This window comes from Gymnoscopelus microlampas (assembly GCF_963454915.1).
Source record: "Gymnoscopelus microlampas genome assembly, chromosome: 8".
NCBI lineage: Eukaryota > Metazoa > Chordata > Actinopteri > Myctophiformes > Myctophidae > Gymnoscopelus > Gymnoscopelus microlampas.
In genome coordinates this window covers 1,896,197-1,958,800 of record NC_139945.1, presented here as the reverse complement: position 1 = coordinate 1,958,800, position 62,604 = coordinate 1,896,197, and the positions used below count along the sequence as shown (strand labels likewise).

Here is a 62,604-nt window from a genome sequence, read left to right as displayed (position 1 = left end):
TGCTCCGTGTTTCCTTCTGTAGCAACAGTTGTTTTCATTATAACCGAAGCTTGTTTTTCATGACCACAATGTTACAAAAATAAACGTTTAGTTAGTTATTGAACTTATTCAAACAGATGATACCTTCATTGTTTGCCTGGCGTCCTATAGTTTCAAATATTTACATTATAAATGTTGATAGTAATTTAGTTTACTGAGACACAAGTCCTCAAGCAGTGTTGCCAGATTCTGTGAGAGAAACAAGCAACCAGGTCTGGGAAAACCAGCCCAAAAGAAGCGACGATGGGCCCACCTGAGCACTTCAACATATATAGATCAGCCATTTGAAAATAGCAGATCTACAAGCGTTGTGAGCTTGTAGATCTGCTATTTTCAAATAAAATCTTGCGGGGAAATTATAATAAGCAGACCTGGCAACCCTGTCCACAAGTCCCGTATACAGAATTTACTTGTGTAAAAGTAGCAAAAGTATTGGCATCAAAATGTACTTAACGTACCAAAAGTAACCAAAAGTAATCATTCGGCAGAAATCTTCCAATTCATGTTTTCAAAATGTATAAAAATCATTTGAAAATAACCCGATCTACAAGCTCACAACTCGTCGCAACCCGACGCGTTGTGAGCTTGTAGATCTGCTATTTTCAAATAGCCAAAGTCTACAGGGCTGAAGTGGGTTATGTATGTTTTGTAATAATAATGAAAATCTACAAAGTAACTAGTACAGTTTTCAAATAATTGTAGTGGAGTAGATTCAAATGATTTGGATTATTTTAATCTGGGTGCTCAAACTGTTGCATGTCAAGGACCCCCAAAATTATATGTATTTGACCGCCGACCTTCCATCTCAAAATGTGTTGTTCCAGGGACCCCCCAGAAGCAAAGATTTGAGTTAAAAATGTTCGCTTTAAAATAATATATATTCAAAGATTTGCACACATTTTCACGATTTTTCATAAATAGCAGATCTACAAGCTCATAGCGCGGCACTCGGTGCCGCGCTATGAGCTTGTAGATCTGCTATTTTTGAATAGCCAAAAGTGTCAAATAATGCTTTTTTAGTCATTTTAAGATTGAATACGTGTTTTTTTAAAGTGAACATTTGTAACTCAAATCTTTGCTTCTGGGGAGTTCCGCAACGTCTTCTAAATCCTAACAGTTTTTTATGTTTTTTTAAACTTATGTTGCTATTTATATATATATCAGTGGTTCTCAAACCTTTTCATGTCAAGGACCCCCACAATGATATGTATTTGGCCCCGGACCCCCATCTGAAAATATGTTGTTCCAGGGACCCCCCCAGATGCAAAGATTTGAGTTACAAATATTCGCTTTAAAAAAGAATATATAAATATTCAACGATTTGCACTTTTGCGATGTTTCTAAAAATTGCTGATCTACCAGCTCTATGAGCTTGCAGATCTGGCATTTTTGAATAGCCGAAGACATCTAAAGTGACACAGATGTGTTCCTGGATTTAATGGGTTAATGTTCTTTTTCTGTTAATGCGTATTATTCAGATATTTATCCACTTAAATCAATACTTGGTAAACATGACATTTGGCTCTATACTTGGCCTGCTCTTGTTTCCCCTCTTCACCACTTGTGAGCTTGTAGATCTGCTATTTTCTATGAACGTTTCACCCTAAAGTAGGGACACTAGGGTTCAAGTTGTTAAAAAGAGATCCTATCACACAACGACACCCCCTTCCCCCTCCTTCTAGTACCTCTGAGGACCCTCAGGGTTCTGTCATAGTGTTTGTTCAGTAACACGAGTCTCCTGCTCTTTAAAGGAGTAGTTCACCAAAAAAAATACTTATTTTCTATCCGTTATTCACCCCATGAAGCATTGAATTCATGGATATATATATTTTTTGTGGCATTCCTAAGCCAATAATTTGATTCCCGTCTCCTACCGGCTAATGTATCCGGTAGGAGACACAAAGTAGATTATTTGTGTCTCCTACCGGAAATATTAAATATATCAAATTATTGGCCTAAGAATGCGACAAAAAACGAATCCATGAATGCAATGCTTCATGGGGTGTGCAATTGATAGAAAATAAGTATTTTTTGGGGGTGAACTACTCCTTTAATAAACACAAAATACTGTGTTTATTATAATGTTCTGGTCAGGATACCAATTTTATCCAATCAGGAGAGAGAACCCATACATACAGGATAAACAAGTGAAATTGGAAGTGATGACACAGAGATATGAGCAGACACACAATTGCAACGGGAACAATATACAACTTAAGCTGACACATGGGTTCAACTCCTCTCTCCTGATTGGATACAATTGCAACCCACTTGAAACATATATTGTATGTTTTATTAAAGAGCTGGAGAGACATGGAGACTCATTTTACTGAACTCTCTATAGCAATGAATACTACCACAATATAGAGCTATTTAACACTGTTACTGAACAAACACTCTATAGCAATGAGTACTATCACAATATAGAGCTATTTAACACTGTTACTGAACAAACACTCTATAGTAATGATTACTATCACAATATAGATCTATTTAACACTGTTACTGAACAAACACTCTATAGTAATGATTACTATCACACAATATAGCTTTTAAAAACGACCTTTAATTGCTGCAAATGCCCATTTAATACTTTTCTCATCACTCATGCTCAAGTTATAGTTCAAGTCTTTAGTTCAAGTTCACGATGGTGTTAATATTTTAAGTTAACAGAATAAGCTCATAATTAGAGGCTGATACTTCTTTGAGTCTGCAGGCTTAATCCGTTTTTTTTTTTTAAGGTGGAAAAGTTGTTCGGATGTGAATGAAAAAAGCCATTGTTGTTCTGATGAAAAAGCTTCTAATTGTTTCCAATAAGCACGTTAACCCATTCAATCCGGGGACGCATCCGTGGCATTTTTAGATTCCTTTGACTATTCAAAAATAGCAGATCTACAAGCTCATAAGCGCTGTTTTTGAAAAATTGTGAAAAAATGTCTTTTAATATATATATTTTTTTTTATGGGAACATTTTTTACTCAAATTTGTGCTTCCTGGGGGGTGCCCTATTACATAACATTTTGAGATGGGGGGGGGGGGGTCCGCATCCAAATACATATCATTCTGGGGGTCCTTGACATGAAAACGTTTGAGAACCACTGATATAGAAACGTATGGATTTAGAAGACATTTGTCCTTGACATGAACACAAGTTTGAGAACCACTGATATATATAGCGACATAAGTTTTTAAAAAAAAGAAGAAATGTTAGGATTTAGAAGACATTTGTAGAATCCCCCAGAAGAAGCAAAGATTTGAGTAAAAAAAAATATTCACTTTGAAAAATATAAATTCAAAGATTTGCACAAACTTTCACGTGCCGCGCTATGAGCTTGTAGATCTGCTTTTTTTTTTTTTTTATATTATTACTATTATTTTTTATATATATTTTTTGAATAGCCCTAAAAAAGACACAGATTGTTTCCCGGTGTAAGTGGGTTAAAGTGCGTGGTCTACGCGTGTAAAACAGGCATTCTGTGGAGAACACAATGGAAGGTTTGGCCCGTGGCTCTGCGTTCTGTCTGTTCCCTGGCCAGGTCGCTCTAATAGCCGGCTCTTGGCAGCCGTGCAAAAGTAACTAAAGTACATTTACTTGAGTACCGTAGGCCAGTGGGGAAAAAAGTATACTCACATATTTTACTGCGAGTAAAAGTATCAATACTTTCAATGTAACTTACAAGAAAAAGTCTGTATTTCAAGATTTACTTGATTAAAATTACACTATTGTTGGTATCAAAATGTACTTTAAAGTACCAAAAGTAAAAGTACTCAGTGTGCAGAAAGTCCCATTTTACAATTTCAAAATGTATAAAAAAATATTTTGGAAATAGCAGATCTACAAGGCCACAATGCGTCGCGACGTGACGCATTGTGAGCTTGTAGATCTGCTATTTTCAAATGGCCGGAATGTAAATGGGGCTGAAGTGGTTAAAGTGTGTTTTGTAATAGTAAATCAAAATCTACAAAGTAACTTGTAACTACAGTTGTTCAAATACTTGTAGTGGAGTAAAAGTCCGACATTTAGCCTCTGAGATGTAGTGGAGTATAAAGTAAAAGTACTGAACATTGGAAATACCTCAGCTAAAGTAAAAACAAAAAAAAACCTCAAAATTGTACTTAAGTACAGTACTTGAGTAAATGTACTTAGTTACTTTACCCCACTGCTGTCTACCACAGATTACATCACACCCCTGGGCTCTTGGGGCTAGATTGATGGCGGTATGCGGGGCGAGCGGAGAGAGAGAGAGAGAGAGAGGGAGAGAATGGCGTGTTACTAATTAGTGCACACTCGTTCTTAATTAGGATAATGGCTTTCCGTGTCAGGCTGTCAATTGACTCAGCCTATGAAGTTCTCGCGTTGGTTTCCAACCCGCCGCCAAAACAACCGCCAAACAACAGTCCTGATACACCCAGAGAAAAAAAACAAAAACTGACTTGCTCAAATTTGACTACACACATGAAAAAATAACGGTTCTTTCAAAGGCTGTGTAATGGTTTCACAAAGAACCATCTCCTCCTAAAGCAGGGGTCTTCAACAGGGGGTCCGGGACCCCTACGGGGTCCTCAGAGTTACTACAGGGGGTCCGCCAAATCATAGTGTGATATGATTTTTATTTTTCTTACATTAACCACTTGAACCCTAGCATCCCTTTTCTGAGGAGAACTTTAGCCAAAAATAGCAGATCTACAAGCTCACAACGCCTCGCGCCGCGAGGCGTTGTGTGAGTATGTGTGAGTATGTGCCGAGTATGTGTGAGTATGTGCCGCGCTATGAGCTTGTAGATCTGCTATTTTTGAATAGCCCAAATAAATAAAATAAAAAATACACAGATGCGTTCCCGGTCAAACGGGTCAAAAGGGTTAAACTGATGTTTGTTTATGCTATATTAACACATCTTTCTGAGGGGGGGGGGGTCCCCGTGAAACCCCTCAAGGGACCCCTCCCTGGGGGTCCCCGGACCCCACACTTTGTGAACCAACTAGTGTAAACCAGTTCCAATCGACCCTATAAAGAAACAAAACAAAAAAAAGAGAAAAAAACCATTAAAAAACACAGCATCCCCCTCAAATGTTAGCAGTCTCACCGTGCCAAAGATCTTTGGCCGTTAACTGTTTGCGTTAGAATATTAACCCATTGAAGACCCGCAGCCGATTCTACATGTCTCCTAAAACAGTTTTCTGAAAAAAACCTATGTTTCTATATCAGTGGTGTTCCATCTTTTTCATGTCAAGGACCCCCAAAATTATATGTGTTTGACCGCCGACCCCCATCTCAAAATATGTTGTTCCAGGGACCCCCTAGAACAGGGGTCTTCAACGTTTTCAGGCCAAGGACCCCCTAGCTGAGAGAGAGAAGAAGCAGGGACCCCCTCTATGTATAACATTGTGTGTCGTCTTTTTTTTTTTACTTGGTCTGCTCTTTTTTCCCTCTATACCAATCCTTTTAGCCAAAAATAGCAGGCGTTGTGAGCTTGTAGATCGGCTATTTTTGGCTAAAGTTCTCCTCAGAAAAGGGATGCTAGGGTTCAAGTGGTTAAGGTAAAAAAAAGAAAATCATATCACACAAAGATTTGGCGGACCCCCTGTATTAACTCTGAGGACCCCCTAGGGGTCCCGGACCCCCTGTTGAAGACCTCTGCCCTAGAAGCAAAGATTTGAGTTAAAAATGTTCGCTTTAAAACAATACATAATTCCAAGATTTGCACACATTTTCACGATTTTTCAAAAAAAATAGCAGATCTACGAGCTTGTAGATCTGCTATTTTTCAATAGCCCAAAGTGTAAAATAATGCTTTTTTTTCAAGCTCAAATCATGAAGTGACACAGATGCGTTCCAGGTCTTAATGGGTTAAATTGAGGTAATTTTATAGCCGTTTAATGTGTAAGCTATTTAAAAAGGGGTTTTCATACAGCTTTGCCCCCTCGTATACTCGGGGGTTTTCTCCAAACAGCTGTGGAACAAACGGCTCTGAAAGACCACTGAGTGAAAATGCACTAAAACACAGCCGGTCTGGCCCCAATTAAGTCCCGATCCAATGTATGCTCTGAAAGAAGGGGGAAAAAAAGACTTCCTCGTGCATCATGGTTTTCCTCAGAGGCAGGGCTGCCAACTACCTGAAATGAATATTTAAAAAAAACAAAAAAAACATACAAAACTAACTTTTAAAAATGTTATATTAACCACTATGTACCCCTGTGTGTGTGTGTGTGTGTGTGTGTGTGTGTGTGTGTGTGTGTGTGTGTGTGTGTGTGTGTGTGTGTGTGTGTGTGTGTGTGTGTGTGTGTGTGTGTGTGTGTGTGTGTGTGTGTGTGTGTGTGTGTGTGTGTGTGTGTGTGTGGTTGCCAACTACCTGAAATGAATATATATTACTTAAAAAAAAAAAAAAAAAACATACATATCTAACTTTTTAAAATATTACATTAACCACTATGTACCACAGTATCTACTGTGTGTGTGTGTGTGTGTGTGTGTGTGTGTGTGTGTGTGTGTGTGTGTGTGTGTGTGGGGGGGGGGGGGGGGGGCATTAGCCAAAAAATACCCCATCTACAAGTGCACTTACGCGTTGCAACGCGTGCCGCTGTGAGCTTGCAGAACAGCTATTTTTGTGACAAAGACATTTGGTGGAAATTGATAATTCAAAATATTAGTAGCTCTCAAAGTCACTCTTTTAGCAAGTAATAGTTGATTCAGACAATATAGAACATCAACAAACCCAGCACTGTTTATTTCTTTTTTTTAATAAACTTGTCAAAATATCAAAATAGCAGATCTACAAGCTCTCAGGCCGCGCTACAAACTTGTAGATATGCAATTTTCGTTTTTTTTTACCCATTAAGACCTGGAACGCATCTGTGTCACTTTATATTTCTTTGGCTATTCAAAAATAGCAGATCTACAAGCTCATAGCGCGGCACCGAGTGCCGCGCTATGAGCTTGTAGATCTGCTATTTTTGCTAAATCGTGAAACAATATTTTTTACATTATTTTCAAAAAACGGTTTTCTCAAAATATGTTGTTCCAGGGACCCCCCAGAAGCAAATATTTGAGTTAAAAATGTGTACAGGATACCAATCATAAGTTCTGAATGACATCAGTTTGTAGTTAAATCACCTCCCTTATTACACGTATTGGGATTCTCAGGCATAAGTAAAACCTTATAACTCCTAAACCTTAGCCTGGGTGCCAGCCTGCTTCGCTGCGTTCGGTGAACTTTTTTTCTCTCTCCGCTTCTCAGTCTGGAATGCCTCCTATCTCCAGGAGGCGGGACACAGCAGCCAAGGTTCCAAACCTACCGTGGCTTCTGATTGGTCTGTGGTGCGGGGCGGGACAAAAAAAACGGTGTGATCGTTTTGATTCGTCATTCGTTTGAACAACATCCAATCAGCAACGACGTTGCCTAACGTAACATATGTAGTTCCTGTGTACTTCCTGTGTAGTTCAGCAAGACGAGTCAATCGGGGGCATTCCAGACTGAGAAGCGCAGAGAGAAAAAAAAATCCGCCGAACGTAGCGAAGCAGGCTGGCACCCAGGCTACCTAAACCTGCCCTCTGAATGCATCCATCTCTCTTGTGAAATTAACTATGCGCGCGCACACACACACACACGCACGCACGCACGCACGCGCGTGCGTGCAACTTCCTGTTAATTTTTATATTTTATTAAGAAGAAAACCCAGACTGGATCTGTGGATCTGGATCCGAATCTTCAATTAGTAAAATCAACAGGAAGTTAAAGATGTTATTTAAAAAAAAAAAAACAGTAGTGGGTTTGGTGATGTTCTGTATTGTCTGAATCAGCTTTGTTTGTGTTTGTTTACATGCTAAAAGAGTGTCTTTGAGAGCTGTTTTACCTTACAATGTAAGTCAATTCTAATCAATGGAGCAATTATTTTATTCAATTTATTTATTTAATTATTTCTAGTCCACCTTTGGAGTTATATCATGGCATGGTAACTACACAACCCAAACCTCTACCTAAGTGCTCTTGCCCTTTAAGTAAAAGTAACGATACCAGAATCTGTTACAATGTGTCGCATCGCAATATTTTTATACATTTGAAAACTTGAAATAGGACATTCTGCATAATGAGTACTTTTACTTTTGGTACCTTAAGTACATTTTGATGCCAATACTTTTGTATTTTTACTCAAGTACATTGTGAATTCTGGACTTTTACTGGTAACAGAGTATTTTTACTTTGCAGTATTGATACTTTTACGTTTCAATACTTTTACATTTTAAGTAAAAAAATGTGAGTACTTTTCCCACCACTGCTGGACCTGCACTTACATTACATTACATTACAGTCATTTAGCAGACGCTTTTATCCAAAGTGACTTACAATAAGTGCATTCAACATATGTAGGGAACGAAACTACTAATCACCAGAAGTTTTAAGTGCATTTCCTGCAAAAACAAGCAACTAAGAGTATACCTAGCGCTAAGGTAAAAGTGCAATATATCAGCTACCTGTTTCCTTAAACAGATGAGACAAAATAGCAAAATCAAATGAGCAAGAGCTAAAACAAATAAGTGTACTAAACAAGATCCAATAAAACAATACAACAATAAAACAAGCGTTCGTACAACTAGTTAAAGGACAACTTTGTTTTTTTACAACCAAGGTTTATATTTTAGCTTGTAATTAAAGTAAATAAATGATGAGTGTCATTTTTTTTTCATTTACTGCTTTCTATAGTTTTAGCATTTTTTGCGATATTTTTTACAGTGGGCGGGGGCATTCTGTCCGGTGGCTAAATATGCCTTTTTTACACAATAAAAAAGGTCCGGCTGTCTGAGATGGCCAGATGTGAGTTATTGGGGGCTAGAAGAGCTACTGTAAATAATAATAAAGAAAACGCCGGGTTAATGTGTTAAAAAAATACATATTTAGCCACCGGACAGAATGCCCCCGCCCACTGTGAAAACACTGTAAAAAATATTGTGAAAATTGCTAAAACTATAGAAAGCAGTAAATTTAACATTTTTAACACTCATCTTTTATTTACTTTAATTACAATCTAAAACATAAACATTGGTTGTAAAAAAACAAAGTTGTCCTTTAACAACAAGTAGGCCAGGCAAAGAGGTACATACTGCTCTTGTCTTTATCAGATCTGCCTTTATTCCACTTCTTTCAAAGTATCCATTGTTGTTTCTTTCTTTTTTTTTTTTATCCTGTCAGCGCCTGATTTCTGCTTGAAAAAAAAAAAAAAACGCTTTAAAGAATGTATTTATTCAAAGAAAAGTTTCACGATTGTTCAAAAATAGCAGATCTGCAAGCTCATATTATGAGCTTTTGGCTATTTTTGAAAAGCCAAAGTATTGAAAGTTAGGGGGGATATTTTTTTTCTCCCAAAAATAGTGAACATAGCAGATGTACAAGCTCACAACGCTGTTTTCTGTAGATCTGTTGTCACTATTATTTGAAATAGGGCTTAAGAGGCTAATTCATTATGTATTTTGTTTTAGTTTTGGTTAACAAGATTCACTCAAAAGAACAATATATATTTGTATGTAGTGAAAGTCTCTTCTCTGCCTGTCAGCACCCGTTTTTTTTCCTTTTTCATATTTCTGTATCATGTGGTTTTCAGTTCATATTATTCTCCATGTTATCTGAGAAGGAACAGGTTATGTAAGCAAAGCAATGGTTTCATGGAGAGAGAGAGAGAGCAATGGAGAGAGAGAGAGAGAGAGAGAGAGAGAGAGAGAGAGAGAGAGAGAGAGAGAGAGAGAGAGAGAGAGAGAGAGAGAGAGAGAGAGAGAGAGAGAGAGAGAGAGAGAGAGAGAGAGAGAGAGAGAGAGAGAGAGAGAGAGAGAGAGAGGTCAATAACATGTCCTGGCTAGAGTTCTGTTAGACTGTTATTTGGACCCACATCTCCACTGTTAACTCCTCTAACCCTTCACCATGGAGCATAGACTGTAAAATAAAAAATAAGAATATGGACTAAGGGAGTGTGTGGGGGGGAGCACAAATTCAAAATAGCAGATCTACAAATAGCTGATCTACAAGCTCTCAGGCCGCGCTACAAGCTTGTAGATATGCAATTTTCGTTTTTTTTTACCCATTAAGACCTGGAACGCATCTCTGTCACTTTATATTTATTTGGCTATTCAAAAATAGCAGATCTACAAATACATTATTTAAAAAAAAACGGTTTTCTCAAAATATGTTGTTCCAGGGACCCCCCCAGAAGCAAAGATTGGAGTTAAAAAATGTATATAGGATACCAATCATAAGTTCTGAATGACATCAGTTTGTAGTTAAATCACCTCCCTTATTACACGTATTGGGATTCTCAGGCATAACCAAAACCTTATAACTCCAAACCTGACCTCTGAATGCATCCATCTCTCTTGTGAAATTAACTATGCGCGCGCACACACACACACACACACACACACACACACACACACACACACACACACACACACACACACACACACACACACACACACACACACACACACACACACACACACACACACACACACACACACACACACACACACACACACACACACACACACACTGATGTGGATTTATTTCATTTGGACAGCGTTGGGTTCTCGTGGCTGCATCAGACACAGTGGAGTCTATCTCTCTGGTATCCTCTCTGGATCACATGGAAGTCATTGTGATCCGGGCTGTGTGACACAGCTTCCCTGTGACTTAGATTAATGCTTCTCAGAACCTTTTCTCAACGTCGAGGACTTATAGGCATGTAACCATTTATCCATTCAAACTGGTGACGATTTAAATCCATTTAAAGGACAACTTTGTTTTTTTACAACCAAGGTTTGTATTTTAGCTTGTAATTAAAGTAAATAAAAGATGAGTGTTATTTTTTTTTTTTCATTTACTGCTTTCTATAGTTTTTGTAATTTTCGCGATATTTTTTACAGTGGGCGGGGGCATTCTGTCCAGTGGCTAAATATGTATTTTTTTACACAATAAAAAAGGTCCTGTGGTCTTTGATGGCCAGATGTGAGTTATTGGGGGCTAGAAGAGCTACTGTAAATAATAATAAAGAAAACGCTGGGTTATTGTGTAAAAAAATACATCTTTAGCCACCGGAGAGAATGCCCCCACCCACTGTAAAATAAGATTGTGAAAATTGCTAAAACTATAGAAAGAAGTAAATTTAAATGTTTTAACACTCATCTTTTATTTACTTTAATTACAATCTAAAACATAAACCTTGGTTGTAAAAAAACAAAGTTGTCCTTTAAAGGAGAGATCCAGTCATATTAGGTCCATGAAAAAGTGTGAGCATGAGTGATTTAGAAGACATCTTGTAGACTGTAGGGCCTCAGGGATAATTCAGTGATAAATGATAATCATGTTAAAGTGTATTGAGTTGGATACTGTTTATTCCTCTAACATGTCCCGTGTTTTTAGTTTATTGAAATAATGTCATGCACATCTTTCCAGTGCATAGCCTACTAACTAGCCCTACTGCAGGCCTTGGTAGTTTGAAGCTCTTGCTCCTGAAATGATGGATTATTTATAAGGGGAAAAGCCGTCATTTAACATGGCAGGTCAATAGGTGAGAAGCAGAGTTTGCCAGACCTTGGTCCGACAGAGTGGATTGGGTGGGGCTCAGCGAAGGGTCCATAGGCCACCGAAGTCTGACGTAATGTACACATCCTACCTGGTTCTCGTTTATTCCACCCCCGTTCTGAATCCCCATAGACGTGTTTAATATCGCGTCAAATAAGAACCGTGTTCCAAAAATAAACAAATGACCCCGGCGGTTTGACTCTTATGGATATGAAGCATCAACTGACGATAATGTTACTTCCGCCGAATTAGTTAAAGGTAGGGTAAGTGATATTTTTTGGTTAAAACAAAAAGTATGTTGTTAAAAGGTTAAAACACTATATTCTGATAGTAATCATTGCTATAGAGTGTTTGTTCAGTAACAGGAGTCTCCCCGTCTCTCCAGCTCTTTAATAAACAGAAAATATATTTTTCGGTACGTGTCAAACTCTCAGCCAATCAGGAGAAAGTACCCATTTTTAAGCTTCATCTTTATAGTGTTCCAGCTCCAATTTTGCCTGCTCATTTCTTAGTGTCATCATTTCCAATTTCACTTGTTTAATCTGTATCCTGATTGGATAAAATTGGAAATGAAACTGAAACTGAAACGAAAATGCATTTTCTGTTTTATAAAGAGCTGGAGAGACAAGGAGACTCCTTTTACTGAACAAACACTCTATAGCAATGAGTACTATCAGAATATAGAGCCATTTAACACTTATTTTAACCAAAGAAAATCACTTACCCTACCTTTACATTTTCGCCAGAAACAGACTGTATCAAATATGAGTGACTGACTATCATAAACGATACAGAACCTCCTCCCTGACAATATCGCCGATACAGTTTGTTTATTTTTGGAACACAATTCTTATATGAGACGATTCTAAGCTGACCCAATGTTATTCTCCATAGAGACATGACTTTACGAACCTGGGGATGAACGAGTGACGTCAGGACTTCTGTAATCTCTCAAGAACAGATTCTGCCCTGCGGTGGAATCTGTCGGAGAGGTTCGTCATAACGTGTGCGCATTGGCTACAAGTGGGCGTGCCTTCAGATCAGGAAGCAGGCCGCGCTTTACCCAATCAAATATAGTGGGCGGGATTCACGTGTCCATCCACCCTTCTCCCCTCGAAACTAGCCGAAACTAATTTAACAATAGCGTCCTCGGAGCGGACAAAACCACGGAAAGATATTCACATTTTAAATTACTCTTTCATCATAGAAACAAGTGGGCTTATAGCCAAAACCATCCATGTTCTCTGGGAGAAGTGGTGTTAGTGTTCCGTGTAGAAATATTGTTAGTGGGAATGAAAACGTAGTCGCACCAACCGGAAGTGATGCGTTGAAGGCAGACATGAAACCCCGGTTTCCCTGTGCACTGGTCTTCCATTTGCCTCCGGCCAGACCCCACAGACAAAATCACAAACAGCAGAGGTCGCTGTTTTTCATTTTCTGTGGGGTCTGGCTACGCGAGACTAGGACTTCTGTACTCTATGGCAGTGGTTCTCAAACTTTTTCATGTCAAGGACCCCCAAATTGACACTTACTAGCCCGCGGACCCCCATTTGAAAATACATGCCAAGGACCCCCCATAAGAGAAGATGTTTTTCGGCCCTACAGCAGTGATTCTCAACCGTTTTAATTTCAAGGACCCCCCAATTTGACATGCATTAGAGGCTACGGACCCCTATTTAATGGCATTTATATCTCTGGGACCCCAATTTATATTGTAAAATCAATGGGTTCCATTTTTACACTCTCAGAGTTACAGACCCATAAGGGTCCATTTGGTTCCATTTTTACACTCTCAGAGTTACGGACCCATAAGGGTCCATTTGGTTCCATTTGTACACTCTCAGAGTTACGGACCCATAAGGGTCCATTTGGTTCCATTTGTACAGTCTCAGAGTTACAGACCCATACGGGTCCATTTGGTTCCTAACTATCTATCATTTAGCTGGGCACCCCCTGGAACTCCCTCAAGGACCCCTGGGGGTCCCCGGACCCCACTTTGAGGGTTCTGGGTTTAAATGGTCGTTTTCTGTGTCTGTCTTTTGCAGTTTCGTCTGGAACCGTCGTCTCGTCGCCGTCTGTCTCTCAGAGGAGGAACGGGTTGCGGAGGAGGACAGCCAAGACAAGAGCCGCCTCCTCTAGAACCTCTGCTGACCCTGTCCCGTCCCGTCCCGTCCCGTCCTGTGTCCTCTCCATCGGTTGTCCTCTACCCCTGGTTCCTTCCAGTGCGTTCCATCTCATCCCAACCAGACAGCCTCCTCTCCCGTTGGTTTCATAGTGGTCTCCAAGCCCCCCCCCCCCCCCCTCGTCTAGCATCACCCTACACCTCCCTCTCAAACTGCATCTGAACCCCACGCTCCCCTGACCCGTCCTCGTCCTCATCACGTTTATTCAACCCTTCAGCAGGATCACAGATTAAACACATGACATAAAAAGACACAGGCTGTTATTGATAAACACTTCATTATTCAGCTGATTACAATAAAAAAAACACCTCGATATATCAATCAATCAGTCAAAAGACCCAAAAATCAAAAGATCTTTGCTGAAAAATAAAATAACTCTGTACCCTAAACCCCTGATGGGACGTTTATCAGACAGAGTCACATTCCCTTCAACAGAAACCACAACTCAACCTCCAACCGTCTTAAAACGTCTTTCTTTCCTCGGTTCCCCTCTTCCCCTGATTCCTACAACCCCAAAGTACCCCCTTTTACCCACTTTTACCCTGTTGTACCCCATTTAAACCCCCTTTTATCACCTTTTACCCGACTGCAGACGTCCCGCAAGAGACGACCACAGCATAGCATCAAAGAACACTTTATTCACTCAGGTTTAACAGCTCACAGATCAGCAGCTCCATGTTTTATCGTTAAAAAGAAATAACAGTAAAAAAATACATTTTCTTTCTTCCGCTTGCTCTGATGCACCCCTTGTAATACCTCCCTCGTACCCCTAGGGGTCCCGTACCCCCGTTTTAAAAGAAACACTGGTCTAACTAACACAGGCATCCATCATGGAGGCTAAAGACCTGATGATGAACAAGATGAAGACGGAGGAGGCAGAGAAGGAGAAAGGGAGGGAGGAGGAGGAGGTGAGAGGAGGAGGAGAGGAGGAGTCAGAGGAGGAGAGAACGCAGCAGCAGGAGAACGGCAGGCTGATGCTGGCCGACGGCCTGAAGGAGAAAGGGCTCAAGAGCTCCCCCTCTGGCCAGCAGGTGTCCAACGGCTTCCCTGCCTCCAGGTTAATACAGTTTCTACTTTTTATATTAGTTTTTGCATAGATCATTTATATATATATATATATATATATATATATATATATATATATATATATATATATATATATATATATATATATATATATATATATATATATATATATATATATATATATATATATATATATATATATATGAAGACGAACCAGAATACGACCAAAGACATGAAAAGCCAATAAGAAACAGTTTCCCCCGCTGGCCTCGCCGCACACGCACACGCCTCTCTCTCTCTCGCTCTCTCTCTCTCACACACACACACACACACACACACACACACACACACACACACACACACGCGCCCGCCCAACTTTGTCTTTCATGTCCGTGTCCGTAGCGTAGCGGTACATGAGACTCGGGCGGAATGCAGTGATTCCGTGCCGCCACGTTAATATTGGAGCGTCGGGTTTATATCCTTAACCCAGCCAGGTTGTGTAGCCTACATAACTCTCTATGACATAACTCCATAACATAGGACAAGCTGCTGTAAGTTTGTAGACCTCACGGTCAGTGAAAAGATGGTCGGGGCTCCCGAAAATTCTCTCGCAGAAGCACTGCTGCGCTGCTGCGCTGAAAATAGCAGATCTACAAGCTCACAAAGCGTCGCAATGTGACCTGTTGTGAGCTTGTAGACCTGCTATTTTCAATACAGACAGATCTACAATCTTATCTGAATGACTGTTAAAGCAGTTTGTTTAAATTACTTTATAAAATTATATATTTTCACAGCGATTATTTATTAGTGTAGATATACACATTTAGGAGTGGATTATGTGTCCAGATGCTTGTCAGACAGTCAGACAATGGTGCTCCGCAGGTCTAGAATGGAATAAACGGGTGCAGCCAACGTCAACAACTGGTCTCGACCAGACGTGAGATCTCAGCATACCGTAGGATAAAGCCCACGTCAGGATATATTGATAAATGCCGAAAGGTGCGGTGATTACGCCGTACGCTCATTATTCGGGCTGCACCGCGTTGATAAATGAGGGCCACTGTGTGCCAAAAACGGTCCGGACCGTTTTTTAGAATCCATGCGGGGAGTGCCATAAACGGTCCGGACCGTTTTTGGCACGTGGGGCCCACGTGGGGCGCTCTAACGAAACTTTGGGATCATCCAAGGAGTCTCTAAGAAGGAGAGGCCGGATGTGGATCCATGTCAAAAATCCTTCCGGTCGGCCTCTCCAATGTTAACTCCTTGACTAAAAGCTTTGACTAAATATCTCCATTTCTTTTTAACGTGGTGGAAGTGAGCCGTTTTCGATGGGCGATCACTCCGCAATGGAGGATCGCGTTAGAAATATTATTGTTCCAGGCGTTAGTCGGGACCCTCCGCCGTCTCGCACGCACGCGTTGTTTACATGCACTTCCGCGTCGGGGCTTCTACAGCACGAAACATATCAGCTTAAGTGGATGGAAGATTTGCAGGCACTGAACGTACAGTATTTTAATAAACCTCTGGCACACAATGTGTTAAGTTGTTTTTAATTGTATTATAGGGTAGGCAGGGGCGAGATTCAATAAGCATTTTTTTTCTATTTTTTTTAAAGAAAAACATTGGATTCTGACACATTTTAGATTATTTTTCTATGATTTTAGTTAGATTTAGCTAGTGTTGTTAACACAATACAGTTTCAGTTAATTATAGCTATATATTTTTTTTAACCTCATTTTTTATTTCCGTCGACTAAAATGTTCTTTTCAATTCTAGTTTTCCTTATTCCATAAATTGTAATATAATAATAACCCATGCCCCACCCCCCCAGCCCTCAGAGCCCCAGGGAGGGTCCCATTGGCACCACCACCACCGCGGCGGGGGGCCCGGGCCCGGCCCCCGGCTCCGGGGCCGGCTGCACCAGCACCTCCATGCCACTAGGGGGGCTCAGGACGCTGGTGGTGCAGCAGACCAGCCTGGAGAGGCCCAGGGAGACCTGGAGCAAGAAGATGGACTTCCTGCTGTCTGTGATTGGCTACGCCGTGGACCTGGGCAACGTGTGGCGCTTCCCTTACATCTGCTACCAGAACGGTGGAGGTGAGCTGTTAGACTGGCTCTTCTGGGTCTTTTTTTTCCCCCCGTGATTTTGTAACCCGTTTTTTTCACCCAGTCAGTGGCGTGCACAGACATTTTGAGGGGCAGGTGCTCAAGTAAAAAAAAAAGGGCACCTTGCGCGGCGCGCGGAACCGCCGGCTGCCTTAGTAGTGTGAGATTTATAGAAGAAAATTGCAACGCACATTTTGGGGAATTGTTAAAATATTAGAAGCTTTTAATCCAGAATTGATCGATGTCACCATGGGCTACATACTGTAAACCAGGGGTCTTCAACGTTTTCAGGCCAAGGGCCCCCTAGCTGAGAGAGAGATGAAGCAGGGACCCCTCTATATTGTATAAAATTGTGTTTAAGATTATACTTTTTTTGTTTACTTGTTCTGGCCTTTTTTCCCTCTACACCTATACCTCTTTGCCAAAAATAGCAGATCTACAAGCCCACAACGCCTCGCAGCGCGAGGCGTTGTGAGCTTGTAGATCTGCTATTTTTGGCTAAAGTTCTCCTCAGAAAAGGGATGCTAGGTTTCGAGTGGTTAATGTAAAAAGAAAAATCTTATCACACAAAGATTTGGCGGACCCCCTGTAGTAACTCTGATTACTGAATTAACCGATATCTTTGCTTCTGGGGGTCCCTGGCACAAAACATTTTCAATTGGGGGTCCGCGGCCAAATGTATATCAATTAAGGGGTCCTTGGCCTGAAAAAGGTTAAAAACCACTATGGTCTAGGTAATCCTGGGCGCTACACTCCCTCTGCCAGCCTGGCTCTTCTTACTGTGGTAGAGCTTGCCTTGTCGTGGTGGCTGTAGAGCAAGGGCCCGTCATCCTATTCACCTGTTTCCTAGGCTGTGTGTGTTTTCCACTTCCTGTCGATTTGATCCAATGAAATCCAATGAAACTGGTCAGATGACCAACGATATCCAATGAAATCGACAGGAAGTGGAAAAACACACAGCCTATAGGAAACAGGTGAATAGAGCCTTTGAAATGGAGGCTCTATAGGAAGTGACAGTTCATATGAATGGCCTGTGGTTTTACCCCTTCTGGTGTCAGAAAGAAATAACTGTTAATGCAAGCGGGTGGGTTTTTCCCCGAACTTTAGACTTGATTTTATTACCTTAATAAACATTGTCATAAATACTATATGCTTCCAGTCGTAAGCAAAAGTACTAAAATGATTGAAAATAGCCTAGGTATAAAACAGGGCTAAAGTGGTTAATGTGTGTTCTATAATATAATGATGTATATCTGCAAAGTAACTAGTAACTCAAGTTTTCAAATAATTGTAGTGTAGTAAAAGTACAATAATTGCCTCTGAGATGTTGTGGAGTAGAAGTTAAAGTACTGAAAATCGGAATTACTCCGGTAAAGTAAAAAAACACCTTGAAATTGTACTTAAAGTACATTACTTGAGTAAATGTACTTAGTTACTTTACACCACTGGGTAGAGCTTGCCTGGTCGCGGTGGCAGTAACGGCGTGAATAGCAGATCTACAAGCTCATAGGGCGGCACTCGGTGCCGCCCTATGAGCTTGTAGATCTGCTATTTTTGAATAGTCAAAGTGTAAAATAATGGTTTAAGTGGTTCTAAAGGGTTAACAGACTCTGCATGTTTAGGATAATCTCATAAGAGAGTCTTATAAGATCATGTCCTGCAGCGTGTGATGACGACTCAACCACATTTCACACATATTTAAAGATGTTCAGGCTGCTGCAGACTATAGAGTCCAGCTTACTGTCCCACATTCACCACGCTGTGACCTTTTGACCTCCCAGGAGCCCACCCCTTGGTCCAGACTATAGACCAATTATTTGTTTACCAACATTGAGACTGAACACACAGGTGATTGTTTCATGCAATCAATTCCCAACACATAGGGTGCGTTCGGAAATACAGCACTGAGCGCACTGGGCCAATACAAACTAATAGGCGAGTGCGCTCCGGTGCGCAATTTCCGAACGCACCCTCGGTGCTGGACCTGCGCGCGCAACGCTGGTTCTTATCGCTCGCAACCAGTGTGGCGTCGTCTGTTAAGGGGTCTATACTGCTTTGATCTGTGTGTCTGTGTCTTAACGACGAGGCATGGCTCCTGCAGAGTGTGTTTGCACAGGTTATAAGGGCGGGTACACACTGTAGGACTTTTAAAGTGGTCGGGGAGTCGTCTGATCGTTAAGCATTTACACACTGCAGGAGTTTATTTGTTGAAATGGGCTGTCATTCATATATCGTTGTGGGTTTCACACTATAGATTGATCACCGACCAGGGCTGACACACTGTAGGATAGTTCACTAGGATGCTATCTCCAGAGTCAGACCCAATACATACATTTGTGTTTATTCCAATTCATTTTAATCGACGTCTCCCGTGATATGCCTCTCTCCCTCTCCCTCTCCCTCTCCCTCTCCCTCTCTCTCTCTCTCTCTCTCTCTCTCTCTCTCTCTCTCCCTCTCCCTCTCCCTCTCTCTCTCTCGTCAAGTGTGCAGAAGCAGTCAATGACTGTGTTGCCGTGTCCGCTTATTATAAGCGACTTTGGGATTGTTTTTCTGTGACCGCATCCTCTCGTAGAGCCTTTCACACACAGCGACCAAAACCTCCCCGATCACAGCCCGACCTGCGTCAGATCGGGTTTTTTTTGTCGGCGAGCCCAACAAAAAGGTCCCAGACAGCATAATCAGACCAAATATCCTACAGTGTGTCTGTCTGTCTGTCTGAGGACCTTTTTAACAGACCAATTATGTGTTTACCAACATTGAGACTGGACACACAGGTGATTGTTTCATGCAATCAATTCACAACATGTTGTTTTAGGGTTTCGCTGGTTTCAGTTCATTCAACCCCCTCTTGTGTGTTGGCTACACTACCCTTCCACACTACCCTTCCTCTCTGCCTGGCCTACTTGTTGTTAACTAGTTGTACGAACGCTTGTTTTCTATTGTTGTTGTATTGTTTATTGGATCGTGTTTAGTCGATACACTTATTTGCTTTAGCTCGTGCTCATTTGATTTAGCTATTTTGTCTCATCTGTTTAAGAAAGTAGGTAGCTGATATATTGCACTTTTACCTTAGCGCTAGGTATACTCTTAGTTGCTTGTTTTTGCAGAAAATGCACTTAAGACTTCTGGTGATTAGTAGTTTCGTTCCCTACATATGTTGAATGCACTTATTGTAAGTCTCTTTGGATAAAAGCGTCTGCTAAATGACTGTAATGTAATGTAAATAAATAGCTAGTGAGGCGCGTCCTAGTGAGACCTGATAGAATGGGGTTCATTGCGCGCATACTGGTTCTTATCAGTGTGACGTCGTCTGTTAAGGGGTCTATACCTCTAAAATGAAATAAAAATAAGACCATTACTGCATCAACAGTAATCAACGAATGGTCAAACATTGGCCAAAGTGTCAAATATTACCTAAGAAAGAGACACAAGTTGCGAAAATATTTGATCTACAAGCTCACAGTGAGCTTGTAGATCAAATATTTTCACAATATTTATCTGTGGAACAGAGTCAAACTAAATGCAACACCTCACCTCCTACAATCCCATGTGCTTGTCAGGGTGGGGGGTCCCCAGTTCAAATAGGATTATTTTGGGGGGTCCCCAGTTCAAATATGATTATTTTGGGGGGTCGTGGCCTGAAAAGTTTGAGAACCAATGACCTAGACTAGAGCAGTGATTGCAAGTGGGCCCTGTCTGTCTGTCTGTCTGTCTGTCTGTCTGTCTGTCTGTCTGTCTGTGGTATCTCTCCACACACCTTAGTGGCGCGTAGCAGCAGGCGAGACGCCCGTTGCACCTTTATTGAATTTGCAATAATAAAATCTTTGCAATTTCCTGTGTTTTGTGTTTTGTGTTGTGTGTGTCGTGTGTGTCGTGTGTGTGTGTGTGTGTGTGTGTGTGTGTGTGTGTGTGTGTGTGTGTGTGTGTGTGTGTGTGTGTGTGTGTGTGTGTGTGTGTGTGTGTGTGTGTGTGTGTGCGTGTCAGGGGGAGGGGGGAGGGGAGGGGGGCAGAGATGGAGACTGGGAGACACTTAGAGATAGAGACAGAGAAGCGTATTAATTGTGTGTTTTGTGGGAACGCACGCGGTCTCTTTCTCCTTGCTTAATAACCTGTTTCTCTGAGCCAGCTGCTCAATCAAACCTTATCTCTACTCTACCCACATGTCACACAGAGAGACACACACAGAGACACACACACACACACACACACACACACACACACACACACACACACACACACACACACACACACACACACACACACACACACACACACACACACACACACACACACACACACACACACACACACACACACACGCACGCGCACACACACACCCATGCATGCAGGTTTTTAATACCATACGTGTGAGGACATGGACATTTTAGGAAGGTGATTTTTATGAATGCCATTTCTACCACTTTCCTGGCCATTTTTAACCGTTATTATCATTTCAAAAGATTTAAGAAATCACAACATTTCATCAATTAAAAACTATTACAACATTTTTCAAAAGTATTTCATGAATAAAAATGAAAATAATAGTTGTGAAAATAGCCGTATTTATCAGCCTCCATCTTCTAAATGCCTACATGGTCAATGGTTATAAAGCTCTTATTATCTCCTCCGGTATCATCTGCTCTCCAGGTGCATTTCTGCTGCCCTACCTGCTGATGGCGGTGTTTGGCGGAGTGCCTCTCTTCTACATGGAGCTGGCCCTGGGCCAGTTCCACCGCAGTGGCTGCATCTCCATCTGGAAATACATATGTCCTCTATTCAAAGGTAGGACATGCATCTGTCCTTTATTCAATACATATGTCCTCTATTCAATACATATGTCCTCTATTCAATACATATGTCCTCAATTCAAAGGTAGGACATGCATCTGTCCTTTATTCAATACATATGTCCTCTATTCAAAGGTAGGACATGCATCTGTCCTTTATTCAATACATATGTCCTCTATTCAAAGGTAGGACATGCATCTGTCCTTTATTCAATACATCTGTCCTCTATTCAAAGGTAGGACATGCATCTGTCCTTTATTCAATACATATGTCCTCTATTCAAAGTTAGGACATGTATCTGTCCTTTATTCAATACATCTGTCCTCTATTCAAAGGTAGGACATAAATCTGTCCTTTATTCAATACATATGTCCTCTATTCAAAGGTAGGACATGCATCTGTCCTTTATTCAATACATCTGTCCTCTATTCAAAGGTAGGACATACATCTGTCCTCTATTCAAAGGTAGGACATGCATCTGTCCTTTATTCAATACATCTGTCCTCTATTCAAAGGTAGGACATACATCTGTCCTCTATTCAAAGGTAGGACATGCATCTGTCCTCTATTCAATACATATGTCCTCTATTCAAAGGTAGGAAATGCATAATTATGTCCTTTATTCAATACCATAGGTAGGCACACCCATTTGTTTTTTTCTGCCCACCCAAAAAATAAATGTCTAAAAAATGTTTTGATAATAGTGTGTGTATATATAGGTACCCGAATTCCGTCACAAACCCGCGAAAAAAGCATTGAAAAACACGCGCATGTGCATGTGTACCCACCCGCAACTCCCTAAGCCCAGCCTCGGCTAGCGTTCTGGCTATACGCCACTGTTCAATACATCTGTCCTTTATTCAAAGGTAGGATGGATTGAGTGATTGAATGAATGAATGAATGAATGGATACTTTAATAACCAGCAGGGACGTGCTGGCCACTGGGAAGTTTGGGACAATTCCAGGACAATTCCAGTGGGCCTTTTTTGAAAAATATTTTTGCTCCCGTTGTAGGATTATTACGGTCATGTCCGGGTCGTGCGGCCCACTTATTAGTTACGTTAATGTTTGAAACATTAAAAAAAAAAAAAAAAAAAAAACAATGGGCACCAGCGAGATGACTGTCCTCCAGTCAAAAATGGTCACAAATGTACAAAGTCTTGGTCTGGAAGGGACAGAGAGACATCAGCGTCTCTCTCTCTCTCTCCCCAGAGAACAACGACTTGGCTTCTTCCCTGAGGGACAGCTGGCTCCACCTCTCTGACCCCCCCCCCCCCCCCCCCCCCCTCCATGTGTTTCCCTATGAAGCGTCCTCCTCTCTCTGTGTGCGTCCGTGCGTCTCCTTGTTGATGCAGTGTGATGTATAAGCTCTCTCTGTTATGTAAATTGTCACATTTCCGTTTCGCCAAATGCCAGCCCAGCTGCTTAGAAATGTGATATTTATGTAAATAATGTTTGTGCCGCGTGGAAATGTCAACCACTTAAAACCAATGAACACAAAGTTGAATTAGCCTCGAAAAAAAACAACATAATAATACTTACTGGACTGTTTGAGGGCCAGAGCGACTGAGTGACACACGACACACACACACACACACACATGCCGCACACATACACACACACGTACGCACGCACGCACACGACACACGTGTGCGCGCACGCACACACACACACACACACACACACACACACACACACACACACACACACACACACACACACACACACACACACACACACACACACACACACACACACACACACACACACACACACAGTTTAACAATGTATGTATGTCCACACACAGGGAAAGCATACAGGGACCCACATATTTTAGGCGCAGTAAAGGTTACATTCACAAACTCATGGATACGTCCTTGTGATACATCACACACGTCACTCAGCACTCCCAAGTAGCCACATATGGCTGCAGAGACAGCACAATACTTTGCCAGCCTTTCTGCCTCGTCTCTGGGCATCCCAAGTTGTTCGAAACCCTCCAACAAACAGTCCGTGGGTATAATGTCCTATAGGCTGGATCACCAGAGGAAACAAAGTTCTTAGTCTTGCGCTGCTGCTTGGTGTTAAAGTGCTCTCTGTAGTTATTCTAATGGGCCTGGAGGTCCACGCATTGCTATTCGTACAGCGGATGGACCCACCGCACCGCGGGAAGGCCGCCGGGTCTGTTGCCTCTCTTCCCGGTAGCTGTTCACGGGAGGGGGGCGTCGTCACGTAGCGTGGGCTGTTGGTAGAGTCCACCGGTGAGAAATGCCTTCTTGTGTGCAAGCTACATAGTCCACAGAAATTGCAAATGCATCCACTGAACCTACTACATTGACGATTGTAGTTACAACACACACACACACACACACACACAGACAGACAGACAGACAGACAGACAGACAGACAGACAGACAGACAGACAGACAGACAGACAGACAGACAGACAGACAGACAGACAGACAGACAGACAGACAGACAGACAGACAGACAGACAGACAGACAGACACCAGGGGGTCCCCAGAAAAAATAGTTAATATTTTACACTTTGGTTATAAAAAAAATAACAAATCTCATAGCTCATAGCTGGTCACTTCGTGCCGTGCTATGAGCTTGTACATCTGCTATTTAAAAAATAATAATTGTGCCAATGCAACGCGGCCACATGCATATAATTTTGGGGGTCCTTGACATGAAAACGAGAATCACGGATCTGTATTACATTTTAACCGTTGCACAAAACGGCATGGTCGTCAAGGCTATATAGAACAAGTGCTACGGAATGAGGTCACACACACACACACACACACACACACACACACACACACACACACACACACACACACACACACACACACACACACACACACACACACGCACACGCAGAGGGAGAGACAGGTTTTATGGTCAGACTTCAGGATGTAGTGTGTTTGTGTTGGCTAATGTCTACATGGTTATGTGTTGTGGGAGCACTTAGACGTCTGTCTGTGTGTGTTTATTGTCCTCTTGTGTTGTGATACCTGATCAAAGCTTTAATACAACAATACTCACACTGTGTCTGACATAATAGCAGCCCTTTAATCCAGTCAGGCCGGGAACGCGTCTTTTTCATATTAACACATTACCTGCCAAGATATTAAACATCGTTTTGGATCCGCATGCCAACGTAATCGCCTTAAATCGACGATCTTTGAAACGCCGTGGAGGTCACATTGTGTATGAAAAAAAAATTTAAAAAAGAAAAAAGAATCCCTGTGGCGGGATCCGGGATCTAAAGCTCGTAGCGCACGCTATATGAGCTTGTAGATCTGCTATTTTTGAATAGCCCCAAAGTAGCCCAAAGTATAAACCAATGGTTAAAGTGGTTTACACAGATCATGCGAGAGATGAATCTGGATCCGGGTGAGTGTGGAAAAAAACAGAAACAGTATCTGATGGTGAAATATAAACAGAACGGCGCGATCACAGATTAAACAGTGAAAACGCTATAAACGCGTCTAGCGCGTCGATGGCGTGGGTGGATTAACTCATTCACTGCCAGAATTATTTCTGGCCTGTTTGAACACCGCCAAGATTTTTCATTGAAAAAAAAAAGTACTCAGGAGCCGAGATACAGAATTTTTAAGTTTTAAGTTAACAAGGAAGTGGATGGGAGTCTATATCTTCGAAAAATCATATCTCCTTGGTCTTTGGGTCAAAAAAAAAAAAAAAAAATGTAAAAAAAAAAAAAAAAAAAATATATTTTTATTTTTTTAATTTTTTTTAAAAAGTCGTTTTAGTCGTTCTTGGCAGGCATGGCTTATGGACAGAAGTCGTTTTAGTCGTTCTAGGCAGTATATGAGTTAAGTAGCAATTGACGCGTTTTCGAGTCAATGGCGTTAAAAGAGTTAAAACACATCCACCGCCAAAGGGGAGAATTCTCCCCTTTTAATTTTTTTTTTTCATTTTGTTTTTGAATTCCTAAAATGTTTCTCTAATTTTTGAGTATAACATCTGTGTCGTTATTCTCAACGAATTAGGAGACATAAAATGTTTTAATTTTTTCAAATCCATTCACTTCAATGTTAAAAAATAAACGGACAAATAATTCACATTTTTTTCTATCAAAAAAATGATTAAAAACCCTGGCAGTGGGTGAATAAATTATGAATCAACTCCGGCAGTCAATGTGTTGTTAATGGGGGGCATCGAATTAATCCGCCCCCGATGATCTCCCCCTCCATACACAGGCATAGGCTTCGCCATCTGCATCATAGCTCTGTACATCGCCTTCTACTACAACACCATCATGGCGTGGGCTCTGTACTACCTGCTGTCCTCCTTTCGCTCTACGCTGCCCTGGTCCTCCTGCTCCAACGCCTGGAACACGGCCCACTGCAACCGCTACATGTCCACCGACAGCAACGTGACCTGGTCCAACGACTCCACCTCGCCCGCGGAGGAGTTCTACACGTAAGTGTCGTCATACACGGGGGGGGCAAGTGGCGGCCCCCCACCTTCACTTATAACGCGGCCCGCCAGGTTGACCCATTGAGACCTGGAACTGTGTCATTTTTTAAACTTGAGCTAAAAAGCATTATTTTACACTTTGGGCTATTCGAAAATAGCAGATCTACAAGCTCGTAGCGCGGCACCGAGTGCCGCGCTACGAGCTTGTAGATCTGCTATTTTTGAAAAATTGTGAAAATGTGTGCAAATCTTCTGAATATGTATATTTTTAAAGCGAACATTTTTAACTCAAATCGTTGCTTCTGGGGGGTCCCTGGAACAACATATTTTGATGGGGGTCCGCGGCCAAATACATATAATTTTGGGGGTCCTTGACATGAAAAAGATTGAGCACCACTGATATAGAAACATACGTTTTTCAGAAAACTGTTGGGATTTAGGAGACATGTAGAATCGGCTTCAGGTCTCAATGGGTTAATATCAGAATAGTGATATATTATTGATTTCAGCTGTTATGATTCCAAACATACAAACATGAGCCGCTTTAATGACTTCAGTCTATATTAGTAGCTTAATGACTAGTATTAACATTCTATTGTCTTTTTTATGTCCAATGCATTTGTATTCAAATCATAAAGTTAACATGTATATAACAAGTATAACTAAATGCATTTGAAAAAAAAAAAAACTACAAAAAAACAGGATTCCAATTCAATAATAGCAAAAATAGCCGATCTACAATTCTACATCTGCGATGCCTTTTGAGCTTGTAGATCGGCTATTTTTTGCTACTTTTGAGTGACATAGAATGGCGAAAAAAGTTATAATACGGAGAGACAGTATATGCAATGTGTCCCTCTGGAGTGAGTGTGGAAATATAGTGGCCCTCCTCTACATCATCAAAGTTGCATCACCCTTGACGTAAGTGGTAGCAGTGGTGTAAAGTAACTTAAGTACATTTACTCCATTTTCAGTATTGTAACTTTTACTCCACTAATACATCTCAGAGGCAAATATTTTACTCCACTACGATTATTTGAAAACTTTAGTTACTGTTTACTTTGCGGACATGAATTATTATGACACGTACATTAACCACTTCAGCCTTATTTTAAACTCACTATACTATACTATACGATTTTTCTCACGATTTTTTAAACACATAATTATTTTCCAGACATTTATTATTAAGCCATGATTTTCTTCTCTCGTTTTTTTTTTTTACAATACTGTTTTCTCATACCCTCTTTTCAATACAGTCGCGATACATTTTTTATTAAATCGATTTAAATTGTCACCAGTTTGAATCGATTGGAATCGATTTACGATAAATCATTCATGTGATCACCTCCCCTGCTGTGGAGGAGTTCTATACGTAAGTGGCATGTAAGCAGTGTTTATTTAACCATGACGGAAAATGTTTGTCGACTACCTTTTTTCACTGACGAAAACTACATCAAACCAGACTATGATGACTGAAACTAAGACTAAATATAGTGACAATCAACACATAAAAACTAGACTAAAATGTTAGTGAGGGATCTAGTGGAGAAGAGATCCAGTAGAGAAAAAACAAGTCATTTTATGTTTGGTTGCGCTTGGGTGTTGCGCTCTGAAAATAGCAGATCTACAAGCGCACAACGCGTCGCGCTGCGACGCGTTGTGCGCTTGTAGATCGGCTATTTTCAGCATGCAACCAAGTGTAAAATCAACCATTACGACGCCATCAAGGCACCGCCAACATACATTTTAGTCGACAAAATCAACTATTTAGTCGAGTCATTTCAGATTACTAGAATACTAAATGGAATTTTATTCAAAAGACTAAAACTAAATACAAATTTGCTGTCAAAATCAACACTGCATGGAAGTTAGTTAGGTAGTTAGTTAGTTAGTTAGTTAGTTAAAGTTTATTAACTCCATACATTAATCACTTTAGCCCTATTTTATACCTAGGATATTTGAAAATAGTAATAGCAATCTGGGAACCCAGACCTAACTGAAAATGAAAAACAGCGACTTCTGCTGTTTGTTCTATCTCAGTTAGCTCTGGGCGGAAGAAAACGCAGCACACGTGCGCAAGGAAACCGGGTTTTTGGGTCTGCCTTCACCGCTCCACTTCCGGGTGGTGCGACTATGTTTTCATTCCCTCTAACAATATTTCTACACGGAACCTTAACACCACTTCTCCCAGAGAACATGGATGGTTTTGGTTATAAGCCCACTTGTTTCTATGATGAAAGAGCAAGTTAAAATGTGAATATCTTTCTGTGGTTTTGTCTGCTCCGCGGACGCTATTGTTAAATTAGTTTCGGTTAGTTTTGAGGGGGAAGGGTCGACGGACACGTGAATCCCGCCCACTACATTTGATTGGGTAAAGCGCGGCCTGCTTCCTGATCTGATAGCACGCCCACTTGAAACCAATGCACACGGGTTGTCAACACGGCTACCGACAGATTCAAACGTAGAGCAGAATCTGTTCTTGAGAGATTATAGTAATAGTAATAGTACATTTACATTGCATTGATACTTCTACTTAAGTAAAACCTTTGAGTACTTTTTTTCCGACACTGTTTATTTCCCACATGAACTTTCAACAGAAGTCACTGATAGTGGAGAGGAGAGGAGAGCCCAGGGCAGAGGGGAGGAAGGAGGGGAGAGGAGACACAGGATGAGAGAATAACACATTAATTAGAAAAACGTTGGCCGCATGAACACACACACACACACACACACACACACACACACACAGAGGAAGTCAACACACAGACGCAACACAGCCCCAAAATAACTCTTTTTTTTTTCTGGTCTGAACCAGATCTCTCTTAACCCTTTCAGGCCGGGGACGCATCTGTGTGTCATTTTAACATTTCTTTGGGCTTTTCAAAAATAGCAGATCTACAAGCTCATAGCGCGGCACTCGGTGAGCTTGTAGATCTGCTATTTAAAAAAAAAAAATTGTGAACATTTGTGCAAATCTTTAGTTTATATATTTTTTTAAAAGCGAACATTTGTAACTCAAATCCTTGCTTCTGGGGGATTCTACAAATGTCTTCTAAATCCTAACAGTTTCTGGAAAAAATGATGTTGCTATAATATCAGTGGTTCTCAAACTTGTCAACGTCATGTCAAGGACCCCCAAAATGATATGTATTTGGCCGTGGACCCCCATCTCTAAACATGTAGGCTGGGAAGCAAAGCTTTTCGGGTATATGATCCGGTCGGGAGCGGAAGTAGCCGTACGTCACCATGCGCGTCATCCGCGCCATCAGGCGACCGGATCGCACAATCCGGAAAGACGTCTCACCCCAAAATAGGTCCGTCCTGATAAAATCCTTGATGCGGCGTAGTTTAGCTTCTTTTTTTTTGAGTGGTGCCAACCACTCCTACATTTGACTTTGTCCGTGTGTCCGTATGTCCGTATGTCCGTCCGTATGTTTGAGCACGGCTGATTGGTCAAGCTTCACGTGACAACATATTGTTGCTGATTGCAACACAAGGATGCAACCAGTTACACTTTCAAAGGCACCACTCTCTTCACACTGGGTGTGATTTTTTTATTAATATAAATGTGAGTGTACTTTCCGGAGACTATTTAGCGTCTGTATTATCCGTATTATCCCACGGGGAAATTCTATTCCATTTAAATAGGGATTGGGGAACCAAAACAAAGCGGCACCGCAAAACCGGATGGGCAAAATCCGGAAAGAGGATTATTATTATTATTATTTTTTTTTTTCAGTAGGCGTGGCCTAGACTGGATCACACAGGTCTTAAGTAACGCATACCAGGCTTTCCTCCGAGGTGGAAAGACTGGTGACGCGAGGTTACTAAATATGTAGTTCCAGACCACCCCCCCCCCCCCCAGAAGCAAAGATTTGAGTTAAAAATGTTCGCCTTAATATAACCCATTGAGACCTGAAGCCTATTCTAAAAAATGTCTTCTAAATCAGCTAATATTTACATAATAAAAAAAAAAATCTGGAAAAACGTAGAAACGTATGTTTCTATATCAGTGGTGCTCAGACTCTTTTCATGTCAAGGACCCCCAACATGATATGTATTTGGCCCACGGACCCCCATCTCAAAATGTATTATTCCATGGACCGCCAGAAGCAAAGATAAAAATGTTTGCTTTATAAGAATATATATATTCAAAGATTTGCACACATTTTCACGATAAAAATAAATAAATAGCAGATCTACAAGCTCATAGCGTGGCAGTCGGTGCCACGCTTTGAGCTTGTAGATCTGCTATTTTTTAATAGCCAAAGTGTCAAATAATGCTTTTATAGCTCAAATGAAAAAGTGACACAGATGCGTTCCAGGTCTTAATGGGTTTAAAAAACATATAAGACGTGCACATATTCTCTCGATTTTTCAAAAAAAAATAGCAGATCTACAAGCTCGTGTAGATCTGCTATTTTTGAATAGTCAAAAGTATTAAAAATGGTTAAAGTTGGTTGCACAGATTGCGTTCCCGCGGTTTTAATGGGTTGAGAGGAGAAAAGTAATGTTTCTCATTCCGGGCTGCCAGGGGAATGAATTAGTGTTAACCAGTGTGGAGCGGACCCTTTTTGAGGGTTCTTTTGAACACCCTCAGAGCTGAATTAACACCCACAGGTTTTTTTTCCCACTGTGTAGGAGTATGCTGGCTCGGCCTTATCAGCAGCCAGTAAGACGCCGTCTATCCGTCATGAAGACAGATTCGGGGTATTTAGGGCTCAGCTGACTGTGTGCTAATCAGAGTTGGAAACAGTACTCACATTCTTTACTTAAGTAAAAGTATCGATACTGCAATGTAAATGGTAAAATGGTAAATGGTGCATTTATATAGCGCTTCTATCCGAAGCGCTTTACATTGATCGTGCCATTAACCCATTCACACACCGATGGAGGAGGAAACCATGCAAGGCACCAACCTGCTCATCAGGAGCAATTAGGGGTTCAGCGTCTTGCTCAAGGACACTTCCACAATCCACACTAACTCTAGGGGAGCGCCCCAGCCCGGGATCAAACTGGGAACCTTGCGGTTTTCCAGTTCACTCTACCTGGCCACTCTACCCACTGAGCCACTGCCGCCCCAATGTAGAAGTACTCTGTTGCAAGTAAAAGTCCGAAATTTAAATTTACAGTACAAAAGTATTGGTATCAACATGTACTTAATGTGCCAAAAGTAAAAGCGCTCATTGTGCAGAATGTCCCCATTTCGAGTTTTCAAATGTATTTATATATTTTTTGAAATAGCAGATCTACAAGCTCACAACGCGTCGCAATGCAACACATTGTGAGCTTGTAGATCTGCTATTTTCAAACGGCCGAAATGTAAATAGGGCTGAAGTGGTTAATGTATGTTTTGTAATAATAATCAAAATCTGCAAAGTAACTAGTGACTAAAGTTTTCAAATAGTTGTAGTGGAGTAAAAGTACAATATTTACCTCCGAGATAGTAGTAGTGGAGTAGAAGTAAAAGTATTGGAAATTGGATTGATTGATTAAAATGTTTATTAGGTAAAAGAATGTAAAACAACACAGTTACATTTATAATACTTTTGTCTAAAAGGTCCGACGAAACAGTTCAAAAATCAACATGAAAATACAGAGAAAAAATACCACTATGTACAAAAAAAAGCATGAAAAAAAAAAACATATATACAAAAAAAGGGGAGGGGGGTCGTCTGTCTACCATGAAGTACAAATACCTAAACATTTTACTTAAAGGGACTACACCATGAATTTTTACTTTTTCTTCTTTGTTGTGTGTTTTTGGTCTCCCCTACCTCTCTTCTATCCCCCAAAATACCCCAGTTTGAACACTCAGGCTCTCACAGCAAATCTGGGGTTTTCTGTAAATTGGTCTCAAAACAGGCCAAACTGATTTGGTCCCTGACGTCACGTCACGTCAGGGTACAATACCTCACGTTTTTCAGTTCCAACCCAAAAAAAAAAAAAAAAAAAAAAAAATATATATATATATATATATATATATATATATATATATATATATATATATATATATAATATATATATATATATATATTATTATTTATTTATTTTCCACACAGAACCAGGAGATAACATGCATACAAAATGGCTCAATAGCGCCCCGTGCCAAACAGGACACTGTGGTATTGCAGGTGAAAGTGCTTTATAAGCCAGAGAGAAGTTAGTGTGAATGAGTATATCTGAGGCTTGATTTAGGCTCAAACCTTTTGATAAACGTTTGAGGGACATAAACAATATGATATTAAATATTATTATTATTTTTGTATTCATCTAGTAGATCCTTTAAGTACAGTACTTGAGTAAATATACTTACTTTCCACCACTGCTTATCAGCAGCGAGTAAGACTGCACCTATCCGTCTGATGTGAGGCGAGACAGATTCAGGGTACTTAGGGCTCAGCTGACTGTGTGCTAATGCAGGTATTGGGGGTACTGTATATAAGAGATTTCCTTGACGTTCTCCGCGGCTGCACGGCGCCAGAACTTCCTGTTTTGAACATATATCATGTCTGGGCTTTTTTTTTTTTCCGTAGCCGTGTTTTTGCTGTGTGCTTAACCTCTCTGGCTTTACAGTGGCGTTAAGTAACTAAGTACATTTACTCAAGTACTGTACTTAAGTACGATTTTGAGGATGTTTTTTTTTTTCTACAATTTTCAGTACTTTTACTTCTACTCCTCTACATCTCAGAGGCAAATATTGTACTTTTACTCTACACTGCAATTATTTGAGAACTTAAGTTACTAGTTACTTTGTAGATTTTGATTATGATTACAAAACATACATTAAAGGGATAGTTCACCCCCCAAAAAAAAAATGTTTTCTATGGATTATTCACCGCATGGAGACAGCGGTTCCAGTAGGAGACACAAAGGAGACGCTTTGTGTCTCCTACCGGAACCGCTGCAGGTCATCAAATTATTGTCTCAGGAATGAGATAAAAACTATAAAATATCCATGAATTCAAGTCTCCATTGGGTGACTAATACATAGGAAAAAAAGTCATTTTGGGGGTGAACTATCCCTTTAAGCACTTCAGCCCTATACACATTTCGGACATTTGAAAATAGCAGATCTACAAGCTCACAATGCGTTGCAGCGCGACGCATTGTGAGCTTGTAGATCTGCTATTTTCAAAAAGATTTTCATACATGTTATTCCTTTTATAAACATGTGAAACAGGACATTCTGCATAATGACTATACTTTCTACTTTTGGTATGGTACTCTTTAAGCACATTTTGATACCAATACTTTTGTTCCTTTTACTTAAGTACATTTTGAATTCCGGACGTTTACTTAGAGCATTTCTGCATAGTTTGGGTATTGATACTTTTACTTAAAGTAAAAAGGAAAATGTGAGTACTTTTCCCACTGCTGTGTGTGTGTGTGTGTGTGTGTGTGTGTGTGTGTGTGTGTGTGTGTGTGTGTGTGTGTGTGTGTGTGTGTGTGTGTGTGTGTGTGTGTGTGTGTGTGTGTGTGTGTGTGTGTGTGTGTGTGTGTGTGTGTGTGTGTGTGTAACCTCTCTGGGTTGGGTTCGTTCCAACGCACTGTTTTCTTGTCCCGCCGTGTGTCTGCGTTCAGGAGTTGAACCTGAGGTTGTGTCAACGAGAAAGTAATTATTAACTTCACTGTTATACAGCGGTGTAAAGTAACCGAGTACATTTACTCAAGTACTGTACTTAAGAACAATTTTGCGGTCCTTTTTACCTCACCCGAGTATTTCCAATTGTCAATACTTTTACTTCTACACCACTACATCTCAGAGGCAAATATTGTACTTTTACTCCACTACAATTATTTGAACATTTTAGCTACTAGTTACTTTGCAGATATAAATTATTACATTATAAAGCATACATTAACCACTTTAGCCCTATTTTATACCTAGGCTATTTGAAAAAATAGCAGATCTACAAGCTCACAACGGGTCGCATCGCGACTCGTTGTGAGCTCGTAGATCTGCTATTTTCAAACATTTTAGTACTTTTACTGTTGGTACATGTTGATACCAACACTTTTGTACTCTTGCTCAAGTAAATGTTGAATTCCGGACTTGTACTTGTAACAGAGTACTTGCCACATTGCAGTATTGATACTTTTACCTAAGAAAAACATTTGAGTACTTTTTCCACGCGCTCTCTCTCTGTTTATCTGTTTATAGGCTTTTATTTCATTAGGACCTCTTCAAGTGGGTGGACGTGTATATTATGTGTATCTCTGCATATAAATGACTTGTTTTCCATCCTGTTTCTCCTCTGGTTCTTCCTCCCTCGCTCCTTATCAAAATCTCAAAGTGGGGGCAGAAAGAAAATATTGTGCAAGTTAAGGAGTAGTTCACCCAAAAAAATGACTTATTTTCTATCAATTACCCCCCATGAAGCCTTGAATTCACCCCATGAAGCCTTGAATTCATGGAGATTTTTTAGTTTTTTTTGTCGCATTCCTGAGCCAATAATTTGATGACCGGTGGAGTCTCTCCGGTAAAGAGACACAAAGGAGACTCTTTGAGAGTCCTACCGGAGAGACCGCCTGTCATCAAATTCGAGTTTTAATTATTATTAGGCTTCATGGGGTGTGTAATTGATAGAAAATAAGTCATTTTTTGGGGTGAACCACTCCTCGAAACCACTTTCATCCTGGCGTCACAATTTTGTCTTTCATTATTATTGCCAAATATTTTCTAAAATAGTGGTATGTCATAAGAAAAAAGTGAAAATCGAATAGATTAGCTATTGTTGCATCTTCTTTTATAGCCATATGGCAATAGAGTGGCTATGTAGGGTCCTTGGCATGGAAAGGTCTAGAAGCCCTGTCCTGTCTTATTCTCTCTTCCTCTCTCTCTCTCTCTCTCTCTCTCTCTCTCTCTCTCTCTCTCTCTCTCTCTCTCTCTCTCTCTCTCTCTCTCTCTCTCTCTCTCTCTCTCTCTCTCTCTCTCTCTCTCCCCCTCCCTTTCAATTCTTCTCCCTCTCCCTCCCGCGTCATCAGCGCCCATACCAGGGGTGCAATGCTCAGTGGACGGGGTTGCACGCCGAGCAACCACTTATTTGGCCAGGGGGACGCGCAGGCACATGCACGGATGTGCACGCGAGGTGCACGAGCGTGCATGCAAGAATGTGTTCCACTCGATCCGTGCGCCGAGCGAGTACCTGGCTACTTAGCATAACAATAGCTCAGGTCGTCAGGTGTGTTAAACTACGTCCTCATATACACTGTATAAGATTGGAGGTGTCATCTTTCTCACCCTCGTCTCAAACTCTGTCTGCCCCCGTAACAATGTCTTTAATTGAATTAACTTAAACTAGAAAAGTAAATACAAACTAAATTAACAATGTAACTGACTACATTTAAAACATTGTTTGTTTTTCCACCATATCTGTTGACATCATTTCTTTATATAGCCTACATCCTGCCACCCTTTTCAGCTTCTCTATTGCAAGGCAACATTTACAAAAACTAAACTAAAACTAGTAATTTCCTATACAAACATGTTTCCTACTATGCACATTTAATAATCATAATGCTGGTCGGAGCTGTTCTGTGAGCAGTGCGCACTGAGTACATGAGGGAACATTTATGCGCATGCACGGGAGGGCACGCACGTGCACGTGCGCGGGCGCGCGCACGATTAAAATAGAGAGCAACCACTTCTCAAATGAGCATAGCATCACTGGCCCATACCCTAGGTGGGGTTGGTGAAAGGGCCTACTCTGTGTGGAGTTTGCATGTTCTCCCCGTGTCTCCTATAGGGTAGATAATACCCTCACAAAAACATGTAGTAATCCTGGTCGCTATACCGCCTCCCCCATGTCAGCCGGGGCGCCTGATGGAGGGGAAGGGAACTGGTTGGAATAACGTGTTCCTTCCACACGCTACGTCCAACCAGGGAAACTCCCCCCTGTCAGGTGACAAGCAGGTCAGTTGGCTCTCATGCATTGAAGGAGGCATGAGCTTGGCCCTGGCCTCCCTAGGCTGGTGAGGGGAGTGTAGTGCCCAGGATCACAAATTGGCACCGGGTGAAAAATAAGGGTTACAAAATTGTGGGATAAAAAGTCTCCCTCTCTGCATCACGCTCTCCATTTCTTCTCTGTGATTATTCTTTTTTGTTTGTCCTTTCTCCTTCATTCCTCTTGCTCCTCAACTCTTACTGTTTGTCCCCCTCTCTGTGTTTGTTCCGGTGTCATCTCCTCCTCTCTCTCTCTCCATTCATGCAGACATCATGTCCTATAGCTGTGGTTCTCCATCTTTTTCATGTCAAGGACCCCCAAAATGGACACTTATTAGCCCGCAGACCCCCATTTGAAAAGAGATGCCTATAAGGACCCCCATTAGTAAGAGAAGATATTTACGGCTCTAGCAGTCATTTTCAACCGTTTTAATATCAAGGACCCCCGGTTTGACATGCCTTAGAGGCTACGGACCCCCATTTAATGACATTTTAATCTCTGGGACCCCAATTTATTTAGTAAAATCTATGTTAATCTAACTCTGAGAGTGTACACATGTAACCTAATTAGGTTCCATGTGTACACTCTCAGAGTTACAGACCCATAAGCGTCCATTTGGTTCCTAACTATCTATCATCTAGCTGGGGACCCCCCTGGAACTCCCTCAAGGACCCCTGGGTGTCCCCGGACCCCACTTTGAGAACCAATGTCCTTACAGGTTTAACTGTATATCTCTTCTCCCTCCATCCAGCCGTCATGTCCCACATGTCCACCTGTCTCCATGGTCTCCATCAGTTAGATGTTAACTGTAGTTCTTCTCCCTCCCTCCAGGCGTCACGTCCTCCAGGTACACCTGTCTCCAGGTCTCCATCAGCTGGGTGCGGTCAGCTGGCAGCTGGCTCTCTGTCTGCTCTTCATCTTCACCATCGTCTACTTCAGCATCTGGAAGGGAGTGAAGACCTCCGGGAAGGTGAGGCTGATGGCCTGCGGGGGGGGGGGGGGGGGGGGGGGCGCTGTGGACCCGCACGTGTTGTTGTTGTTGTTGTTGAAAGAGTTCAGTAGGACCAGTCCCAGTTGGCACTGACCTGGCCTGGGTTGGACAGTGGAATAACGTGTTCCTTCCACATTACATTACATTACAGTCATTTAGCAGACTTACAATAAGTGCATTCAACATAGGTAGGGAACGAACACTACTAATCACCAGAAGTCTGAAGTGCATTTTCTGCAATAACAAGCAACCAAGAGTATACCTAGCGCTAAGGTAAAAGTGCAATATATCAGCTACCTACTTTCCTTAAACAGATGAGACAAAATAGCAAAATCAAATGAGCACGAGCTAAAGCAAATAAGTGTATCGACTAAACAAAGATCCAATAAACAATGCAACAATAGAAAACAAGCGTCCGTACAACTAGTTAACAACAAGTAGGCCAGGCAGAGAGGAAGGGTAGTGTTTCCTGAAGAGGTGGGTTTTCAGCCTGCGGCGAAATATGCGCGCTACGTCCTACCGGGGAAACTGATAAGAAGCGGTCTGCTCACTCCTCATGCGTTGAAGGAAACATGAGCTCCGTTCGGGGCTCTCCCCAGGCTGGCAGAGGGAGAGTAGTGCCCAGGATTACAAGCTTATAGGCATTGGGCACTGGGTGAAAAATCGTGAGATAAAATCTTTGCAAATCATGAACACAGCGTCCGATTGCGGTGAAACTTGGCACGCACATTTGCACTATGTTGAGGAACAAATGCCACTCTTTCAACATTGCCCTATTATAGCGCCACCAGGAGGACGATTTTTGTAAAACATTTTTTTTCATATTACTCCTACAAATGTCCTAACATCACACAAATCGGTCCGATCCGTCCTATTTTTCACATTACAGCCTGATTGTCGAATTCAGAACATTGCTGGCCCACAATAACCTACCTGACCTGGCAGAGATCTGTGCTCCGAGGAGCACTTCTTCTAGTTTGTATGTATTCTCAGGCGGTGTGTGTTTATATGGATATATTGTGTTCATGTTCAGGTGGTGTGGGTGACCGCTACATTTCCTTACCTGGTCCTGCTGGTCTTGCTGATCCGTGGAGCCACTCTGCCCGGAGCCTGGAGGGGCGTGGTCTTTTATCTCAAACCTGATTGGGAGAAACTCCTCAGCACCACAGTGAGTCAGCCAATCGCTTCATTGAAATGAATGGGAGGGGATTTCTCTTATAATAATAATAACTCTTAAAGCGATACGCACACCCAGTATGGAGTCGATTTGTCCCATATATGGGCATTTCCAGGTCTCTTCTTCTCTGGAAGTCAATTCATAGGTTGGCGAAGAGCGCCCTCTAGCGCAATCACTGAAAACAACAGATGACGTAGATCTACGTCAGTGTGGCAGTCAATGTGTTGATCAAATCTTTATTTTCTCTCTGATCTCTTTCTCCTCTCTTTTCTGATCTCTCTTTTCTTCTGATTTCTTTCTCTCTCTTTCTCTTTCTCTCTCTCTCTCTCCTCTCTTTTCTTCTGATTTCTCTTTTCCTCTGGTCTCTCTCTCTCTTTCTCTTTCTCTCTCTCTCTCTCTCTCTCTCTCTCTCTCTCTCTCTCTCTCTCTCTCTCTCTCTCTCCTCTCTTTTCTTCTGATTTCTCTTTTCCTCTGGTCTCTCTCTCTCTCTCTCTTTCTCTTTCTTTCTTTCTCTCTCTCTCTCTCTCTCTCTCTCTTCTCTCTCTCTCTCTCTCTCTCTCTCTCTCTCTCTCTCTCTCTCTCTGTCTCTCTCTCTCTCTCTCTCTCTCTCTGTCTCTCTCTCTCTCCCCCCCCCCAGGTGTGGATCGATGCAGCAGCTCAGATCTTCTTCTCTCTGGGTCCAGGGTTTGGGGTGCTGCTGGCCTACGCCAGTTACAACCCCTTCCACAACAACTGTTACAAGTGAGTATCACCCACAAACCCCCTGTAAGTGACTTTGACTTTCCCCCACAACCTCCTATTGTAAGTTTCAGCTGCAAAATTAAAAAAGAAACCTATTTGTTTGCTTGGATGTCACTGTTGTTGGATTTTGCCTGTCAATCATCGCCCCCCCCCCCCCCCCCCGCCTATTTATTCAGAAAACCCCAGACCACAGAAAATCCACTGAATGTCAAAGTTAGTTTTTTTTTGGGTGTAATAGAGGTCAGAAAACAAAATAAATAAATAATGAAATAGAAATTAGATGTCATGAAACCTTTAAGACGTTTGAAAACAGTACGACAGTACAGTAACAAAACAATGCTAAAAGGCTTGTGTGTTTATTGTGGTCCATTGTACCGTTACTGTACTGTAAAGACCTTCACTCGGCAGAGGGTTCAGTGAAAAGACATAATCTAACACTAATTGTGATCTCTCCTGTGTGTCCTTTCAGGGATGCCTTGCTCACCAGCTCGGTCAACTGTATGACCAGTTTCCTGTCTGGCTTTGTGATCTTCACCGTGCTGGGATACATGGCTGAGATGAGACAGCAGAGTGTGGACACCGTGGCCAAAGACGCTGGTACCATGACCTTTAACCTTAGTAAAACAGAGATGGTACCACGACCGTTAACCTTATAGTAAAACATAGATGGTACCATGACCTTAACTCATTCAGTGCCAAGTAAATAAAAAAATAATTGCCCAGTGTGCCAGCGATTTAGTTTTACCTTTTTAAGTAGTCACAGAATATTGTCTTTAGTATGATCGATCCTCTGATGGTTGGTAATCACGGGGGCTTTCACTGTGCTTCCATAGGAAAAAAAAACATTTTCACCGGAACTTGCCTTTCGCTTTCACATTGAAAACAGCGTGTCTGGTCAAAAATGGAGGGGGAAAAAAGCAACTCAAGTTTACAGCTGATTTACTGCACGCGCTAAGCAGGAAGCAGATGGAGCATAACATGTTGTGATCACGTGATCTCTAGATCTCTCTGCCTCGGAGCCTGAATTGATGGCTCATAGGATGGCATCTAGTGGTAAACACTGAACACACAGTCTGGATGTATTATCCGTCAATGGCACCCTTGGCAAATGAAAAAGTGGACGGATTATACGTGAATGGCACAGAATGAGTTAACATACTGTAATATAACATAACATCATGTCACACGTTCACAGGCCCCAGTCTGCTGTTCATCATCTATGCTGAGGCCATCGCCAACATGCCTGCTGCTACCTTCTTCTCCATCATCTTCTTCCTCATGATCATCATGCTGGGTCTGGACAGCACGGTTAGTCCTCCTTATTACCCTTATACTGATGTCCTTATGTGCCTTATACTGCTGTCCTTATGGTCCTTATACTGCTGTCCTTATGGTCCTTATACTGCTGTCCTTATGGTCCTTATACTGCTGTCCTTATGGTCCTTATACTGATGTCCTTATGGTCCTTATACTGCTGTCCTTATGGTCCTTATACTGCTGTCCTTATGGTCCTTATACTGCTGTCCTTATGGTCCTTATACTGCTGTCCTTATGGTCCTTATACTGATGTCCTTATGGTCCTTATACTGATGTCCTTATGGTCCTTACACTGATGTCCTTATGATCATTATAGATGTCCTTATGATCAAATCAAATCAAATCAAACTTTATTTATAAAGCACATTTAAAACAACAGAAGCTGACCAAAGTGCTGTACAAGGTTGAGACAAACAAAGCATCAATAGGGTACAGTACATTGTTAAGACACGGTAGCAGATAAAGTGCAATTGAAAGCCAAAGTATGGATCTGAAAGCCCCACTGGACTGGGCAGATGGGATGGGGAGAGGGAGGTCGTTCCAGAGCGTGGGGGCGGCAGCGGCAAAGGCGCGGCCACCCCTGGTCCTTTTACTGGTCTTTGGGACGACCAGTAGCGACTGATCGGCAGACCTCAGAGCCCTGTTTTGAGATTTAAAAGCAAATAAAAGGACCTTAAAATGACCTTCTGAAATTGACAGGGAGCCATTGAAGTGAGGCCAGGACAGGACTGATGTGCTCACGTCTTTTTTGTGCCGGTAAGAAGGCGAGCCGCGGCATTTTGGAATGGAGTCGTGAGGAAATAAAGGCATGAATAGCTATTTCTAATGGTCGTCGGGGGAGATAGGCCTTAACCGTGGCGAGAGGTCGGACTTGAAAGAAGCTGGCTTTGACGACGGAACTGATGTTTTTGTCAAATTTGAAGGCGATGTCCAGGATTACACCAACATTTTTGGCAGAGGAGCAAATATTGGATATGAGGGTGCAGGTCCAGGGTATTGGGGGGTGTGATCTCATCACACCCCCCCCGAGTTGATGAGGGTGTGAACTCATCGACTCAGATATACAAGCTCATAGTGCAGCTTTCAGTGCTGCACTATGAGCTTGTATATCTGCTATTTTTTGTATAGCCAAAGTATAAGATAATGGTTACAATAGGAAATGACAGATGCTCTCCCAGTCTTGAATGGGTTAAGCTATTATTTGCGTTCACTATTCCATCTCGCAGCACGGCGGTCGTGTCGGTCAACAAACCGCGCAGCGCGGTGGAGGCTGGTATCAGTGGCGTGGTGTGATGTAATATTGTCTCTGTGAGACGTGGCAGTTATCTGGCTGTGCTGTGAGGACCTGGAAGCTGTTTATCTGCTGTGATACCCAGCTGTAAGGACCTGGAAGCCGTTTATCACATAGAGATAATCAGTGTGTTGTTGTTATGCTGCTGTTCTCTGTGTGTGTGTGCCTGGCAGGATATTACCAGTGGTGGAAAGTAACTAAGTACATGTACTCAAGTACTATAATTAAGTACAATGTTGAGGTATTTTTTACTTTACTGGGGTATTTCCCATGTTCAGTAGTTTTGCTTCTACTCCACTACATCTCAGAGAGGCAAATATTATACTTGTACTCCACTATAATTATATGAAAACCTTAGTTACTACTTACTTAAGAAGCATACATTAACCACTTCAGACCTATATATACTTTGGCCATTTGAAAATAGCCGATCTTCAAGCTCACAACGAGTGAGCTTGTAAAGTCTCCATCCCTTGGTGTTTTCTGTCTCTCTTTTCTCTCAACATTGTGTTGCAGGTAAAAAATATTCATAGATTTCTGAGATTTTCACAGCTTTTGACTTTGACAGCCCTATCAGTGCGTGTTGGATTAAGGTGTATTTTCAGACATTTAACCACTTAAACTGTCAAGACGTTGTCTGCTCTTTATTCCCACCTCTACACCAAACCTCTTTTTGGAGGTTTGGTGTAGAGGCGCTGCGAGGCGCTGTGAGCTTGTAGATCGGCTATTTTTGGCCAATGTTCCACTCAGAATAGCAACGCTAGGGGTCATGTTGTTAATGTAAAAAAACTGGATCTTATCACACAAAGATTTGGTGGCCCCCCGTAGTAACTCTTGAGGACCCCCTAGGGGTCCCGAACCCCCTGTTGAAGACCCCTGTTTTAAACTGTCTCTCTTTCCTCCCAGTCCTCCCTTAACTCATCCACTGCCTCTGACGTAAAAAGCGTAATTTTGCAAAATCATTTTTTAAAACAAGATCTCAAGGTCCTTCATCTCTCGACACGACACATTTCATTGTAGCACACCCGGATACGGAAATACGTCATATCAAAGATTTTCGCTCCCGCCCACTTCCTGTTTGGGTTCCGCTTTCAAACGGCATTTTCTCGGCTTTGCATTTCTCCGCCGCGGAACACTGTTTCGCGTCGCTGTTTTGAAACTGCTACTGCTGCAAAATGGAATGTCGCCGATTTGAAAATGTCTTCTCTGGGCCACTCACACAACTACCCTGTGTGTCAACAAACAGTTGAAAACGCGATCATAAGGGATTTAGCGAGGTCTGTGGCGAGGTGGAAAAAGTAAGTGAGTTTTCCGTTCACATGGCGATACATGGTGTTTTTACACTGGGCTGGAGGAGAAGGACTCCGCCCCGGCCGTAATGTCAGTTGTCTGAGCGGCGTGCACGACTCGCCTGTGTGTTTAGAAACGACTGGACTTGCGATCATAATGAAGAAAAAAAAAAATGTTTTAAACAATTTTAGAAAAAACACTAAATCGCTGGCAGTGGGGAAACACAGCCAGAAATAAGTCTGGCAGTGAATGAGTTAACTTGGTGTTTTAAACCGTCTCTCTTTCTCTGTTCTCTGTTGTTGTTGACTCTCTGTGCAGTTTGCTGGTCTGGAGGGGATCATCACCGCCATGTTGGATGAGTTCCCACACATCCTGGCCAAGAGGAGGGAGTGGTTCGTTTTTGGACTGGTGTGTGTCTGCTACCTGGGAGCCCTGTCCACTCTCACATATGTAAGTTACACTGTATTACAGACAGGGGGCGCTGTCCACTCTCACATATGTAAGTTACACTGTATTACAGACAGGGGGCGCTGTCCACTCTCACATAATATAAATATTACAAGTATAAAGCAGTAAGTCTGAAGAGTCCATGGTTTAGCGTGATTTTACCACAGCTAAGTGGTATAGTGATTTTACCACAGTTAAGTGGTATAGTGATTTTACCACAGCTAAGTGGTATAGTGATTTTACCACAGCTAAGTGGTATAGTGATTTTACCACAGCTAAGTGGTATAGTGATTTTACCACAGCTAAGTGGTATAGTGATTTTACCACAGCTAAGGGGTATAGTGATTTTACCACAGCTAAGGGGTATAGTGATTTTACCACAGCTAAGTGGTATAGTGATTTTACCACAGCTAAGGGGTATAGTGATTTTACCACAGCTAAGTGGTATAGTGATTTTACCACAGTTAAGGGGTATAGTGATTTTACCACAGTTAAGGGGTATAGTGATTTTACCACAGTTAAGGGGTATAGTGATTTTACCACAGTTAAGGGGTATAGTGATTTTACCACAGCTAAGGGGTATAGTGATTTTACCACAGTTAAGTGGTATAGTGATTTTACCACAGTTAAGTGGTATAGTGATTTTACCACAGTTAAGTGGTATAGTGATTTTACCACAGTTAAGTGGTATAGTGATTTTACCACAGCTAAGTGGTATAGTGATTTTACCACAGTTAAGTGGTATAGTGATTTTACCACAGTTAAGTGGTATAGTGATTTTACCACAGTTAAGGGGTATAGTGATTTTACCACAGTTAAGGGGTATAGTGATTTTACCACAGCTAAGTGGTATAGTGATTTTACCACAGCTAAGGGGTATAGTGATTTTACCACAGCTAAGTGGTATAGTGATTTTACCACAGCTAAGTGGTATAGTGATTTTACCACAGCTAAGTGGTATAGTGATTTTACCACAGCTAAGTGGTATAGTGATTTTACCACAGCTAAGTGGTATAGTGATTTTACCACAGCTAAGTGGTATAGTGATTTTACCACAGCTAAGTGGTATAGTGATTTTACCACAGTTAAGTGGTATAGTGATTTTACCACAGCTAAGTGGTATAGTGATTTTACCACAGTTAAGTGGTATAGTGATTTTACCACAGTTAAGTGGTATAGTGATTTTACCACAGTTAAGTGGTATAGTGATTTTACCACAGCTAAGTGGTATAGTGATTTTACCACAGTTAAGGGGTATAGTGATTTTACCACAGTTAAGGGGTATAGTGATTTTACCACAGCTAAGTGGTATAGTGATTTTACCACAGTTAAGGGGTATAGTGATTTTACCACAGTTAAGGGGTATAGTGATTTTACCACAGCTAAGTGGTATAGTGATTTTACCACAGCTAAGTGGTATAGTGATTTTACCACAGCTAAGTGGTATAGTGATTTTACCACAGTTAAGGGGTATAGTGATTTTACCACAGCTAAGTGGTATAGTGATTTTACCACAGTTAAGTGGTATAGTGATTTTACCACAGTTAAGGGGTATAGTGATTTTACCACAGCTAAGTGGTATAGTGATTTTACCACAGTTAAGGGGTATAGTGATTTTACCACAGTTAAGGGGTATAGTGATTTTACCACAGCTAAGTGGTATAGTGATTTTACCACAGTTAAGTGGTATAGTGATTTTACCACAGTTAAGTGGTATAGTGATTTTACCACAGTTAAGTGGTATAGTGATTTTACCACAGCTAAGGGGTATAGTGATTTTACCACAGCTAAGTGGTATAGTGATTTTACCACAGCTAAGTGGTATAGTGATTTTACCACAGTTAAGGGGTATAGTGATTTTACCACAGTTAAGGGGTATAGTGATTTTACCACAGCTAAGTGGTATAGTGATTTTACCACAGCTAAGTGGTATAGTGATTTTACCACAGTTAAGTGGTATAGTGATTTTACCACAGCTAAGTGGTATAGTGATTTTACCACAGTTAAGTGGTATAGTGATTTTACCACAGTTAAGTGGTATAGTGATTTTACCACAGTTAAGTGGTATAGTGATTTTACCACAGTTAAGGGGTATAGTGATTTTACCACAGTTAAGGGGTATAGTGATTTTACCACAGTTAAGGGGTATAGTGATTTTACCACAGTTAAGTGGTATAGTGATTTTACCACAGTTAAGGGGTATAGTGATTTTACCACAGTTAAGTGGTATAGTGATTTTACCACAGCTAAGTGGTATAGTGATTTTACCACAGTTAAGTGGTATAGTGATTTTACCACAGCTAAGTGGTATAGTGATTTTACCACAGCTAAGTGGTATAGTGATTTTACCACAGCTAAGTGGTATAGTGATTTTACCACAGTTAAGTGGTATAGTGATTTTACCACAGCTAAGTGGTATAGTGATTTTACCACAGCTAAGTGGTATAGTGATTTTACCACAGCTAAGTGGTATAGTGATTTTACCACAGTTAAGGGGTATAGTGATTTTACCACAGCTAAGTGGTATAGTGATTTTACCACAGCTAAGTGGTATAGTGATTTTACCACAGTTAAGGGGTATAGTGATTTTACCACAGCTAAGTGGTATAGTGATTTTACCACAGCTAAGTGGTATAGTGATTTTACCACAGCTAAGTGGTATAGTGATTTTACCACAGTTAAGGGGTATAGTGATTTTACCACAGCTAAGTGGTATAGTGATTTTACCACAGCTAAGTGGTATAGTGATTTTACCACAGTTAAGGGGTATAGTGATTTTACCACAGCTAAGTGGTATAGTGATTTTACCACAGTTAAGGGGTATAGTGATTTTACCACAGCTAAGTGGTATAGTGAAGCACCATGCGGAACAGAGTGCCTCCGACCCTCTTAGCCGTGGTAAAATCACGGTAAACCATGGTCCATGGACTTGTGTGGCGTATTGCTTTTCCGATTACAAAAATATGGCAACGTGAAAACGATACACATATCCCAAATGAAAACAGTTTTTAAACAATATGTATCCACAACTACAATGTACAACAATGACAGTGTGGTGAAACAATATCATCTGGATCATGTTCAGAGCAATGTGATAAACCATAGAAACACAATCATTATTTACAGGCCATCATGTTCAACAAACACGTTTAAAGAACTTCATCGCTCATCAGTGTGCAATGCTCTTAATAGTCATCATTCTCAATGCATGACACTCAAAAGCGTACATTTAGATGAAGAGGTGTTAGTGTAATTATGTTTTTCTCCAATGCATTCCTTGTAGTCCCAGAAACCCTAGAACCTGGAAATGTTAACAAATACTTTACCCACTGAAGTGATTTTCAAACATTTTAACACCAAAGACCCCCAAATTGACACGTATTTTGGCCACTGGCCCCCATCGGAAAATGGGGGTAGAGTTTTCACGAATTTGCGTGCGTGCGTGTGTGTGTGTGTCGCACATCTTGAATGGCTGCTATGCATACAAAGGGATGTACGTCACAATGGAATAGTGGAACTCATAGCGAAGGACATCAAAATATCATGCATCAGCAGTGAGAATGTACAAGCATCCCTGTGTCATTTCATCCATGTTTCATCTCTGTGATAACCCAGAAATCTAGTACACCAGATGTCATTGTGCTTGATAAAGAGTCCAGGGAAGTGTTTGTGTTAGAGATAGTCTGCTCTTTTGACCTTAGCCTAGAGGAAGCCTTTATGACCAAGGTCATTAAATACCAACCACTCCTACATACCATCTTCAGAGCTGGGCTATAGGTGCAGACTACAGTATTTGTTTTTATATTCGGCAGCCTGGGACATTATACCCACAGCCTGGTTATTAGAGGGCTTCAACAACTTAGGATGCCCAAAAAGGAGGAAAATAGGGTGGCAAGGTATTGTGCTGTCTCTGCTATAATTGGCAGCCGCCATATATGGCGGAGACGCTGTTACTTATTGAGTACAGAAGTCCTGACGTCACTCCAGAGATGCTCATAGGCCTGCGTCCTGCGTCTCTGACGCACCATATTGAAAAAGGACGCATTCATGGCACCGTCTTGCGTCCATGGGACGCACTACAATTTAGCGGAAATTACCGCGGATTTGAAGGCCATCCGTGGATTTCAAAGCCGTCCGCGGATTACAAGGCATAGTGCAGAAAACAAGAAAAATCTCGGTAAAACACCGCCGTATGGAGAAGTATTCTCTCTCTGTCTCAGGGCAGTGCGAGTGCTGCTAGAGGGAGAGAGTCACGAGTGCTGCGCAACTTACAGCTCAACTTCAAAGCAAGTTAACGATGGCTCGTTGACCCCAATTTGACCACTACGCAATCAACACTGAACAGCACTAATTAATGGCAGCTGTGATTCTTGTGTCTTTCCGTGCAGCCAGATATCAAATAATTCCCTGTAGAGCAGGGGTCTTCAGTGTTTTCAGGCCAAGGACCCCCTAGTTGAGAGAGAGATGAAGCAGGGACCCCCTCTATATTGTATAAAATTGTGTTTCAGATAAACTTTTGCTGCTCTTTTTTCCCTTTACACACCTATAACTCCAAAAATAGCCGATCTACAAGCTCACAAGTGTGAGCTTGTAGATCTGCTATTTTTGGCTAAAGTTCTCCTCAGAAAAGGGATACTAGGATTCAAGTGGTTAATGTAAAAAAAAAAATCAAGTACTACAAGTACTAGTTGTCGGATTTGGAATTGTGTACTTTTCTTTCAGATACATGTACATGAATATAACCATATAAGATGAAACACGAGTTAAACGCTGTGCATTTTTGTGGGACCCATAAAATGTCCCTGGGACCCATCTAAAAGACCACCCTTGCATCCCAGGACCCATTACATTGAAAACCTAGCAACATCACTGTCACTCGTTCACCCCCAGGTTCGTAAAGTAATTTCTCTATGGAGAATAACATTGGGTCATCATAGAATCGTCTCGTATAAGAATTGTGGTCAAAAAATAAACAAACTGTCTCGGCGATATTGTCAGGGAGGAGGTTCTGTATCGTTTATGATAGTCAGTCACTTATATTCGATACAGTCTGTTTCTGGTGAAAATGTAACTAATTCGGCGTAAGTATCATTATCGTTTTCTCACCGTCAGTTGATGCTTCATATCCATAAGAGTAAAACCGCCGGGTCATTTGTTTATTTTTGGAACATAGTTCTTATTTGACGCCATATTAAACACGTCTATGGGGATTCAGAATGGGGGTGGAAAACTGCGAACCAGGTAGACAAACCTAGGATGTGTAAATTACGTCAGACTTCGGTGCTCTATAGGCATAGAGAGTACTGAGTGACATGCCTATTGTATCATGAAGACATATGCCATGATTTTGTGATTGTAACCCTACTGCACCTATAATATTTGTGTCCCTGCATGTATTCTCCTTTATGTGGATATAAATAAAATATGTGTGTGCGTGCGTGCCTGCGTGTATGCACGTGTACGTGTGTGTGTGTGTGTGTGTGTGTGTGTGTGTGTGTGTGTGTGGTCAGGGAGGTGCGTTCGTGGTGAAGCTGTTTGAGGAGTACGCTACCGGTCCAGCCGTCATCACTGTGGTTCTGCTGGAGATCATCGCCGTCTCCTGGTTCTACGGTAAATACTGACACTGAGGGGGGGGGGGGGGAGAATACTGACGGCTAAACTCAAGCCGATGCCAGATTTGTATTTTTGTTTTTTTCCAACAATGCTAATCCCACCTTTTGAAGGGAACTAGGACCCACCCATTGCCAATGTTTTGGCTGATAATGTTGTCAAAAAGCACAACATGTTCGATGCAATTTGTGATCAAGCCAACGGTGCCGGAGATTAGCTGTTCACTGACAGAATGACTCACACGCGCATGCAAGCACGCACGCACGCACGTACTTTACTTCTGTATTTCCATTTTTCAGTACTTTTACTTCTACTCCACTACATCTCAGAGACAAGTGTTGTACTTTTACTCCACTACAATTATTTGAAAACTTTAGTTACTAGTTACTTTTCAGATAATAAATTATGATATTACGAAACATACATTAACCACTTTAGCCCTGTTTTATACATACAGTAGGCCATTTGAGAATAGCAGATCCACAAGCTCACAACGCGTTGCGATGCAACACGTTGTGAGCTTGTAGATCTGCTATTGTCAAATAAGTTAGTACTTTTATATGTTGATGCCGATACTTATGTACTTTTACTCAAGTAACATGTTGAACACAGGCCTTACTTGTAACAGAGTATTTCCAGATTGCAGTATTGATACTTTTACTCAAGTATAACAGGCAAGTACTTTTTCCACCACTGAGCATGCCATAAGAATGTTAAGATTTGTAAGATAACGTTTAGCCATGAAAATAAAACAGCAAAGTGAAGTGTAATACGCCATAAGGAGGCCATTATAAACACATTAGGTGCCATCCATCAGGCTGACATCTGTACATGACTTACACTGCAGTTCCTGGCTGTTCCTCCCGGGGTTTCAAAACAACTCTGATAAGTGTTTCCTGGTAAACACACGCACGCGCACACACACACACACGCACACACGCGCGCACACACACACACACACACACACACACACACACACACACACACACACACACACACACACACACACACACACACACACACACACACACACACACACACACACACACACACACACACACACACACACACACACACACACACACACGCACGCACACACACGCTGTAATGATAAGGAAGCTCTGAATAATGGCATTTTGTTCTCGGTGGTTCTCAACTTAGGGTCTGGGGACCCCCGAGGGGTCCAAAACAGACACATTACAGGTCTGTAACTCTTAATGAGTTTATACACATTAAGTCTCACAGTTTCAAACTATATAGTACCAGTTTACAGTCCATGAGAGAGGACAGATTATGTCAAAAGGCTGAATGAATGAATGAAGTACTTTATTTAGAAAGACATGGAAACAGCACATGGAAGTACAATTCACAATACAAGGTCCTCTAAACCAGTGGTTCTCAAACCTTTTCATGCCAGGGACCCCCAAATTGACACTTATTAGCCCCGCGGACCCCCATTTGAAAAGATACGCCATGGACCCCCATAAGAGAAGATTTTTTACGGCTCTAGCAGTGATTCTCAACCATTTTAATTTCAAGGGCCCCCAGTTTGATATGCATTAGAGGCTACAGACCCCCATTTAATGTCATTTCTATCTCTGGGACCCCAATTTATATTGTAAAATCAATGTTAATTTAACTCTGAGAGTGTACAAATGGAACCAAATGGACCCGTTAGGGTCCATTTGGTTCCATTTGTACACTCTCAGAGTTACAGACCCGTTAGGGTCCATTTGGTTCCATTTGTACACTCTCAGAGTTACAGACCCATAAGGGTCCATTTGGTTCCTGTCCATCATTTAGCTGGGGACCCCCTGGAACCCCCTCAAGTACCCCTGGGGGTCCCCGGACCCCACTTTGAGAACCAATGCTCTAAACTGGATCGCCCATAAAAGCACAATGGCTTATTTAAAATGAGATCCCCACGCACACAAATCATGATGACACTTAAGAAAACAGACAGATAGGTTGGGACTTTGACAGGGGCCAGTTTGGAAGTGCAGCCTCCCCTGCATTTCACCCCTGGAAGAACTTACAGTCAGTCAATGTTAATAATATTTGTAGTAGATAACAGTAGCAAATTTTTAAATTTGCTCATAGTGACTCATAGTCTCTGAGGATATGGATAAACATCTAAAAATACAGATAAAACACAAAAACACACCAGTATCATGTTTATGGGTCCTAGACCTATAGATAAAAATAGGGGTTTGATGCTAAATCGGCGAAATGTCCCTTTAAGGTGTTTCTTCAGGGCGGGTTTTGAAAGTGAGTAGGGTTTTACACTCCTTTACTCCATTAGGTAGGGCATTCCACAGTTTTGATGCATATAGCATGAGAACGAGTTAATTCCCTTTGTTTACGTACAAAATCCAGGTCCAAAGCTTTCTAGGTGGATTTTATTGGTAAAAAAAAAGCCCTTTATTTGGGCTGGAGAGAATAGAATAAAAGGCATAGAATAAAGGCATTTTAGATATAAAATCCACCTTGAGTGCCTGGACCTGGGTCTTGTCATTCCTTTTTGACTTTGTAATTTTTCTTTTCTCCTGAACATTATTCCCTTCCCTCAGCAGCAGTGTTTTGAGGGATACCAGCAGCACTCCTGTAACTTTTATTTTTATTTTACAGTGTTGATTAGGGTTCTAATGCATATACTAAACTGGGGGTCCTTGAAATGAATTATTTTTTGAGAGTCACTGATCTAAACTATACTGAGTCCCCAATCTAAGTACAAAACAAAGTGTTAATTTAACTCTTGAGAGTGTTGTAACACATGGACCCAAGTGGACCACCGGCCGGGTGGTCCCCGAGCCCACCGTTGACCACCAGTGCATGTCTGCCTCCAGGAAATGTCTTCATAATGAAGTATGTCTGACACTATTTTACTTTATAATTGTGGTGAATTGAATATAATTGGAATAATTGTCTCTGCGTGTGTGTGTGTGTGTGTGTGTGTGTGTGTGTGTGTGTGTGTGTGTGTGTGTGTGTGTGTGTGTGTGTGTGTGTGTGTGTGTGTGTGTGTGTGTGTGTGTGTGTGTGTGTGTGTGTGTGTGTGTGTGCGTGCGTGCGTGCGTGCGTGCGTGTGCGTGCGCGTGTGTGCGCGCGCGTGAGTGCGCGCGCCTGTCTGTCTGTCTGTCTGTGTGTGTGTGTGTGTGTGTGGGGGTGTGCGCGTGTGCGTGCACGCGCGCGCGTGTGTGTGTGTGTGTGTGTGTGTGTGTGTGTGTGTGTGTTCTCTCAGGTACCAACAGGTTCTGTAATGACGTTAAGCTCATGTTGGGTTTTTCTCCCGGATGGTTCTGGAGAATCTGCTGGGTGGCCATCTGCCCCTGCTTCTTACTGGTAACACACACACACACACACACACACACACACACACACACACACACACACACACACACACACACACACACACACACACACACACACACACACACACACAGAGATATTGTGCGATACCGCAATGTTTCTGCTTATATTTGCATTTTTTAAAGGCACTACATCATGAATTTGAACTTTTTCTTCTTTTTTTGTGTGTTTTTGGTCTCCCCTACCTCTCTTCTATCCCCAAAAATACCCCAGTTTGAACACTCAGGCTTTCACAGCATATCTGGGGTTTTCTGTAAATTGGTCTCAAAACAGGCCAAACTGACGTGACGTCACGTCAGGGTACAATCCCTCCCATTTTTCAGTTACATTTAAAAAAAAAAAACTTTTTCCACTCAGAACCAGGAGATAACATGCGCACAAACTGGCTCAATAGCGCCCCGTGCCACACAGGACAATGTGGTATTGCAGGTGAAAGTGCTTTATAAGCCAGAGAGAAGTTAGTGTGAATGAGTATATCTGAGGCTTGATTTAGGCTCAAACCTTTTGAAAAATGTTTGAGGGACATAAACAATATGATATTAAATATTATTATTATTTTTTTAATTCATGGTGTAGATCCTTTAAGTCTTGTTCATTAGATAATTTTGCTTACATGTTTTGATTGTATTTTATTGTTTGCATTGGCCAAAGAAATGATATAAAATAAATGAGAAAATGAATTGATAAAACACGGCCCCCCTCACACATTAGAAGGACAATATCAGTCACCAGAACCAAGGACGGGTGTTCTCAGTGAATCTAACTGGTTAAAATGGAGTTTGAAGTTGTCTTACTCTTACTACTTCTTCACTCTTGCTTTTAGCAGTTTTTTTGGTTGATTTTTAAGTCTCTATGTTGTTACCCATGTCCTCACTGTATCGCCTGATTCACTGCCTTTTGCTATTATTTTAATGCTTAGTTGTTTTATGCTTTTGCTTTTCTTTTTGTTGCCTCATTGTGCTGCCAAAGACGCAGATCTGCGTTCTATTTCTTATTTTTTTGTAATTTGACCCAAAGACCAAGGAGATATGATTTTTCGAAGATTTAAACTCCCATCCACTTCCTTGTTAACTTAAAACTTAAAAATTCTGTATCTCGGCTCCTGAGTACTTTTGTTTTTTAATTGAAAAAGTCTGGCAGTCTACTGTAGAAAATAAATAAATAATTATGGCAGCCAATTGTGTTAAATTGGTTGTAACTGTAATTGTATCCTTGCTCTGTAAAGCACTTTGAGCTGCATTTCATACAAATGCTATACAAATAAAGTTTATTATTATTATTATTTGGTTCGTCAGTGAAAAAAGGTAGTCGATGAACATTTTTAGACATTTAAAACATAGTTTTAGTCGACAAAATCAACACCGCTCTCCACCATTTCTTTGGTATTAAGTTGTGTCCGTATGGACCTGGTGTAGCATTGGGTCAGCCGGGTTTAGAGCTTCGGGGGTCCTCGGGGGTCCAGATGATTCATTTAACCAGTAATATCTTAGATATGAGCCTGATGTCCAGGGACGTCACAGGCTCTCAGAAGATGGGGGTGATGGACTTTCGGTGGACTATACCCCTTATTTTACACTTTGGCTATTCAGAAATAGCAGATCTACAAGCTCATAGCGCGGCACTCGGTGCCGCGCTATGAGCTTCTAGATCTGCTATTTTTGAAAAAGCGTGAAAAACTTTTGTAACTGTCAATTTTAAACAAATTCTGTATTTTAAAAACTTTCACGTTTTTTGGGCGGATTTTGTTAGTTTTTTTTCGTGTTTTGGTAACTTTATTTCGGGTTTAGGGTTAGGGTTAGGTTATTTAATTCTTATTTTTGCTTGATTTTACCGATTTATTATAATTTATTTTATTTTTTTTCCAAAAAGTGGGGGGCATGAAATCACAGATCTGTGAGAGTGAGGGTGTCGCATCGTACGCACAGTGAATGGCCGTGACGTCCCTGGCCTGATGTCTAACGGTTGTTTTTTTGATCTTCCATGTTGTTCCAGTTCATCATCATCAGCTTCCTGGCCTTCCCTCCGGAGGTCCGGTTGTTTGACTACGACTACCCGCCCTGGACCACCCTGCTGGGCTACTGCATCGGGGTCTCCTCCTTCATCTGTGTGCCCACCTACATGGTGTACCACCTGCTGAACGCCAAGGGCTCCTTTAAACAGGTACATACCACCTGCTCCTTTAAACAGGTACATACCACCTGCTCCTTTAAACAGGTACTTATACCACCTGCTCCTTTAAACAGGTACATACCACCTGCTCCTTTAAACAGGTACATACCACCTGCTCCTTTAAACAGGTACTTATACCACCTGCTCCTTTAAGACCTGAAACCGATTCGACAAATGTCTTCTAAATCCCAACAGTTTTCTGACAAACATACGTTTCTATATCAGTGGTTCTCAAACCTCTTCATGACAAGGACCCCCCAAAATTATATGTGTTTTTTACCGCGGACGCCCATCTGAAAATATTTTGTTCCAGGGACCCCCCAGAAGCAAAGATTTGAGTTAAAAATGTTTGCTTTAAAAATATATATACTCACAGATTTGCACACATTTTCATGATTTTTCAAAAATAGCAGATCTACAAGCTCGTATAGCCAAAGTGTAAAATAATGCTTCCCGCTGGGGACGCTGTGGGCGTGTCTTCTCCTCCGCGTCATCAGCGCCCATACCCTAGGTGGGGTTGGCTCTGTGTGGACTTTGCATGTTCTCCCTGTGTCTCTCAGGGTAGTTAATACCCTCACAAAAACATGTAGTAATCCTGGTCGCTATACCGCCTCCCCCATGACAGCCGGGGCGCCTGATGGAGGGGAAGGGAACTGGTTGGAATAACGCGTTCCTTCCACGCGCTACGTCCTACCGGGGAAACTCCTCCCCCCTGTCAGGTGACAAGAAGGTCAGTTGGCTCTCATGCATTGAAGGAGGCATGAGCTCGGCCCTGGGCTCCTATAGGCTGGTCGGGGGAGTGTAGCGCCCAGGATCACTTAGAAAATTGGCACCGGGTGAAAGAAAGGGTTACAAAATCGTGGGATAAAAAAGAAAACATACAAAAAAGAACAATCACAAATGTACATATCAGCTCACACACACACACACACACACACACACACACACACACACACACACACACACACACACACACACACACACACACACACACACACACACACACACACACACACACACACACAGTCGCCTTCCAACCTCCTGACCACCACCGCACACTAAACACACACCTCGCTCGCACACGTTGACAGAGTGTGTCAGTGTCATTGTGCGCTGGCAGCAGAGTCAACACACACACACCCTTCTCTTTGATGTGTGTGTGTGTGTGTGTGTGTGTGTGTGTGTGTGTGTGTGTGTGTGTGTGTGTGTGTGTGTGTGTGTGTGTGTGTGTGTGTGTGTGTGTGTGTGTGTGTGTGTGCGTGCGTGCGTGCGTGCGTGCGTGTGTGCGCGTGCGCGTAAAACATGAACAAAGACAGATGAGGCCAGTCACAGGTCAGAATCATCTGCACTGTTTACGTTCATCAGGTTTATTTAATCTCTGGTCTGTCTGTCTGTCTGTCTGTCTGTCTGTCTGTCTGTCTGTCTGTCTGAGTGTCCCAGCGTTCCCTCTCTCTCTCTCTCATTACTTCTCTATCTGTCTCTCTTGGTGTCCCTGACCTTTCTGTCTTCTTTTGCATAATAATGTTCCTTTCATCATTCTCTCTCTCTCTCTCTCTGTCTCTCTCTCTCTCTCTCTGTCTCTCTCTCTCTCTCTCTCTCTCTCTCTCTCTCTCTCTCTCTCTCTCTCTCTCTCTCTCTCTCTCTCTCTCTGTGTGTCTCTGTGTCTCAGTTCAGTTCATAGCAGCTTTATTTTTTTAATTAACTGTCCTACGGGTTGTAATATGGGCTGAATTGGAAAGATGTGGATTTAATAAAGAGCTTTTAAAAATCAAATTCTCTCTCTCTCTCTCTCTCTCTCTCTCTCTCTCCCCCCCTCTCTCTCCCTCGCTCTCTCTTTCTCTCTCTCTCTCTCTCTCTCTCTCTCTCTCTCTCTCTCTCTCTCTCTCTCTCTCTTTCTCTCTCTCTCTCTCTCTTTCTCGCTCTCCCTCCCCTTCTCTCTCTCTCTCTCTCTCTCTCTCACTCTCTCTCTGTCTATCTCTCTCTCTTGCACTCGCGCTCGCTCCCCCCCCCCCCCCCTCTCTCTCTCTCTCTCTCTCTCTCTCTCTGTCTGTCTCTCTCTCTCTCTCTCTCTCTCTCTCTCTCTCTCTCTCTCTCTCTCTCTCTCTCAGCGTCTGTTGAAGAGCATCACTCCGGTGCCCAGTGGTGAGGGCCACAGAGACCTCATCATCACCAACGCCGTGTGACACAGTGGCGCCATCTCCTGGCCCCCACACTGCACGACCACGGGACAAAATGGGGGGGGGGCTATATCTTTTTTTTGTCACTCTCTGCCTCTGCACACACCTCTGGCTTCTCTTCTGTTCCGTTCACTTTGTGCTTCGTTTGTTCGTTCGTCTGTGTTTCACGTCCCACATCTTGACCGCCAAATCTTTGTGTGATAGGATCATGTTTTTTTTTTTTTTACATTAACCACTTGAACCCTATAGCACGCCTATTGGGAGTGGAGAAAAATAGCCGATCTACAAGCTCACAACGCCTCGCGCTGCGAGGCGTTGTGAGCTTGTAGATCGGCTATTTTTTGGCAAAGAGGTCTGTTAGTCCATGAGCCGGAGCCCCAAAATTGAGCAATGATTATCGAAAGAGTGGGCAAAACCGTACCTATATTAAATTGTTCATAGGGTCAATACGAGTAAATAAATATATGATAATAACCTCTCCACAGGAGCAGCTTTTTCATGGTTATCACACATTTTGTGATTTTCCCCGCATACGTACATGACAGGTGAAAAAATGACAACATTTAAAAAAGAGTTATCATAATGAAACTTCCTGAGTTGATTACTTACATGAAGACAATGATTTATCGTATTACAAGTTTTCTGAAATTGTATATTTAGATATGCAAATTAGGCATTTAGTCCATGAGCCAGAGCCCCAAAATTGAGCCAGATATTGAATATTCCCTCGTTAAAAACCTTTGACTCCAACATCTTAACACAATGAAATAAGAATGTTGACTCTGGCTTTGTCCAATGTTCCAATGTTGATTCTGGAAAGTTATGAAAATTCAGGCATATTTTCCTAATGCCTAATTTGCATATTTAAATATACAATTTCAGAAAACTCGTAATACGATAAATCATTGTCTTTCATTATAAGTTTCATTATGATAACTCTTTTTTAAATGTTGTCATTTTTTCACCTGTCATGTACGTATGGGGAAAATAACAAAATGTGTGATAACCATGAAAAAGCTAATCCTTTGGAAAGGTTATCATATATTTATTTACTCGTACTGACCCTATGAACAATTTAATATAGGTATGGTTTTGCCCACTCTTTTGATAATGAAATATTGTCTGGCTCATGAACTAAGAGGGGGGAATAAAGAGCGCACTGTGGTTAAATGTCTGAAAATACACGTTCATTCCACACAGTGCTGTCAAAGTCTACAAAACTGTCTCAGAAATCTATGAGCATTTGTAATCTGCAACACAGTCCTATACAATATTTAGTGGGGTGGTGGGGGGCGGAGGGGGGTCCCTGCTTCATCTCTCTCTCTCTCTCTCTCTCTCTCAGCTAAAGGGGGTCCTTGGGCTGAAAACGTTGAAGACCCCCCTGCTCTAATACTGCAGACTCAGCTCCTTTTTGATGTGTTTGATTCATTTCATTCATGAATGAAGTGACCCACGTCGTCCACATTAGGGACGACCACTAGGGCTGCTGTAGGCGGCACTAGCCTTCCTGCAGCATTCGTGTCTAGAGGGGGCGGGTTCACCGATCTGTCCGTCAGCCCCCGCCCCCCGTCAACACAACATTACGAGCGACGCCCACTGCACTCTGGTTGGTTGGGGAAATGAAACACTTCCTATACCGGGTACACACGACGCGCTGGTCCAGGCTTTTATTTTTTTTAGCAAAACGAAACAATAAAAGCCTGGAGATCGAGGCTACTAGGGCTGTGAAGTGTCTGTTATTATCTCACCATTCCATTCCATTCCATTCCATTCCATTCCATTCCATTCCATTCCATTCCATTCCGATTCTTGGGGTCACAATTCCGTTTTTTTCTGTTTTTTTTTTTCAAAACAAACGATTCTCGATTCAAATGTTTTCCGATTCAGCCCAGAACTTGCCACTTCTCAAAAATGTCATTATACAAAAATACAAAAATAGATAAAAAATATATTTTTGGAAAATGAGAATCGATTCTGAATCGTCCAACATTAGAATCGCGATTCATATTCGAACTAAGCCATTTTTGCACGACACGGTTTTATGATAAAGTATCAAAACAGGGCTTCAGTGGTTCATCAGACTAATCGATTTACTCGATTATATCTATATATATACAATTTGAATCCTGCGCCATGTCGGTTGTCAGTATGTACGTACGTTGTATGTGGCCAGTGTGATCTGACATCACGATGAGACGGTCGTCCCGAATATGGACACAACGCCAGTGTGACGTAATCTCACGACAGCATGACATCACATCCTAATCACAAAGTGGGTTTGGGTCCTTGCAGAGGTGATGCACGTCACCTCTTTAGGTGCCTGTAAGGTGGCACTGCAAAGTGAACGACGCGTCACGCTAGACGTTCGGGCTGCGTAGCGTCCCGAACTTCTAGTATACATACAATTCATATATATATTTAAAACAATAAAACATTTTTCGCGTTCATTTGTCTAAGTTTTTTTTTATGAGGAAAACAAAACGAGCTTCTCCGTCAATCGTAAAAGTAATGTGTAGAATAAGGGACGGTTGCAGCCGTATAGTGCTCACACCCATACGCCCCGTTTCAACTAACTTAGGGCTGAACGGTAGTAGACCCTCCAGAAAAATGCGATTATGCGATCGCCTTTTCAAAAAGGCTGCATCGCATCGCACAATATGTGCATCGCATAATATGCGCATCGCATCGCATATCTCGCCAACCTTTCACATATTTCGCATTTTTTGCAACTTTAAGCATATCCCGTTTCAGGAACCAGTTGTAGCACAATCATTAGAGCTATATGGACGTGCACGACGCGTTCCTCTGGTACAAACATGTACTCCTTGCAACCATGATCCCCCAATGGCAGTTGCAAGGAGTTTGCACTGGTGCGGTTGACCAGCCTGATCTCACACAATTTAGCATACATTGCGCAGACCCAGTGCACGTCACTCCGTTCATAGTCTCCTAGAAAACCCGAAAATCCGTGCATGTGTACGCCGAGTCCCACGGTGGGGCGTAACCGGTTGCAACCCGGAAGCAGAGCAGTCCCCACAACAAAATGTACGATTCTGTGCCGATCGGTACATAACTCAAGTGGCGCTGAGTAGGCTCAAGCTGGCGTCGCAAGGTTCGGGACGGCAACTCGCTCGCTTTGGCTCGCTCGGTGGTCCCTCGCGTGGCTCCAGCTCGCTTGAGACTGCGTGCCTCCGTCATGGTTTAGTCAATGGGGGCAGACACGTAACTATCGCGATGCAGACAGCGCAGTTGCGTTGTGGCCCAGAGTCATTTGGGGCCAACTCGTGCCGTCGCAAAAAAAAATAAATACATTTTTTGTTGCATTGCTTGTTTCTCTCGCAAAATCTGGCCCATTTCAATTGAAACGGGTGAAACATAGCAAAGGCCACCACTGGAAGCAACTATACAAAGTATGATACTATGTTTCTATTTGACAACAAAAAAAACGCTGAACACAGGCGAGCATTCTTCAGTCATTTCTATCAACATTTCATCATTAATACATTCCATCAATACTGCAATTACTTCTCTTTTGTTTGTTTGGTTGAAAGTTTGCTTGTCGTATGCCGTAGCTTTCTGCATATTGTGATACTGTATGTAGCAAAATTCAGGTATATTTTTTACATCTGTAACTGAAGCCAAATATATGACGATACGTAGAATTGTGTTTCAGTTAAGTGTCGTGTTTGCTTACCGAGGGGTTTGAAGCAAGAATCGTTTTAAATTTGACACCATGAAATCCTGTGTTCATTTATTCATTTGTATCTCGGAGAGAGAGACACGCTCTCTGAGTTAAAGGGACATTTCACTTTCAAACATGTCTGGGGTCATTTTAAACGTCTGGTGTTTCACCCCAAACAGTTTTTAAGGTGCTTGATTCGGTATTTAGATAGTTTTTATATTAACCCATTAAGGCCTGAGTCCGATTCTATTTTTTTTTTCCTAAATCCTAACAGATTTTCAAAATAAAAAATATATATATATATTTTTACGATTTTTCAGAAATAGCAGATCTACAAGCTCATAGCTATGTTTGAATTGCAAAGAAATCTAAAGTGACACAATTGCGTTTCCGGTCTTAATGGGTTAATGACATCAGACATTCCTATACAAACCTATTCACCTGTTTCCTAGGCTGTGTGTTTTTCCACTTCCAGTCCCATTTGATCCAATGAAATCCAATGAAACTGGTCAGATGACCAATGATATCCAATGAAATCGACAGGAATTGTGTTTTTTCAATGACTCTTTTCATTCATTTAAAAAAAAAAGAAAATAGGAAATTAAAAAAGTCACTCACGCATCAGAAGGGCAATATCAGTCTCCAGAACCAAGGACGGGTGTTTTCAGTGAATCTAACACGGTTAAAATGGAGTTTGGAGTTACAATGGGTTTGTATAGGAAGGGGGCGTGTCTGATAAAATGAATATTAAATATCTAAATACTGATTCAAGCCACTTAAAAAGCCTGAGTAGACGTTAAAATCACCCCAAACATGTTGTAAAGTGAAATATCTCTTTATAATTGACAGTCAGGATTTTACTGTGTTTTAGCGGTTCTCTACACTGTGAAGCATTGTCTGTCTACATACATGTATCGTGTGTGTGTGTGTGTGTGTGTGTGTGTGTGTGTGTGTGTGTGTGTGTGTGTGTGTGTGTGTGTGTGTGTGTGTGTGTGTGTGTGTGTGTGTGTGTGTGTGTGTGTGTGCGTGTGCGTGCGTGCGTGCGTGCGTGCGTGCGTGCGTGCGTGTGTGTGCGCGTGTGTGTGTGCGCGCGCGCGTGTGTTTGTGTGTGTGTGTGTGTGTGCTTGTGTGTGTGCTTGTGTGTGTGTGTGTGTGTGTGTGTGTGTGTGTGTGTGTGTGTGTGTGTGTGTGTGTGTGTGTGTGTGCGTGTGCGCGCGCGCGCGCGCGTGTGTGTGTGTGTGTGTGTGCGCGTACCTCAAACAGAAGCTGTGTTCATATAGGCAGAACCTCTTCATTATTATTGCAATATAAGATATTATGTATTTATTTTAATATTCATTGCTGTCAAAACGTCTCCAACACATGATATTTATTTGTGTGTTTTTTATATAACATTTTACGAAGTGGAATGAGACTGATGGATTTATTATTAGAAACCAAATATGGCTCATACAGTATAGTAATAACCGCCTGTCATCTCATTCATATCCTCCTCCTCAATCTTTTCTACGAAAAAATACATTTCCTTTTACGTTCTACCAAAAAAAAGGTGTGTTTGAGTGAGTGTGCCGTGTGCATGTACGTGCACTATAGTGTTAACGTTGACGGCTGATTTACACTTATTTTGTCCTTTTGAATACAATTCCGTTTAGTTTTCGTGTCACATTTTAATTTTTTAGTTTCAGTCGAGTTTTAGTTCGACTAAATATTATACGATTCTAGTCGACTAAATCTACAGTTGGTTTAGTCGACTAAAACGTAACAGGTTCAGACTGCCAGAGTTTCTCTAGAACAGTCTGTAGCCTCGGCCAGTGTTTTCTAAGCTAGTACTTAGAAATTGTCTGTTTATTTTCTAACATTGAAGTGAATGGAGCAGCAACTTTTTGGAAAATGTTATCTCCTGGTTCTTTGTGACGAACGGAAAAACGGAAAAACCCCAAAAATAAAGAATAATTTTAGATTTTTCTTTTTTTGTAATTCTTTTTTGTTTTTTGCCAAAAAGTTTATAAACGTTTTTGGCAGGCAATAGCTAAATTCTCAAAAGCGTTTATAAACGTGTTTGGCAGATAATGAGTTAAAGTCTATAGTTAATATTTAGTCATAGTTTTAGTCATCATAGCTTAGTTTTTATTTTGTCTTTATAGTTCTGTCATAGTTTTAGTCAACAAAATTGACACTGATGTGCACGTGTGTGCGTGTGTGAGTGTGCGTGCGTGTGCAGAAGCAGGAGTAAAACTATGGC

The 62,604-nt window shown here is 41.7% G+C and overlaps 1 protein-coding gene across 1 annotated transcript; it reads left to right on the top strand.

Annotated features, from left to right (window-relative positions):
* The first annotated feature begins 14,497 nt into the window (after positions 1-14,497).
* Positions 14,498-56,811, top strand: slc6a4a (solute carrier family 6 member 4a). The gene is made up of 14 exons (XM_084065189.1): positions 14,498-14,843; positions 16,644-16,909; positions 21,566-21,700; positions 25,935-26,157; positions 36,936-37,074; positions 38,129-38,263; positions 38,910-39,013; positions 39,483-39,610; positions 40,209-40,321; positions 43,230-43,361; positions 48,869-48,968; positions 52,207-52,307; positions 54,327-54,494; positions 56,612-56,811. Exons 1-14 carry the CDS (start codon positions 14,617-14,619, stop codon positions 56,684-56,686), a joined length of 2,046 nt encoding a protein of 681 aa, XP_083921315.1. The 5' UTR covers positions 14,498-14,616; the 3' UTR covers positions 56,687-56,811.
* The last annotated feature ends 5,793 nt before the right edge of the window (positions 56,812-62,604 follow it).

What these genes read in the sequence shown, in the direction of transcription:
- slc6a4a (XM_084065189.1), top strand. Translation starts at nt 14,617, where the DNA reads ATGGAGGCTAAAGACCTGATGATGAACAAGATGAAGACGGAGGAGGCA. An exon ending in CATATGTCCTCTATTCAAAG is followed by an intron (nt 21,701 to 25,934) that starts GTAGGACATGCA and finishes CTCCATACACAG; the next exon opens with GCATAGGCTTCGCCATCTGC. An exon ending in TGCTGGGTCTGGACAGCACG is followed by an intron (nt 40,322 to 43,229) that starts GTTAGTCCTCCT and finishes CTCTCTGTGCAG; the next exon opens with TTTGCTGGTCTGGAGGGGAT.